This window comes from Fringilla coelebs (genome assembly GCF_963513975.1).
Source record: "Fringilla coelebs genome assembly, chromosome: 2".
In the NCBI taxonomy this organism is placed as follows: Eukaryota; Metazoa; Chordata; class Aves; order Passeriformes; family Fringillidae; genus Fringilla; species Fringilla coelebs.
The window spans coordinates 47,988,750-48,060,838 of NC_140029.1; positions in this window are offsets into that span (position 1 = coordinate 47,988,750).

Consider the following 72,089-nt stretch of genomic DNA (forward strand, 5'->3'; position numbering starts at 1 on the left):
CCTCACCATGAGCAGCAATCCAGAGAGGAGAGTCCTGGAAAAGGCAAGAACTTCTACAGCTTAGAAGTGAGACCATTTTCTGAACCCGTCTCTGTACACGGGACTGAAAAGAACCACTGGGCCTGGCATTTTGGAAGAAATGTAGCTTTCTCTGTCAATCATTCCTTCAAAATTGAGTCACTTGTATAAAACTGCTGTGAGTTTTGTACCATATCAAATGCTTCACAATAGCCTTTGGCATCAAAAATAAGCATACTCTCCTTACTGCTAGAAAAGGTCAATGAAAATGAAAAATATGCAGATTGGAGGTGGACCTTGATGTGCATTGGAGTATGCTGATACAGCCCAGGACAGTTTAAAACTACTCTTCCATTCCTGAATGTATATAAAGAACAAACAAAACAATTCAAAAAAGCTCCAGAAATCCAAACATACCTGGTTTATGTATGCTATTCAAACTTCTGCCAAGGCAATTTGGATTTCAGGTAGTATGAAATTCCTGTCCACAGCCCAGGAGTAGGAAGTGTAAAGGAAAACATTTCCAGCAGGCACACTTACTTTGCACAACACATGCATACCTTACCTGAACCCTTACCCTGTGTAGTACACCCACCTCCTTCAGTCCCAGGGAAGCATCCCCTGCTTCCCGCTTCCACTTAAGAAACAGTAAGCAGTAAATTTGTTTATGGCCTCCATTTTATTAATAGTGGCAATCAGAGGAACTTTTATGGATATGCTTTGTTCGCTTCAGCTCTTGCTTTGTCTTCCAAGTTGGAAACCCCCACAGGACACTCATAAATGGACAAATTTACAATCTAGCCTCTGTAAAGTGCCCACAGCAGCATCTACATCGGAGTTGTCTTTGTGCTCACGCACCAGCTGTGATGCCAGAGGGCACAGGGTCAGAGCAGAGGGCTTCCTCTGGCTTTCTACAAACTGGGATCAGCCAACCTTCATTTATCTGTGGTTAAGGGCTTGTTTAGGTTTCTCAGATCATGACTCCACAGAGCTGTTTGGATATTTTTAATCGAAAGACAAAGCACTTCCTCTTCCAAACTTGCTGCCTGCAAGGAGCATAACAAACTAATCATTCAGAATAATTAATTCTGTCAGAAAAATCTCTACAATTCTTACTAACGCTGAGTGTTTTGTAATCCTAATGAAAGGAAAAACCTGTCACTGTGATAATTTTCGATTGACCCATTTTCTTCAGTGGTTGGGGAGAGGGGAATATTGTTTGTTTTTATCTCTAAGGACCATAAGCATGAAAATGATATCCGTAAATCTTCCATTTCAGCCTTGCATTTCCAGCGCAGCCTTCAAAGGAAACATTAGCTATTCCAGAGAGCCAAGTAAGATTGTCAGATTACTCATTTGTATATGCATTGCAGAGTGGCTTTCAGTTACCTGTGACTTTAGTTTCAAAATATTCCCAGGACAGGGAAACATTCATTTTATCCATTTCTAGATGGGAATCTGAGATGGAGAAAATACAAGCACCTTGCCAAGGCCATGGAGGTAGTCCTTGCAAAGCCAAGGACTGGAATCCAAATTGTGAGTGCTTTAGCCTAGCCTTTAAAAGCACACCTTCCCTGTGGGTTTTAATGTAATACAAGAAGTTTAGGATTGAAAAACCATTTCTAAAGCCAGGTTTTATGAGAAAGTGTGGAAAACAAAATATTAGTTTCCTACATTTGCCTAATATTGTAAACACCTAACTGCCAACTTCAGTGAGGAAGCTGCCAAACAAACACAAACAAAACAAAACAAAGCAAGTACTTAAAGGAGAAAACGCCTGAAGTTTTAGAGTTCTTTTTCATGTTGTCATGCTTTGAGGTCATCTATTTCTTCTGTATTTGACAGCTGAATGTTAAACGTGGCAGACAGTTGCCTTTCTCATTACTGAAGACCGAATGGTATAGGAAATCTGTTCTTTAATATGCAGCCTTTTACTTCTAGGTCACTAATTTGAATCGATTCCTGATCAATGGTGACTGAAAGGCACTCATATCCGGCAGCTGTTCTGTGGTCTGTGCTAAATGAGGGGACATCTTAGCTATTTCCCAGCAGTAGCCCCTCTCTCTCAGCACCAGAACAAGCTGGCAGCTTTCACAGAGATGCTATGGCCTGATTGCACATGGCACTTGCAAATATCCAAAAAGTGATTAACCTATTTTCGCTCTGTTTTGTAAGGCGTGGATTTGTTTTTTTCAAGTAAGCCATATTTTTTTATGGTAAGCTTTTTAAATATTAAATGGGATCATCTTGATGCTTTTGTATAAATGCATTCTGCCTTCAACACAGTGACTGCTGTTGTGATGCTACTGGCAGTGGTCAGAGGATGATTCTTTTCATGCACAATGAGAAGTGCCAAAACAAGTGTAGGTAGTTTCTGTGAGTGGGATTCATAGCTTTTAACTTCATTTATCTACATGTCATCTGTTTGGCCCAAATGAATCATCTAGACTGCCACTGTACTCCAAACCTCTCCTTTCAAAAGTACATCCACAGAGGCTTTGTCCGTACCAATCAGAGGTGTTAGTTTCTTTCAGAATTCCACCTGAAATCTTAAACATTTTTTACACTCTCATCTGTGATAGCTGCAGAAACCCTCAATTACAGTACAGAATAAATCAGTTTTGTTTTTAAGGATCCATGCATATTGTCTAACAGATATCATGGTTGAGAAAGACAAGTGTAATTGTTACACCCATACTTTCCAGGTACCAGATTCCTGGTGAGTTGTTGAAGATAATGAAATGCAGGGGTACTTTTTGCTGTTTTTTTTTTCCTAAAACTTCTCCGACCACTCTGACATGACCTCCCAAAAGATTGACATAACATATACAATGCACAGTACTTTTTCTCCCAAAATATCTCTGCTTTAAACAATGCCTTTCACAAATTTCTTTATGTCTCTGGCAGTGTGTGGAAGAATAATCATTCACCCACCCACAAAAAAAATTCTGGCCTTTATTACCATCCTTGTTTCCCTTTCTTCAAGCATGTTAATACCTGCTGAACAGAAACAGCACTAAAAGTCATAATAACTGTCTACTGACACTGGTTCCCCAGCATAATGAGTTGTTGAGTTTTTCTTTTAGCATTTTGATAACAATACCATGTAGCCAAATTGTCTGGTAGCATTAAAACTTGTCAGAGGAAGTGAATAACTTGGCTGTAAAAATTCACTGAAACTTGGCATAAAGGGTATTAGACCACAACCAAGTTTTCTTCACAAAATATTTAATTCTTTTTTCATATTCTTTCCATAATCTAAAAAGCAACTTTAAATGCTTTCAAAGAGACCAGCTACAAGCCAGTAAACTATGACATGTCTGACTGTGCTTGTGAGAAGAAAAAAGAGGGAATGAAAGTAGAAACTTACAGTGCCTTCAAGATTTCATGTACGAACAAGTTTATGTTTAAGTAGCATTTTAAGGAATTTCATAGGCATTTAGTTCACAGCCTCAAAGTTCTTTAAAGATATTGCATGTGTAACTTCAACTTCATTATATGTTTTGGGTTTTCTATTTTTCTTAAAGTCATGTTTTTTACAATCTTAGGGGGTGTAAGGGGAGGTGTATGGTGATTAGTCTCTGTAGTTGAACAGAAAAACTAAAATAGAGAGGAATATTTTTTGTTATCCATTATACCCATGTATACATGGGTTCTCTATGCTTACAGTCAATGGAGTTACTCTTTATTTATTTTTATTTGACCAAGAAGGTTATTATAAATAATTACGTGTATTACAGAAGCAAACTGGAACACTTAGTCAGGAATGAGGACCACATTGCTTTAGGCAGTGTCCAATGAGATCAAAACAAAGGAAGATTTCAGGAGACTGAGTGCTTACACTAGATGGAATTAAATTGCCTGATGGGAGAGCTGAAGGAAACTGCAACAGCACTTTTTGGGGTCAGAAAACAAAGTAGGTTTGCGGGGATTTCCTCCCACTCCTGGAGGCGGAAGGAAAGATGAAAAATTGAAAATGCATAGCTGAAAATTGGAAAGGAGATGATGGAAATTGAAAACATAATCCTCATGGAGGTAGCAGTCAGCCTTTTAGTACTTGTTACAGTGTCATTTAAGTGGGAATAGGGAAGGTGGTGCATTTGTTATAGTAGAGAAGGAGAAGAAAGTGCAGAGACAAACAGAATTATGACAGACTCAGGGCAACAGATGGGGATAACAATCTTGACAGCAGAAGTCCAAATAGATATGATGAAGGCATGGTTGCAGTTGTCAGGAACAAAAGCAGAGGATACTGCAGTAAGTGAGACACGTGGCTACAACACCAAAGCTACTCTGGATATGAGTTTTAGCTATATGGATGAGTGAAAAAAAGGCCTGTGCTTGTGACACAGTGCAAAAAAGAATAGGCAAGACATAGATATATTCTGGAAATGAGGACCCCTGGAGACACACCCTACAGAGGATGTCACTCTCCAGAGCTAGGTGTCAGGCCAGGAGGTTTGGTTGCTCACTGGGATCAAAAAGAGGCTGTGTAGCACACAGGAGATGTAGGTGTAATTGCTGTAGCCCTGCAGGTTGTGGACTGATGAAAAGGAGAGGGAGAGAGAAGGAGACAATGCAAAGGAAGGGGGAAGAGTGACACAGAGGTGAGAGTCCCAGCTGGAAGGCAGGTTTTGACACACTGTTCAGACCCAGCAGCATTTCACCTCCTGCCCCTCAAGCAGTATTTATGCACAGACTGGGTGCAGTACCCCTCATCTCATCCACAGCAGTTACTTATACACCCAGGGGACAAGATCTTCTCCTCTGTGTTCTGAAACACAGAATAGGAAATGTTTAATTCACTTTAAGACTTTTTTTTTTTTTTTTTTTTTTTAATTTAAGTGTTTCTGGGAGTATCTATATATCCTGAGTATTACTTCCTGGCATAGCATTGGACTTTGTTCAATTTCTTGTGCTCTAGCTCCACTGATTTCTATCTCATTGTTGAGACAGCTCAGAATTAGCATATTAACCCTTAAAATTCTTTGGCTCTGATTCAGAATATATCACTTCATTAAAAATCCAGCATTTTAAAACATCTGATTTTAACCAGCTCTATCTTTATTGATGGACTATATTCCGTCAAGAAATGAAAAACCCAATGCATTTTAAGCGTGCCAAGCATGCTGAAATTTCAGATTACATTTAGCTAAGTTCATTTGGAATCTCCAATTCTAGACAGAGTCCTACCAGTCCTACTGTTTTTCTCTCTAGTTATCCAGAGATGTTTCCTTTTTTCAAGTGGATTTTAAATATCTAGGCTTTGCATTTTCATGTAAATGCAGGTGAATTATGCATATAGATCTATGAGTTTGGCACTCAAATGTGTCAAAACAAAATATTTTTAAGCCAGATGCTCATATATGTGCACATTTTTCCTGACTCATACAGGAAGAATATTCTTTTAACATCCCTGGCTGGTATCATTCATGTACACTGATATATATACTGGTGTTCTTAATATATGCTTGTTCCTAATGAATGAAAAATCTTCCTCTTCCTCATATCGATAAAAGGGCTTTTATTGATTAAAGTCACATTTATTCTAATGTTTTAGGGATTTGTAGGTTTTAGTCTTTCACTGGTTTTTTTTTCAGTTATTCCTTTAGTAAAATCCCCCCTCCTTTTATTTTTTTTTTTTCTTTGCATGTGATAAATCAAGTTACTTTTTCACTCTGGACTCCATTATGGGATCACAGTGGCTATACAAACCACACGGAGTTAAGCAAACAAAGGAATTTTTTTCATTTTCTCTTTCATTCAATAAAGTTCCATTTTCTGTCACCCTGCAACCTTTTGACCTGTGTCCTAATGGCACTGATCACTCAAGGGCAAAAGTTCAGCTGTGGGTTAAGTCTGTGTGTGTTTGCACCGGGCAGGGAGACAGTGGGTTCTTGCTTCTTGTTGTCTCCCCCCAGCCCCAGCATCACTCCCCAAACGCCAGCCTCACCCCTGCTGGGCTCTGCCTGCTCCACACCTCCCTTTGTGAAGACGGTAAGGCGGGCTGGGAGTGAGCTTTCCCCCAGCCTTTTGTTTTTCTTGTAGCTGTCAACAAAAAACACACTGTCTTATTTTCCTGCTCTGGGGGTGAGAAGGAGAGAGAGAACTATGCAGCAGGGACACTGCAGTCAGTGCTAACTGCCTACAGCCACTCCTGTCAATCACTGTTTCATTCTGCTTTGCCTCTGGAAGCTGCCTCTACTTCTAAGACTGAATATGGAGCCCTTCCCTGTTCTCAGCACTGCTGGCACAAACTGTCTCAACATCTTGGCTCCTGCTGTGAATGGGGAGTTCTCTATTATGCACTTTACAGTGTGATTTTTCAAGGCACTCTGAAAGTAAATGATACCTCAGGTGCACCCACCTCTCCCAATACACTCCAGCAGGCTTTTCCAGTGGCCTGGTGACCTACAGACACATTTCTATAGATCACTAGGATCATGCAGACTCACACTGCTGGACAGAGTATTCCCCTCCAAACCCCTGACTCTGGTATGACATGTTGCCTCACTTTCACAAGAATATGGCACAGTTTCACAGTTCCTCCAAGGCACTTCCTCTCAGCCTCCTCTTGGTTGCCAGACCCTGAGCTCTTCACGCAGCCCCTGCTTCATCCCCAGACTCCAGGTCACCAGGCAGCCAGTGAAGTCACACATTCCAAATACACCTTTCTGAGCAGGTGACTTGCCTGAGAGGTGCAGTGTTGAAGAAGCTTGCACCACTTTTGGAGGAGTTTCCTCCCTCCCTGGCAAAGGGGACAGGTAAGCAGGGTATCACTAAAACCATTTCTGTCTCTGTGGACAAGCAGGAGCAGGGCAAACCGTGGGCTGAGTGGCTCTGCAGTTGATGCTCTGCAAGGGGGACAGAAAGTCTTGGGTATACTTGGCATTGACTAAAGCCTCATCCTTTCCTTAAGGAAATCTTTGGCTCAAAGGTCTGACAGGCTGCTGTAGCAACAGCCTGTGGATTTGAAATGGGACAGTCTCAGAATGGCTCAGAATGAGGGCTGGTAGCAGCCCAGATGGTGCAGCTTCCCCCCATCCCTCCTGTGAATGACCACGCTTCACCACTTCCAGAGCACCCCACAGCCCCTAAGAGTGGCAGAGAGGGCACAGGCTGTGGAGGAGCTTTTTTGGAAGTTGGGCAGTTGAACAGCTCATGCCCAAAAGATAGCCCAGGTGGCCCTGTAAATAGTGGAGCTTGTGTGCGTCTGCATCTGCATGGTGGCTCCTATAAAACACGTCTGGGCTGCAACTTCTGCATGCTGCAAACCAGACTTGGAGGAAAGATGGGCAATAGTAAATGTTTCCTTCTTCAGTGTCCCAGCAAGAATGACTAAGGTCCCTGCCCTGAGGAAACTGAGGTTTGACTCAGACAGTCCAGCTACAGAGTCTGAGTTTTAAGCATAGGTGCACCAGTTCCAGCGCAACCCTTTATGTGCAGAAGCTAAGCTCACACATAAATGCTGGCTGCATAGGATAAACAAAGCAGGGTTCTCTCTCAGTGCCCAGAGAAATTTTACATAAGCATTAAAACTTAGATGGATTCAGATTGCTCTATTTTACTCTGGTTTAAAGTGATTTGTAAAGGCCTGTACACAAAATTATTAGAATACATTGAAAAGTTCAGACAGTTATCTCAGTAAAAAATGAAGAGGAACAAGCTTGAACTGTCAGGAGTAACTAAAGAACATACAAAGCATTATTTAGTGGGTGGATTTTCAGTGCTGCTCAATAGTATTAAAACATCCCAGTATTTTAATCCCCAGGAATCTAGAACAAACAGTTAAAATCAACTTAAATTTGATTATCAGACAATTCATGAATGACCTGGTAAATGACAAACAGGCTTCACTGATGATGAAGATTGGCATAATGAATAATTATGTACTAATTAGATTTGCAAACAAACACAGAAGCCTCATTTGCCAAAATCCACCATACTGTTTTGAGACTAGCACTGATCCTGAGATTGCCTGGCTTTGGGATCCAAGGGCAAGTGCCATCTAAAACAAGATAACCATGGCCACCCCATAGAGCAGTTTGTCCAGAGTGGTCCTCAGTGCCACAAGTCCCTGAGATGTACTTATTACTTATTTAAAGCCTTGTTCCAATTAAAAGTGCCCAAAATAGCAAAGGGAGTGTGCCACAGATGCCAGAGAGAGCTGAAGTTATTTATTGCCCTCCTTAGTGAGTGCCATGAAGGTCTATATGTGTGTTTGAAGCCTGGGATGCTGTCAGAGGATTGTTTAGGATAGACTGAGGTCAGACTGATAGAGCCATGTTATCTGAAATGGACCCTATTTAGCCACTCCTGAGCTTTGTCACCGTGGCAGCTAGCTGGGGCAGTCCAAAACAGGCTCAGGGAGTGAAACAGTAATTAGGCAATAAGGAAAATCAGGGATTCAGGGCTTGAGGAGACAACTGTGGCCTCTCTATTGTTTATTGTGGTAGATGTACAACCAGAGAATGCCTCAGTAATGAGGGGAGACATTCAGTTACCCAAATTCTGAGAAGATGGCATTTCAGCTTCTGTAAAGACACCTCTTAGGGTCCAAGTGACTAAAAAAGTCAAACAGATTTAGTGAATACATTCGTACAAGCTGTCAGATGGGAGACAATGTTAAGATTTTAAAGAAAGCCAAGGTTCTTTCTTTGTCCCCTTACTCTGGCAATTAAAGCTTTTGGGAAAAAAGCAAAAATATGTGTACCACAAGACTTAGAAACATTAATGTTGTAAGGCACCTTCCATGAAAATTTTATCTGGCAGACATTAGTATAGGTGCCTCTGGGAAAAGGAGTGGTGTTTATTGTCTTGTATAGCCCTATTTTCTTTTTTTCAATATACAAGAATAAGAATATATATAGCTAGATTAGATATAGATAGATATAGAATAGATATAGATATATAGATTCTATAGATATAGATATAAAGATAGATAAAGATACATATCTAGTCCTTCTAAACTCAGGTTAAATTGAGTCTTTACTTATTGCAATCCATTTATTCTTGGTCTATTTAGTAGATGCTCCAAAGAACATGAAAACATTTTCCAACAATTTTTATAGATGTTGACAGTATTTAAAAATATTATTTATAATTAATATTTCATATTATTGAAACAACAACAGTAAAAAAGACCACATTAAGCAAGACCACAAAGTCATAGATGTTTCAAAAACCATTTTTTGTATGCGAGCTCTTTCACAGAAAAGGGTTTCTGTAGCAAAATCCTATTTTCCATTTCATAAAGGATTTACAATCTGATGATAAAATGGGATTAAATACAGAAAGCTGCTATTTATAAATCATTAAATTATTTATAAATTCTTTGAAACATATATAATTGACTCTGAATATTCACCTAGTTGTGACTTATGTTCATATATCCTTGCATTCTGATATCTTTAAAAGTTGGATTTATGCAACAGCAGACAAAGAAGGAAAGCTACTCACGGAATCATTTGTCAGAATTTAAAGTAGATTGGATAAAGTGGTGACCAGCAATAAATTGCACAAATGTCATTCTGAAGACTAGAGATAACCATAGCTCACATGCTGTAAATTCCACATGGATGATCTTTTTGTCTTAGAGAGGAAAAGCAAGGTAAAGCTTCAGTGTAGAGTTCAGCACCAAGGAAGGTAGCACCGCTTGCCTTTCTATAGAGAGATGATGCTGAAATCACCCCAGAGGACAGTGGTGAAGTGTGTGCTCTGCTCCCACCTCACCCAAGGCCTCATTAGCTTGGCTGGACCCCAATAGCAGTGCACAATTCAGTTTGAGTGGGCTTCTCTGGTTTTGCTGAAGCTGCAGACCTGAATCTTCTCCAGACTCAGACATGAAAAGCTAACTTGCACACATGCCTGCCCAAACTACAGACCCCATTCTAATTGCAACATAAACCTACCCTGGAACTGACCTAGAGGAGCAGACACTGACTCAAGGTCTAAGGAGACCTGGTTTTCATCACTAAAGAAAATTCATCTTTAAATGATGGGAAGATTTTACTAATAAGCTCTTAGCTCTCAACTAATGTGCTTTTTTGGAGCGCTGTCTGACTGTACCATTGTCTCTTCCCTTTTCATTGTTAATCTGCCAGACCAAGCTGAAGGGAGATGTCTCCAAAGCAGGTTGATTTATGCCAGGGAGACTTTCTGGACTGCTGAAACCAGGGAAGCAATTTGGCACTCGGTTTATGCTATTTACAAAGAAAAATGTAAGGCAGTGGGGAGGGAGGGGAGTAGGATGTATCTGAAGAAAGCTACGAATTGCTAATGATGGCTTGGCAGAACTGTTAATAGCTTTTCTTCTTATTCTGATATTCCATGCTGATAGCCCAGTGGCCTGTTAATTGAGTTTTTAAAAATAAGTTTACACAGGTTTTTTTCATGATTTGCCATGATTTTGACTATTTTCATTACCCTATCACCATTAGGCTCTGAGTACTTGCTGTCAGTGACACACATGTGGTTAACACATGGGTATCTATGAATAGGTCTCTTTAACAGTACCCACGGGATGATTCTTAAAACTGCCTGTCTAAAGCTGTCTCATTTTTACCAGGAAAGGAGGGGTAGTTTGAAGAAGGACACTTGTAAATTGAATATACTGAAGTGTGTGATCCAGATTGATTGCAGTCAAGCATGTTTCCTTCAAACCAAACTTTAGGGTGACCCTCTGGTGGGAGGCTATAATGTACACTAAATGAAGTTCCTATGACTGTGAAAAGAGAGGATTCTCCAACCATCATCCTCAAAAACAAACCTTTTAAAAGTGTATTTTTTATACCCCTTCCCTGTCTTTTCTACATCACAAGGGATGTGTCTACATCCTGTTTTCCCTGGACTCTGGTCTGATGGATGTACTGGAAAATTTAAAGGTTCATTCCACACCTCTACAAATGTTTTTTTTTCCCCCCAAAATGTGAGAGTAGAACACGGCCACTTCTGACCCTAATGTGCCTTCCAGACGTACTGGGGTACATGCATATGGGGAGCACTGCCCACCTTGCTTAGCCTTCAGAGGGGGCATCACCCAGGTGACCCAGAGGACACCACCCTAAAGGACTGACTCAGCCATGGAAAGGCTCCAAAAATGGGAGACAGGAGCAGGGACTGTGCCATATTCTGTGACTGTCAATTTCAGACAACAGCCATCATTGGAAACAACACTCCTGAGGGTGCACTGCCAACAGCCATATTTTGTTACCATTTTCCAGACCCCTGCAAGCCAGGACAAGGGCAGTTTGGGCCCATGCAGCCTCTCATTTAGGCATTCTGAGAAAGGAAGGGCAAGTCAAAGCCATTCAGTTTCAAAGTGTAGGAATGGACTGGAAAGAGTTATGTCATCTTTAGGTGAGGTAAGATTCACTGTAAACCATCAGGTTTTTAGAGAAGACTTCCTTCAGTAATCCCTTTATTTCTTCTCCATTCTGATGTAATCCACCTACCTCTTAACACTAACACCTAAATATAGCATATCCTCAACCGTGGCAGAGAGGCAAACATAGAGCAATGAGTACGAATATCTGAATTTCTCATTCAATTCAAACAATATTGAATTTCTGGAAAGGTCAGGTCTTGGCTCACCTAATGTTGCAGTTGATGCTTCAGGCTTTTTACTGTTTCTTTTAACAATGTCTTCATGATCCTACTAATTTTAAGTAAAGATGACTTAGACCTGCACTCTTCCTCTCTTTCTCTTTGTGACTGAGGCTTTTATACTAAGTAACTCCCAGACACCCTTTATCTGTGGACATAACCCTTGTTATTTGTACCAGCTAAACAAAATTTGTTCAAAACTCTGCCCAAGGGAATGCCAGAAAGCAGGTAATTATTGAAACTTCCCTGCACAGTTTTCCTGTACCTGCAGCAAACAGATAAGCCCTTCACAAGGTTGGACACTGTTTCCCAGGCAATTCAATTGCACAGATAACAAATTGTCAGTACCCAGCCAACAGATCTCTCAACATCCCTAATTTGCTGAGGATAGAAATGAGACTCCATTTGCCTAATGCATTCTGGAGTTTGATGGAGATAATTCTGCATCCAAACTGTCAGAGGAAAGTTGGAGCAACAGACCATCTTCTTCCCATGCAGACATCTATAATGAAGACATGTCCTTATCCATTATTTTTTGAATGAGATCTAAGAGATAGTAATCCTGTTGTACCCACACAAACCCAACACTAAATTCATCCATTTTATTGAGCGCCATAGATTGACTACAACAATAACGTGGTAATACCTGTCCTCCAATGATTTTATCTTTATTGTTCAGTGCTTAATTGTCCCTCTGGAACTAGGATATCCAAATGTATTATTAAAATGAGACATCTGGCAGTGGCACTAAATGCCTCTATGTCAGGAATTTACTATCTATTACTTGTAACAGTAAATCTGTTGTGCACATCTGCAGCAGCAGAGAAAATCACATCTGACAGCAATGATACAAAACATTCACAGGAGGTTTGGAAAGGCGCAAGACTGAATGAATCCAGGCTTTTACAGTCCTTTACGATCTCACTGAACCTGATCAAGCTGAAGAAACCCATTTTATGGCACTTCCTTCAATTTCAAATCAGCCATCATTTCTTGAAGCAGAACAACAAGAATTCTTTCAAATAAATATGCCTATAATGAGCTTTTTTCACGGCACATTCTGTGAACTGGAAAATGTGTAAATGCTTGTGGGCTTTGTGGATTGTAGCTTAGCTGCTTTGTCTACCAAAAATAATCTTAGATGCTCATGCAAAAAAACAAACTCAAATAACTCCTAAACAATATGGCCAAGATGCTACCTCAAAACTAAATTCCTTTAAAAGACATTTGAGAGATGAGGATTTCCTTAAAAAATGTCCAGAAGAATTCTTGGAATTAAGGAAATGTTAGCATTTTGTTTCATCTTACCTTAGGTTTATGCAAGAGAAAAAAAAATGCCTTGGAGCAAAACTTCATATTTAAAATCCCATTCCAGAAATAAAATAATATGTTTTATTTTATGGGTACACAGTTTTGTTTTGTATAGTCCATGTTTCTGAAAGTCTGGTAAAATTGAAGAGATAGAATTTAAAATGATAAATTCTAAACCTCTCCTAACCTTTCTATACATAAAAATAATTCTGTATAAGGATCAATGTTATAATATGGAAAAACTAATTTACATCTTCATTTTAAACATGCCAGGTCAGACAAAATTTTTTCAGATTCAGTGAGGTAGTAAAAGAGATACTAGTATGAATACTTGCAGGACATCACAATTAATCAATTTAGTATGAACTGTATACATAATGCTTCATGTTATCTGAGGTATGTAGGATTTCATAAAGGAAGGGACTTTTAATTCATAAAGTTAAAGAAAAAAATTGACTTCCGGAAAAGTGCATAGCTTTGCTCTGTATTTTGCAGTGGGTTTTTTGTTGGTTTTTTTTCTGACATAGCCATAGTTTATCACACTTATACACTAAGTAGCTGTTTGGTGATCTTCTCACCTGGTAATTGTTTCCCATGTGTCTGTCTTCCTGTGTATTTAAAATGGTGCTGTTTGATGAGCCAGCCAGAACAATGGTTTTGTCTACCAGGACTGATACACATATTTTTCTGCACTTCTAGAGTAAGGATATGTTCTGTCATATATTGTAATGCTTCTCAAAATCAGCAATAGGTACTTCTTAATATAGACTCAGAAAATACTTTTTTATTTCTAAAAGCCTGCTTTGGCTGGAAGCTGGTTTTATTTTTCATTACATTGAAGAACCAACTCCAATACTAATAAATGTTTTATTGTCTTAACATAGCACCCAGGGGAAATAACACTGTATCTCCAAGTTCTCTATTTTTTCTTTCAGCAGACCAGTTATTCCCTATTTGGATGACACATATGATAAGTAAATCATTAAACACCCTTATACATTCTAGATATGGTTTTGCATGTCACAGGGGGAATACTGCAATTCTTTCTCAAGAAGAGAGCAGAGGCTGTATCTATGCAACAAGAGATAAGTCATACCAAAACATGAAAATATCTGATCAGCAGCGGGGAAGAAAAACCCTGTGAAGCTGCACAAATGAGCAAAAGAGAGAGAGTTACAGACTGAGGCAAGCACATGCACATCCTCCTGGCATGAAAGCATGCTAGCTGGCTGCTCTGTTCCAGCAATGTGCCAGCCACAGAACAAGCATTGCTCATTTCAATTGCCAGGAGCCACTTCTCAACTGGCAAACATCTGAAGTATGGGAGGTTTTTAGGAATATCAGTTTCAACAAGTAATATTTTACCAGAAATGTAAGATGATGATGATAATAATAATAATAATAATAATAATAATAATAATAATAATAATAATAATAATAATAATAGTAGTAATAACAACGTTTAGTTAGATAAAACGGAAACAGTATGAGCTTATGTACCTCTTGCAGCATACAACTCTTGTTAGAAAAATGTCTTTCTTAGAATTAAGTGCTATTTCCCAGTGGCCTGTGCAGTGGCAATAAGCAACATGGTAAGCTAGCTTTTGCCCTTGCTGTCTCACATTCATGTTCTTATACCAACAGATACCATGTGAGAATTCAGGATTAATCTCAAATACCTGCACATTTTTGTACTTTTGAACAAAGGGTGTGCAAACTTTTTTAATAATGAGGATTAATATTATTCCTCCTATGATTTATTTCTGCTTTTTTCAGGATAACAGCACCATCCCCTGTCCCTTGGGCAGAAAAATCATCTCCCATAATGAAGAATGCAGCCTTCTGTCATATGGAAAGAAGCCATCAGGAAGGACAGTATTAAAAACCAGCATAAGGATGGGAAAGGAAAATTTAAGCAGAATATACTCCATCAAACTGAAAGCTGGCACGTGCCCAAGAGGCAACATTTCCACACGTGTTGTGGGATCTTGAAGAGCAGTCATCGGTCACTGTGTTTCTCCTGTATCCCAGCAGAAGTTTGGTCCTTTAAACAGTACTGTGTACCTGGACAGTGGGACATGAGCTCAATATTGACAGAGAGAAGCTTGCCACCTACTGAATCACCACCTGAGTCACCCTGCAGCTAAACCACAGATTACAGAACTGGAAGTGTGTGCTGCTATGCTGGAATCCATTGGTGACGATGCTACACCAAGGTCTAAGGCAGGGAAACTTCACAGGTTTCAGGTTTTCTGTCTTGTGGTTCCTTGGCACAGGAAACATGAAGTGTACACAACAGGCTATAAAATCCACTTTTAGTATAAACCACGGAGCTTGACGTGCATGAGGCTTGAGAAAATAGTTTCCATTTTCTGTAATAGTGATATTGTATACAACTTCTACCTGTAAATGTAAAATACAAGCTTGAATTATCTAAACATCCGCCCTTAAGCCTCTCACAGCTGCAAAACCCCTGAAGCAGCCGAAGGAAGAAACATGGCAATGGCTAGCGCTACATTTGAACCGCTGGAAAAATAAAGACTGATCCTTGTTAAAAACTTAAAACTATTTGAGAGGTTTTTTCCAGGCCATTGAAAATGTTAAGGTGGTGGTGAGTCTTGAGCTCATGTTGGTTTGCTTTCTGCTGCTGCTCCTTTCAATAGTGTTGTATGAATTTGACCATTGCTACTTAAGGATTTGCTGCAAATGTTTGCAGAATGAGCTGTAGTTGACCTGGTATGGCAGTGGAAGCACAGAGTAAGAGGCAGGATAAACTGCATCCAGGGTTTACTTTTTCTTTACATATGTAAAAAGGAAGCACAATATGGTTAAGTAAGGCTCCTAATTTCAATGCTCCACACACATTTCAACGTTCCTTTACTTATTCATCCCTTCTCCATCAGCTGACACCAAGCTTCCTCTGTCCCGATGCACAGTGATAAAGGCATTCACCGTGCTGCCTCCTGTAGGATTCCCCCCAAGCCTCCCCTGTAAGCTCTGTAGCTCTCTCTTCGTGTGACACAAAGCTGGTGAAAAGCACATTCTGCCTGGGCAGGGCAGCAGCAGAGCAGGTGCCCCACTTTGGCTAGCAGGCTTGGTCCTCCAAGCGGCTCTCGGGAAACACGGCCTGTTTGGGCTGAAGGCTGCAGCCACGGCTGTTCAGGGTATAATCATACAGGTGGTGGGAGCAAAGTGTCCAGCATGTCTCCAGAGGGAACGTGCTGCAAGCCAGGGACGAGGACAGCATGTCCCTTAGGGAAGGGTAGCAGGTTCCAGCCACCCCAGGCCAGAGATGGTTCAGGGAACCGGCCCCAGGCCTGGCTTTTGTGAACTCCTTAGACAGACAGGCTTTTATTTGCATGAAAATAGACTTCAGGAAGCCATTAAAATGTAACAAAAAAGTATTTAATGCCCCAGCGCCTACCGAGCTTATATCAACCTCCTTATTAGACCTTTCTTTTCTTCTTCTTCTCCTCCCCTCCCTTGGCATTGCTCCGCTGCACAAACAGCCCATATGGAAAACAGCGCAGCCTGGAAACACCTAGCTCTCCCCGTCCTCTTTTGCTTTTGGCTTTTGCAGCTGCTGTTTTCTCAGTGTTGTCTTGGGGCAGTTTCCTGTTGCCATAGCTGATAGCCTGCCAGCGCCTGCCCGGGCCTTTCAAGTGTCAACACTGCGAAGTTGGCGGCGATGGCCAAACGCTTGTTAATGAGATATAGCAGCTGGGTAGGGGTGAACCACTGAGATGCATAAAGGCACGCCGCTGGTGCAGGAAGCGATGCCTTTTGAGTCCTTTCAGGGCTCTGAAAGCATTCAAATCAAAGAGGGTATGTTGTATTCATTAATAAACCAAAGTTCCCATGCAACTGTGTTAAAGCCAGGAGTTTAACTTTGCTATGGACAGGTGATTTTTTCAACAGTGTTTTACACCGGAAGACAAAGGGCAAGACAACAAGAGTTTATGTGCTGCCAAAGGCATTACTTCCCTATCTTACAGCCAGACAGAATTGTTAAACTGAGCTAGGTATTTGCCATTTCCTGACAATAAAAGCTTCTTTTTTTTCCTTTATTTTTTATGCTTCAAAGCTCGCAGCAGCCTGCTTGATCTCCATCTCTCACATTTTTTTTGGCCTGTTTCTTAATTTTTGAAAACCGTGATTAAAAGCTAGAATAGAAAAAAAAAAAAAGACAACTTGTTAAAAAATAAAAACCCAAAGAGCCTATAGACAGGATTAACGACCAATGCTGCTTTCATTCAACTGAAGCAGCCCATGTGATCTGTAGTCTGCATCTGTTTTGCTGCAGCAGAGCATAGGAGAGCCCAACAGCTGGGCAAAACAGGCAGAAAGAAAAAAAAACAAAAGAAACTAGTATACAGTGCAAAATTTTAAAGGCAACTTGAGCCAAAGAGCACCTTAAAGATTTTTAGATTTTTCTAGCATTTATTTTTAATTGGGTTGAGACCTTTTTCATTTCCTTTTTTTTTTTTTCTTTCTCTCTCTCTCCCTTTTTTTTTTCTTTTTTTTTTTTTTTTTTGGTAGGCAGGGGCAGCTGGAGAAAAGATTGAATGCTAGGAAAACATGTTTAAAACTGAAACAACCACAGTAGTAATAGTGACAAAATTGCTTTGGAAAAGTTAAACAAAAGAAGTGTTAGGAACAGGAAAGGGCCATATGGCTCGACAGGCCTGCCATTTTCTGGTTTATCTTAATTGTTTCCCTCACTTCTCCTCAAATGAATACAAGTGTCTCAGACTCATTTATATGCTTTCATTTCCCTTTCACAGTAACTTGTTCCAAGGTAATTTAAGCCAAGCTGCTTAAGTGATATTTAGCTATGTGACTGTTTAGAGAACAGCAGTTTAGCTATAGCCATCAGCCCACCACAGTTACTGTACTTGTTTTTGGGATTTAGTTACACCAATCAACTACCTACTAAATGGCCCTCTTTGGGGCAAACTAGGTCAGGCAGACCCTGACCCAGAAGCTTCTGTTGGGGTCAAGAAGAGTCATGCTATTCACCTTCACAGAACTTAACTTTGGTTCAGGCATATTCTTTCACTCTAAAATTTAATTCCAGTGAAATATAAAGGGTTTGTGTGGGTTTGATTTTCTTCACAGAAATGTCGGGATTTAATTTATATTTTTCTGTAAAAAGTTTCATTTTAAGGCAATCATCTATCACATTCTTATAACTAAAATGACAGATGAAACCTGAATTTCCCTACAAAACTCCCCAAAAAGATTTTCTACCAGACTCGGTCTCTGTTGTGGGAGAGAAAGATTACTGAGGCTTAAAGGATATTTTTATATGTGAAAAATTGTTCCAGATAGAAGATTTCAAATCAGGCCAGCCAGACGCAGGCACCATGACCATTTTGGCCTAGATTTTATCCATTGTCATTCCTGTGCTGCCTCCCTTGTCACACAGACTTCTGTGACTGCAGAAGGTGTGGAAAGGCATCGAAGGAAGGTGCATTTAGATGTCTGGGGATGGCCATGATGTAAGAAAGGACCCTAAGTCAGGCAGGAAAGAGAGTCAAAACAAAACACTTCCTATTAATAATAACATCAAGTGTAACCATGGCGAGCTGTTAAGCCTTTAAATAAACATACCATGGCAAGCTGAAGCACAAGTTTCAACCAGCTTGTTAGAACACAGTCCTCTACTATGACAGAAGTTAAGATGTTCTGCATGCACGAAGCCTGTGCCAGGGCATAATCCACATTTTGGCTACTCTGGCTACTCAGGGTAATCAGCAGATTAGTGGAGAAGTGCTGCTAATGGAGGAAGACAGCGCTTTTCTCATCTGCAGGATCTTTTCAATCTCAGGAAATGCTGACTTGTAGAATCTGCTCAGAAAACTCTTGTTCAGACACAAGCCAGTAAATTTGCTCATTCTTACACAAGATAATGAATGATTAATAAATGAGTCAATTCAGTGAATGTCTGGCCTGTGCTTCTCCCCATACAGCCTCAAGAAGATAATTGCAGCAGTGGGGATACAGAAAGGAGGGACTGAGCAATAGTAAAGATGATGTTTTAAAACAATTTCTGTAGGTTCACCCACTTAAAAGAGAAAAAGTGGGGGAAGGATTTTCATATCAGCAGCTTTACTGAGTGCTTAAAACAAGCCAGGAACATAAATACATGCTTTCTTCTTCCACCACAGTGACCCCACAGGTGCAATTTCTAGGTTGCCCAGTCCAGAACTCCTGCCTTCAGCAGATTATTTAAGAGAAAGGAGGTGAAATAGAAATCAAAATATTCCCAGACCTGTCAACTGTTTTTTTACTTTTTTCCTTTTATACTTTTTTAAACTTTCTTTACCTTTTTCTGTCTGTTTTTTAAGTGTTCACAAAACTACCAAACCTGTAAGTCGGTATCCCTGAAAAGCAGGGGAAAGCTTAACAGAGAAAATTGCTGATGCTGTCACAGACAATGAGTTTGTCTATTGCAAAGGTAGGGAGAGCACAAACTCTTTTCAGAGACAACCCCCTTAAATAGGAGAAAACATTTTTAAGGTCCTCTGAAAAGAACATCATGAAGCATGGCTACTGTCCTTTGGAATCACTTGCATTTGCTACACGTTTTAATTGATTTTATATCTATAAAAAATATCACAGTAAGGGATGGAAGGTAGGGGCAAGTAGCTTTTATACCTCCCCAAAATACTGTCTAATTTTATCGTAGCATGCCACTGTGCTTTCTGATAAAACTCAGGATACATCTGTTCCTAAACTTAGGCTTATTTCCTAAGCTTAGCCTTGTCATAATATCTCCAAATCATGGCTTTTTCCATATTAAATGCAATCTGCATTTGCACTTCTGAATATACATAGCTTATATCACAGAACCAGCACGAGATTGGTGCTCCAAAGGCATTGTCATTTCCTTTGGATGTGTAAGATTTTCTAAATTGCAGACAGACAGACTGTGACTGGTTCCTTCCTTGCTTATGTTAGCTTGGATCCTGTTCTCAGCTTATCCTTTCTAAACTTGACTGTTGTTTCTGATATCTCTTCCTTGTCTCTTTGGTTTATTGGATATTTCCCCTGACTTTAGATACATAACCAGACCAGTGTTGAATGCCAACTCCTGAGCATGAGGAAGCACATCTCTTACCCAAATTTGTCCTTGGCAACTTAATGAAAAAGCCACACCTTAATGAAGAAACTGCACACACACATTCACTGTCTTTCTCCTTTCACTCCAAGGAATGAAAGGACTGTAGATCTCCCTGTTTCAGAGAATGACAGACTGAGCTCATATTCCTAAATCCCCCCTGTATTCCTAAAATAAACTCCTCTGTATCCCTGCAGTTTCCTTCAGCTTGCTCTCCTGCAAGCCTTTAACCCTAATCATTCCCTCAAGGAACTGAAGACTCTGAATGCCAGTGACTAAAACAGGCATTTAGGGCATTTCCTCGGGGGAACAGCATTTGTTTTACACCCCCTTCTCAGAGAGAGCCTGCAATAAGCTGTGTGGAATATGGGAAGGAATTCTGGAGGGGATCCCAACGTTATGTTAGATCTGCCAACCTGACAGGTTCAACTGAAACCTCTGAAATTTCCTATCCCTACTCAGTGACCCGTGGCAAATCTGCATGACAATGTATTGTGTAATTGCAGGAAGCCAGTGCAATATCACTCAGGAACAGGAAGCTTGGGAACTGTTTACAGCCACCACCAGTGACAAAACCTGTCATTACCTTGCACACTGTTTCTTCAGAAACATGGATGCAATTGCAAAGTCTTATCACTCAGCTTTATGGGCAAGATCTGCTGAAGTAAAAGAACAACATGGGAAGAGCAAAAAAAGAGGCTGGGCTTGGTTGATTGCTGTCATGATTATGTTACACAGGTTGAAAGATAGTTTCAGCAATCGCTTATTGTGCATGAGAAGACATAATTGTTTGCTATCAGTTAGGCTTCAGTTAAGTTTACTATTCCTTATCTCTTGTTTAAGGTAGTACTTCAAAGGAGTACTTGCTTCTTGCCCTTTGACTCAAGTGGGCACAGCAGTGGGATGCCATGTGGGGGATGCAGATTTGAGAGCCTTCATGTGCTCCAAACTCTCAGGCTAACAAGAGGTAGGCAATTCTGCCAATGTTTTCTCTGCTAATTTAGATTAACTCACGAATTCATGTGCAGAACTTTCAAAGAGCAAAATTGTACCCGCATGACTATGGCTAGCAAGCAAAGAAACGCATCCCTGGCCCCCATTAGCTGAGTTTCAGACACACTTTTAGGCAAACAGGGCTTTTAGGGTTCATGCTTATATTCCAGAAATATGAAAACAAATTGAAAACTGTTTGGAAAGGAAACCTATGAGCTCCCAGGGCTTAAAGTCAAACACAGCTTGATAGGCAAGGTGGTTCACTAAGAGGAGAAGCTGACTGTAGCTTAAATATATGGAAGTTTTTACGATCTCAGAAATTTCCAAACCAGGCTGGTTCTCGCCAAGAACTAATCTTTCAACACTACTTTTCAAAATTCTGAACTCTTCGTTGAATGAATATCTCAAGCAGGCAAAATCAGGTCACCAAATGCTATAAACACAAAGGGGGTGAGGTATTGACCAAAGACATCTGGGCAGTAGCACCTTCGGATATAGAAATGAGACTGTCCATGGTAGAAAGCATTGTCACCTCAGAGGTGAGACAGTGCTGGTGGTGCTAATATCATCTGCTCTTGGGGGAGTGATAGGTTTGCTGGACCTAAAATGGCTGAGGAGTTTTGAGAAAATAAAGATACTAATAACTATTGCCAGAACTGACAGAGTCGCAGATTCTTTGGTTTAGTAACCAAGCTCTTCCCTATCATTCCAAACTTCCTGGAAATAGATTTGACAAATTTGGTATGAATGCACAAAGTGCTTCTATATCTCAAATGAGTATGTGGTGGGGGGGAGAGGTATTAGTTCAAATTTTTACTAAGCTGCATTGTTTTTCTGACATTAGGTTTTGATTTCAGTATAATTTCATTAGGTTTTGACTTCAGTATAATTTAGCCACAGAGAGATAGAAAGTTTTTATTTAATGTAATGCTGAAATTATTATTTGTATTACAGTAGTAATACCCAGATTGTGGGGTACTGTGTTGTGTTCTGATCTACAGAGACAGATAGTAAAAGGCCATTTGTGCCTCAATGAAGAATATAAAAAACCCAAAATATTCAGACCAGAACATAGGTAACAAGGAATCTGACCAACAGCTGGTCAGAGACAGGAACAAATATTATAGCAGGGTCTCATCTGTCCAAATTTCAAAAGATACACAGTGTAAGCTTTTTTGATGTACTATTTCTAGAATCATTTTTGTAACCAATTTTTTTTTTTTTTTAAGCTTAAAAGCAGCTCCCAAGAAAAGAAGAAATAGCTCCAGTGAGTCTCTTTGGTGCTCACACCACTCCAGTACATGTTTCTACATTGTCTGGTTACTCACACTCAAGTTCAGGATCCTGGAAAAGCTTGCTCAGCTCATGCTACCTCCTTTTCATTTCAGTGACACTGCATTGGATGTTCAGACTGCCCTTGATAATTGTACACTTGCAGTACACAATGGAACCACCTTGTGTAGGTGATCCTTTTGCGTTCCAATGACCAGGACACCGCCAGTTCGAAGGAACGCTGTGCACTGCCATCAGTTCCTATGCAATCTTAAGGACTCTTGTGGAGGGGGGTGTTACTTGTTCTCAGAAAAGGTATCTGCTCTGACCCTAAACAGGTAACTGCTCAAAAGGCAAGAGAGCTCTGCTATTTAATCAAACACTTTCCTAGAGAAAAGGAGAAGCTGAAGGAGCAGAAGAGAAGGAGTAAGAATATGCCTAAGAACCTGTTCTAGTGGTTTCAGCCCTTGGATTAAGTCAATGTCTCCCATCTCCTTGAAAATACCCCAGGTATCCAGCCACTGAATCTTAAATACAGATCTCAGAGGTGCCTTTACAATTCACTCATGTTGTGGAGCTTTTTCTGGTTACAAAGGGTACAGAGAAAGGGAAGGAGAAACTATGTTTCAAAAGATTACATGTTTTAATCACTAACACTTTCTATTGTTCATGATTGCACTTTTATTAAGTGAGTGTTTCACTTTCAAGTACATTGAAACAGTATTTGAAATATTTCAAGGACACTTCTTTTAGCTTCTAACAACTAGACGTTGCTGCCACCACTGGACTATTATTTAGAAGGAACATGAACCAGAGATATTCTGACCTCAGCAGTTTGCTTTAGTTTGCTTTACTGACAGGCACGTAGTTAAGTGTACATTAAATAAGGGAATGCTTATTTTTCATCATTGCCATGATTAATTGAGGAAATTAAGGGAAACTCAAGAAATGCTAACCAAAATTTTCCAGTCATCCTTTTAGCTGCAGTATAGCTAACAGAAGCACATTACAGCGAAATCACTAGAAATATTTTCTCTTTTTCTTTGAGACAATTCTTATTAAATGATTTCCATTATTTTTATCTTCTTACTTGTAAACAAAGTAGAAAACAAATTCCTTGTCCAACATATTTTGGCATTTTAAAAGACATTAAAAACAAGTTAGAAGCATAGAACCATTTAGGTCATAAAAGACCTCCAAGATCATCCAGCCCAATCTTTAACCAGGAACTGCCATGTTCACCAGTAAGCATGTCCCTAAGTGCCACATCCACACACCTTTTAAATACCTGCAGGGATGTTGACTACTGTTCCAATGCTTGACAACCCTTTCAGTGAATAAATTTTTCCTACTACGCAATCTGAAACTCCCCTGGTCCAACTTGAGGCCATTTCCTCTCGTTCTGTCATTTGCTCCCTAGAAGAAGAGACCAACCCCCACCTTGCTACAACCTCCTTTCAGGGAGTTGTAGAGAGTGATAAGCCAATCTAACCCAGTGAAGAGAGTACCCATTTAAGCCATGAACAGCCAGGTTTTTGGAGAAAATTCTGTGGAAAAAGGAGTCACGAGCTTTATTAAAGGCCAGGTAGACAACATCCACAGCCTTTACCTGGTCAAAGAAGGAGATCAGGTTGGTCAAGCAGGACCTACTTTTCATAAGCCCATGTTGGCAGCCCTGGTGACCTGGTTGTCCTGGATGTGCCATGTGATGGTACTCAGTACGATCTGCTCCATGGCCTTCCCCAGCACTGAGGTCAGGCTCACAGGGCTTTAGTTCCTTCCCTGAATTCTCCTTCCAGAATTTCTTGTAATTGGGTGGCACATGCAGCGACCTTCAGTCAAGTGGAACCTCTCTGGTTAGGCAGAGCTGCTGGTAAGTGATGATGGAAAGTGGTTCGGTGAGCACTTCTGCCAGCTCCTGCAGTACTCTTTGGGGGATCTCACCCAGCCCCATAGACTCATGTGTGTTTCTAACTGGTGGAGCAGGTTGCTGATCATTTCCCCTTGGATTTATGGGAGCTTCATTCTGTTTCCTGTCCCTGTGTTCCAGTACAGGGAGTCAACCAATGTGTGGTGTGTTTGCAGGACTGCTTAAATTGAAGCAGTCCAGACAGTTCTGTTAGTTAATAAAACTCAACCAACTTGCAAACTCCTGTTCACCTGAATTTTTGAGTCAGCTGGCACCACAGATAGCCACACTATCTCAAACATAATGGCTCCAAAGCACCACAGGAAAATGACACTTTTTAATAGATGGTACAACAACAGCAGATCATCACTATTTTTCACAAGTATTTCTAAATATTTTATGACTTATTCTATAAAGAAATGTCATATCTTTATTATTACTATAACAACTACTTAAAAATACTGAGGAAAAACAAAGCCTACCTCACTTCTATGTCAAGAAATTCAAATAAAATTTGTGACTAGGCTTTCATTTTGGGGTCAAATTCTCTGTGCAAGTGGTTCTCATTGAATTCAGCATGGTTCCAAAGAATGTAGCAGAGGACTGAATTTGGCTCTATCAGCTAGCCTAAATATATGATGCGGTTCTGCCTTTCCACTGTACTGGAAAGATACTGTACCCCTTTAGCTTGTGAGTCTGCTTATTATCAGTCTTTGGGAAAGAAAAGATGGTTAAATTTAGATTTCCACAGAATGTTTTGATTTAAGCAAAGGAATTCAGTGACCACCAGCTTGGAACATCCTTCTGGTGTCAGAAGTAAGCAGTAAGCAGATTCGAAAAAGCTGTGCACGTACACTTGATTGATTGAAGGGGAGAACAAAGAGAATGTCAACCCTCCAGGTTTAGATGAGGATCAGGTGGTTTCAAGCTGAAAAGAAACAGGGACCTTTGTTTTGTTTTAAGCAAAATTCTGAGAACCTCCATGGTTCCATGTATGCTGCATTGCCCTAAAATACAGGAGGAAAAAATATCTACAAAAAAAATCTACTTGTTACACCCTTTTTCTCACTCATTTGTTCTGATGGGATTTGAAATCTCCCATCTTTGAACAAAATGGCTCAAAATGATTATTCTTATTTAGCATCAGGCAAATATCAACTGAGTGATACAGTATCATTGGGTCAAACACTTTTACAGGGTTAGATATCACAGTGCTTTGACAGGAAGATCCGTATTCTCAAAAGCAATTTAGAATTATTTAAATCCCACATTAAATTAATAAGTCACCCTCTATGAAATAAATAAGTAAACAAACAATAGGCAAATAGATAAATAACAGCATATGTGAAAGCAGTACACTAAAGAAGTCAGTGTCATTGGCAGTGCCATCAGCAAATTCTAGATCTGGGAGGATTACTGCTAGCAGCCAGAGATTCCTCTCTTATTTCTGTCCGAACACTTGGCAGCTTGTGCTACAGCCTGGCTGAATTTCTTCCTTCACACTTTTGCCCTGTAGGGTTAGAAGATTCCAGCTTGCTCACACCTCGCACTGCAGGGACTCATGCAGATGGATAGTTGATGTTACACTGTGTTTGGCCTTCTGATAATGTTGCTAACATGGAATTAATCTGCCAAGTTTACCTCAGAAAAGGCACCAAGCAAGGGGGCCGGGCACTGAGAAGAATACTTTGCTCTCTTATAGCCAGGAATGCTGCACCATAGGGTGGTCAAGTGAATTATTTTCAATAAATAATGCATTTTTTAGGGGCAAAAAAAGACTATTTCAACTGAAAGTGATTCTTCATTGCGAGTCAAATTTGGATTGGTGCAAAAAAAAAAAAAAAATTACAAATTGTCTCATCTAAGTCTTTCTGAAAGAAAAGGGTAAAGAGAGGCTACATTTATGAAGATTTGCAACAATTCACAAATCAGAGGAGGCATATGCCTTAGAGGTTCGGATAATATTATCCAACATATGAAGCTAACGTTCAAATCTTTGCTTTGCCTCATTCTGTGTGTCCTGAGCTTAAAATGTGTCCTCTGACTTAGCAGAGCACATAACCAGCCCAGCAAATACATGGGGTTTTCTGTGGCAAGCTGTTCTGCTTTGCATGACAAATGGGAGCCACCAGGTCTGCAGTCAAACAATGACCTTTCTCTCCCAACTCTCTGCACTATAAACCTCTAGCCTTTTTCTTCCCCCAACCCATATTTATTTCAAGTGCAGATTTCAATGGGACAGTAAAGTAGGGCCTCTCTCAAGGTTCCTAGTACTAAGTTATTGGAATTTAGTTCCCTAGTGGAAAGCCCTAACCCAGAGCCCAAATCTAATAAGCTAGATGCAAAGTGATTTGAAGGAGCCATGGTGTGCCTCCTTCACCACCAGCTAACGCATTTAACACTAACACTTGTATCCAGAGGGAAGCCAACCATCCTCCCTCTGGTCTGTGGAGGTTCTTCCATTCAGACATGGCTCATGCAGCTGCACTCAGGGGTCCCCGTTGCCTTGAGCTCTGGGTTGTTGAACACAAGCTGGGCACCTCCACGGGCTGCGCTTCTGGATAGAAGAGGATGCTCTGCTTTGCATTGTGTGGCTCTCCAGACCACAGCATCATAGGGCCAGCTCCCAGAAAGATTGTTCTCCAACTGCTTTTCTGTCTTCTTTTCCTTTAATGAGTGAAATCAAAATAGTTGTCTCATTATCCCACCAGCTTTGAAATTGAGGCCAGTGAAATGCACTTTAATGAAAGAGAAATGCACCTTAATTAAAGTGATCCACTTTGAAAGGTGCTTATGACTATTCTACCTCATAAGAAGCTAAATCATTTCATCTCTGAAGGAGAAAGTTTATACTGAAGTCAGCTATAAATAGCAGAGTTGTATTTGACTAAGATGCACTGTCTCTGTTCTGTGGTAGGGATTATCTTTGGCTGATACTATCTGTTTTGTGTAAAGTAAACCTGATATTACACTGTGCATAGTTTAGGATATCAAATGTCCTCTTTTGTTAGTATTAATGTCATTATCAGGTTCCGCGTGCATTTGACATAGGCGGATTTTAAAAAGGAAGTTGCATCTAAGTGTTCCTGTGTGTGGAAAAAAGTAAGAATTATTTCTTCCCCTTTTGTATCTATCATATCACAAGTCCTCTTTCTGTCTCCTGTCTGTTTTTTACTGCCAAACTGTCCAATATTTCATGTATTTTCCATTCTTCTCTTGGAAAAAAGATCTCAGCTATTCAAAGTTACATTGTCCACTCCACAGTCTTGTTACTACAAGCTGAAACGTTGCGCAAAATATTTTTTGACTGGGATCAATTCAGGTCCAGGTTTTGAGAAGTTACTTACCATAAACAGTTTCTCAAAATCCACATTTATTTACTGAGAGCAGCGTTTGACATACACAAAAAGAAATCTTTAGGAATATTGGTACTTTTCAATGTAAGCTCAAATGAAATCAGGTATAAAATATGGAAATGTAGCTCTTTTTAAGGGAGATTTTCTGATGTGAGACTGAAACAGGCAAACTGCAAACACAGGGCTGTAACACACATTTAGAGCACCTGCTCCCTGGAACCACAGGGGATTCATTGCAGCAGTTCCTTAACTCCCACAGTGCATGGCAGAGCTCTGAGACACGTCTTTGCAGAAAGGAACACCAGGAACATACTCTTCTAAGTTCTGAGTGCTTGATACCTGAGTATGTTTCAGGATTTTGAGATAGCAGGGAAGTCCTGTAAAGATTTTGTGGACGTTTTAGAAACAGTTTCATGGGCAGCCCCCACCAAAACCAGAAGAATCTGAGTGAGCCCATAGGGAACTGCTCCAAGTCTTGGGCATTTTCTTATTTCTGTCCCCAGCACCAAAAAATTTATATTTTTATATATTTTTTTTTTTTTAATATATACATATATATAAAAAAATAAAAGTGTGTGTGTGTGTGTGTCTGCATATGTGTGTGTGTGTATGTGTGTGTGTGTGTGTGTGTATACATCTATTTAAAGCAAGATACTTGCAAAAATTTGGTTTGGAGCACAGTTAAGTGAATGTTTAAACAAGAGCAGAGGATATGGCAACTTTTGTCAGAGGTGATAGTGAAGAATTAGGCCTGTGCTAGCTACCTAGCATGTGTCAGCTGCTGAAATCTTTGAATCTCATTTCCAGTGACAATGGTACAGAGCACTATAACTATCTATAGATTTGTGTAATACAGCTCTGTATAGAAAGACCATGTGCACTGCCATCAGGGGCTCAAAATTAATCCTGTATTAGTTCACAGGGTGTCTTTTTTTCAATCCATGACCTCATGCCAGGTGGGAAAATGCAGAAGAACAATCAGAGGAGATTAATTTCCACATATTACTAGGGATAATCAGGATTCTCACAGGCTTTTCACTAAAATTCATGCGCAAATTTTGGTTTTGGTAGCCTTCCAGCAGCCCTTTCTTGAATGGAAATGAAACTTCATCAAGAAAGCAAAACTGTTCTAAAGGGTTAGATATATCCTGTATTTTCTCTAGACTATAGCATAATCTGATTCCTCTTTTAGAAATTTAATATCAGGAATTATACTGCAAAAGGCGATCCTTTTGTTTCTATTTTAAGTGGAAAAGTGATAAATGTATTTGTTATCAGGCATATCTACTTTTAGACTGAAGAGAAATTTTGGAATCTATTTGATGGTCTTATGGAGAATAAATATGCTCACAGAATATTATCTTTGTATCTGCACCAGAAAAGCACCTGCTGATCCATTAGAATGAAGAATTAGATTCTGGTCTGGGAAGTCTAGTAAACTAACAAAATATATTTGAGTGCCAGAAATAACTAGTTTGGGATTTGAATCCTCTATTTTCCCTTTTTTTCTCCTTCTTTGGTAAAAAAATACTTAAGAACACGCTGAGAACCTCAGCTGGCTGTTGGCAACTTGATAGCAGGAGAGATCAGTTCTCCCTGCCCTCAGTGGTATGTATAAAACCTATTCTGGCTTTTAATCACACTATATATGCACAGATATACACATAAATTGTTCAGCGAGCAGTGAGATGAACTGGATGTTTTTCCTCATGTATTTCCACTCCACACATCCCTCCACAATCCCCTGAGAGCCCCAGCTCTTTGGTCAGCAAAGCAGCAGCATGCGCTGTCCTGCAGCCAGCAGTGCGCGCAAGCTGGTCACCTGCAATCCCTTCAAGCATCACAGAGATGGATGAATGGCTTTATTTTGACTGCAGCCCTTATTTGGGTGTCTCTTGCCTTCACAGCCCTCACTTTCTACAAAACCTGTAGGAAGTTTGGGGTCCTGGGTCCTCTGGCTTGTTAGTTTTGGTTGTCACATAGCAACCAGTTCAAAAACTGCTACAGAGGAGGAAGGAGCAAGACCTGCCCTTCACCATGCCTAAGCCTCATTCCTCTCTGAAATTAAACTCATCTCATGAGCATATGTGTATATATTTAACTTAGAGAAAATACTAACCCAGTCACCTCATTTTAAATATACAGATTATAAAAACTGCTGAAGAACAGTTCGAACAGAAAGGCAAGGGATTTTATGTGATACTTTTTAGCTATTTCACAGTTTAAACAAAGCAGTCATGGCACTTCTCATTTCAGTCACATCAAAGTGTAGCCCCTGCAAAGCACAGATTCAGGCAGTTGAAGACCTTAACTCGAGCTAACAGTGACCTTGTGAAGGGAGGCTAATGCTTGCTACCCAGTTTTACTCTGTGTCTTTAAAGTGTGGCTGCAACAGGCTCAAACCAACACGTGAAGTCTGAAGTGTATTTTGGAACACTTTAAAATGATGTGAAACAGTAAACTCCTGAAAGCAGTAATGCCATTAAAAAAAACAGTTTCTGGTATTTTGTCATCCAAGGACTTAAAGATAGCAATGGATCCAAGCAGGATTTTGCTTTTTTGACCACTCTGGAAAAATAACCATAAATTTTTATAGAAACCATGAAACAATATGATGAACTATTTTTTTAGGTGTTCTTGGACCAACTCTTGCACTGCTGTAACAAAAAATCCTTTAAAAGCAAACACAAGCTTTTATAAGGGTACTGCAGGAAAGCATTGGTCCACAGCCTGTCTTTTAGGAAAAGGCTGATACACTAGGTATAGCTACATTCACAAATTTTCAGTGGAACAGTATTTAGATTTCCATAAAAGATACTCTAAAAAGTGGCAGAAAGCCCCAAAGCTGCAGAATACCTGCTAGTCAGCAAGCCTTGGCTCCCAGCTCTCCCTCTCAAGTGTCTCAGTGTTATGTAACAGGAGAAGGGAATGTTCCTCTCTTTTGGCAAAGGACTCTGAACCCAGCAATTTGTCTTGATGGGACTGAGCAGAGCACATGAAACCGAGTGAGTTATTGAGGCCTGTGGTTTCAGGAACTGGTTTAAAGATAGCCTCCAAATTATCAAAATTTACATAAAGAAAGACATCTGACCGTGGCCATGAAATACTTCTACCAAGTTTGGAAAGCAAAACTCAAGCAATGAATGGTCTATGTCATAAATGAATTTTTTGGCTGGATGAACAGGCCAGCAAAGAAAGAACATTGAATAAGCAAAGGTTTTAATATTCTGACAATTATAAACAGTCCTTTGTTTTTTTCTTTTTCTCTTACATGCACGAGGGTGTCAGCTGGGGAAGCTATATATTCATAAAACATCTGGTGTTCAGCTTGTTGTTATAATCAATCAGTCTTTTTATTCTATTTTTCCAGAACTGCGGAAAAAAATAAAAGGGCTTGGACTGCTTAATTAAAGAACCAAATCCTTTTCCTTCTGGATATACAAGGCAGCGGGTTGTGACTCACTGTCAATTATTTGCAAGATCTGTCTTAAAGGAGGGAAGTCCTCATGGTTGGAAAGAACAGTTTCTTGTGGTTTTAATATCTTATGGTAAAAACTGTTGAACAGATCATGTTCAGAGCAATTATAATTATTTACTTGCAAGACAGAGAATAGCATCACTGATTAACTGTTTAAAGGCATTTACAGTGAGTGCTCCTGATTTAGAGAGACTATATATAGAGGGGAAATGATACTTCAGATTTTATTCCCTACAATTATAAGTGTAGTAATAGCACAAGCATGCATAGTCATATAAACATAAACACACATAAAAGCTAATTAAGCATACATAGCAACAGCACTTCCACACAACTGCAATGCTTCCTAGCTCCCATCATTTGCAAGAAGGCATCACAGCTTCCCCAAATGATTTATACCCTGCCAGCACTAAGTTTGAAACCTCATTCAGCAGCTAGTTACCCCATTTGGTAGTGGTTTTTTGCACCTTACAACTGGAGGGGCACATTTGCAAAAGCTCTTTTCAGCCCTACCATCCCTGAAAAGGACAGAGAAGGTATTGTCTGCGGGATTGCTGAAAATTGATTCTGTTTCTGAAAGTTTAGTTAGTGACACTGACTTCTATCTGTAGTCTGACCTGTAGTTCTAGTGTCACTCGAGTGGAGAGGGGACACACAACTGCTTAGCACCCACATCCCAGCTGTACCTTCACATTCAGAACTTTGGACTCTGAGAAATGTAAAAAGAAATACTGAAAACTAAATTACTTATTCAGCCCCACCTCCTCCAATATGTGCCAGGAAGATGTGCCGTACGTATGTGTGTGTTTATGCTGGCACATTGACCTAACTGCATGCTTACCAATAATATGAACCTCTTTTAGGCATCAGAAGGAACCTGATGGAAGACACTGGGACATCTCATGTGACAACAGATAGCCACTCTCAGGTAATTGAATCCTGCTCCAGCTCTTCAATTCCCCACTGACAGGAAAAGAAGCTTAGTTCTCTAGTTTACGTAGAGAAACTTTTAATTAGATACCCAAAATTATGTGTCTTAATTTGAGAGGGAACCGCAGTCAGCCAGTGTGATTTCAGCCCTCAGTGGACTTTGCTGACGCTTGTCAGTGACTGAGTGAGCTTAGGAGAGTCAGGTTCACAGGAATTACAGATGCAAAATGTGATTAACAGACATTTTTGCAATTGTGTAAATAGGACATAACACATATTTTCACATGTAAAATAAAACTTTAAAACTCAAAAATATCTTTGAGTTCTTTCATCTCTCTTTGAAAGCCTTTTTTCCCCCCCAAGGTTCATTTCTCATAAACATATTAAACCACAAGAAAACAAATAAGATAACTCACTGATGAAATGACACGCCCATAAGCACCCTCACTCTGCAGGAAACCTCACCATGACTTTGCCGTGTCTACACATTAATGAAAAAATCTTGTGTTTTGTAAATAAGCTCTGCAAAGTCTGGTGGAAAAGTGCTTTCTTCCTTGTTTCATCAATAAAGTTACTATGTGACTTTTAAAAAATTCCACTGCACTAGGAAAATTTCTGTTCCTTTTATGTCCAGATTTAGCAAGTTTTTCAAAGCCCTTCTTATTAAGAAAAGTTGTGGCTGGAAACATGGATAAGTAGCTACAACGATTCCAGAAGCTATAAATATTCAGCTTATGATATTCAAGAAATTATCCTCTCTGAGGTGGGCTTTATTGTCTCCTAGGGCCCACCTGCAGCTAGGTAAGGGCCTCCCAAAGTGAAGTGGATGGCCCTAAATGATCATAGGTGGTTTTTAAAAAATAAACATAAAATTAGTTTCACACCTACTTAGACAGTTTAGAATTTTAATGTGCAAAGTCTGCCAGGGCTTTGCAGCGAAATAAGGCCATGCATTCAAGCTCCCTGAAGCCAATCAGAAAGCCAGGCTGAGTTCTACCCATTTTGCAATTAGGAATCACTGCTCCATTCTAGAGCACATCATTAGCAAACAAACTGTTACTTTGACAACATTTTAACATGTAGAGGCTCAAAAAAAACCCCCAAAAAACCCTGAACAATACTTGAAAAAGAGTGTTCTAGCCTCAAAACACCAAGAGATGAGATCTGTTTCATGCACACAATCTAGCACATAGCAGGCTTCTCCAAATTTTTCTGAGCATGCACCCCACCACCCCTCCTCCTTCCTGCTGAGAGGCTCCCTCTGGGCGTATTTAGATCCATTCATAGCTTTACTTGTGACTTCTGGATGTCTGGTAGCCCTGGCACAGGTCAAAAGCTTTATACCTGGAGTTGCCAGCCATATGACAGGTGGGTCAATTCTCCTCCAAGGTGTCCTGTCTGGCCACCCACTGTCCCCTGACACTTCATGGAGCAGCAGCCGACAGGCAGCCCGAGCACTGCCCCCTGAGCTGCACATGCAGCCCTTCCAGCAGGTCCTGCATTTATCTTGGATTTATTCCACATCTTCCAGACACCCCTTCCACACATCTCCAATTTTGAAAAGCTCGAGGTATGACTGAGCTCTAGTCAAACCACTCGCTGCCTTTAGAGGAAGGATGGAGAGAGGTGTGTTTCACTGGTTTAAATCAGCTTCTCTTTCTGTCACTCAAGACTGGACAGTGCTTTTTCTTACTGGAGCCCCTGGTATTCTGAGTGATTTAACTCTACCACCTCCATGTCACCATTGAAGGAGCATGACGAGGCAGCCTCAGACTGTGCAGCCTGTGGATCCTAAATAGGGATCAGCCTTCACTGTGGTTGACAGTTGTTTGCATTTCTATGAAAGGACATTTATGCATCCTACAAAAGCCTTGCCAGTTAACTCTGCATTGTTTTAGTTTGTTTTTGCCATTTGCTTACAGTGACTCTGAAGCCCCAAACAATACAAATTTAAGATAGCAGGATAATTCTGTTGCTGTTCTTTAGCAGTGCCTTTTGTATTAACAGGTTTCAGTCCCACAGAGTTCCTGCCCAGTACCACATTTTTAAAGCCTTTATAATCAAATTCATTAAAGGTCTACAGTGCCAGAAGTGTACCTTCAGTTAAATGCAGTTAACTTAGGGAAGGATGGGTGTCATAGGAGGACTCCACCATGGCTAGCATATTATTTGTACAGGGAAACAGTTTAGGTTATAATATATCATAATTTAGGGGAAAAAATTAAAATTCTTGCTCTGCCAGACAATCTTGGCCCTCCCCCATACACTCCCAATTGCCATAAGCAAGATAATTCATAGGCACCAATAAGCTCTCTGGCTTCCTTCTGAAATAAAGCAACAGGTCCTCTGTGACATCAGATTTGTGAGCAATCCTGGGCAGACACAGCTCGGGCATCACCCCCACCAGCCCACCACCTCTGCAGCCCTTGCACCAGCTGGAAGAAATGCCTTTTGCCATGCAGATGCAGACTCTGAGGACAAAGGTGTCCCTGAAACATTTCCCGTCTTTGTTCCTTATCTGATCCCAACTACTCGGAGTCTGTAAAACAGAATTATTTCCAGCTTTTCCTTTACTAAGCTTCTGCTGCTGATAACAATAACAGCACTTTTATATAATAGCATACATCCAGGCCTAAGGTGGCTAATTTACCCATCCAGCTCTAGGGCACCTGGTGCATATGCCCATCCCTGAGCAACACAGTCCTGCTAAATGATGTAGCATGCTTCCCTCTTCTCTCAGTGGAGAGGCACATGTGCCTTGGAGAGCTCCAGAAGACGAACCAAGCACCCTAGGCATGTATTTCTCTGCACAGACTGAGCAAGAAGTCATTGCAAATGCTGTGTGACTCCTTCCCTACTGAAACCCAGGTCATCTCCCCTTCTTCCAGGAAGAGCACCCACCTTGAGAGAGATGGGTATTTTTGCAGCAATGGAATTGTTAGAACATGTACAGCAACAAGACTCTACTCACGATAAAACATTTGTGAAAGCACCCCCTATTTCATCATAATAATCCAGCTAAAAAAGGAAGGTTTAAATAGAACAGATTAAAGTGCCAGTTGTCCTTTTTAGCTTGCCTACACTAGCAACCACACCATTATAATTTCTGCAGGGGATAGAACAGCATTAGCACTGTAAGGGAAATGTAAAATTACTTCAGAAGCTATGATTTTAATTATAGTCAGTGGAATGGGGAAGAGGGCAGAGTAGGAAATAAAAATACAAAGAGAGTATAAATAGCATTGCCTCTTAGGACAGTACTATTTATCTTACTCTGGGTATAAAGTTGCTTTATTTTCTTAACTTCCTGCTTTGGAAAGCAGCCACTAAATTAAAAGGAAATGTGGTTTTGTAATGCTAGGAAGATTTTTTTTTCTCTAAATTATAAAGCTGGAGAACCCAAGGCAATGACTAATTTAAAAACCAAGGTGGAGAAAGATTTACCTGATTCCAAATTATTTTAAAGAAAAGGGAAGAAAACAAATAATGAAAGATTTTCTTTCCAAATAAAAAGAATTAAAATTAATAGTAATTATTAGGAACTGTTTCCCTTTCTCATATTTTCATTTTTTGACTGGTTTTGCCTTTTTCATGTTCATCAGCAAAGTTATCAGTGAGGCAAATAACACTGAAAAAGATGTCTACTCATAATGTAAAGCACTACTCATTTTCAGTAAGGATCTCATAATTCCCTAAATAGGTACCTAGAAAAAGAAGTAAAAAAGAAAACAGATTTTGAAATCAATTCCTTAAAGAAAATATATAAACTTGTGATTAATGAATGAATGTATGATAGGTTTGTTTAAATGCACAGCCCGGGTGTGGTTGTAGTCACCACAGGACAGCCCAGTGGGTCCCATGGACCTTCCATGACAGAAGGGAATTCCCCATGGACCCTGGGCTGTGTTTCCCAGCACCAAATGGACCAGGTTTGGTACCTCAGGGCACCTCAAATTGCTCCAAATGCCTTTGCTTGAAACTGGACCTCTCCACAGGGTCTTAATTTCCCATCCTAATTTTTGAAAGCACTTCTTAACTTCTCTCTTGGAATCCAATATTTCATTTGTACCTCGGGCCCATTCAGCACACAATATTCCAGTGCTAGGACAGCACAAGCAACAGCTGTGTCTGTGCTGATAAATCAAAAGCCCATTGACACTGATTGGTCTGGGCCCTCCTGAGGAAATTTGTCTTGGAGACAGGTAGTTGGAGCGTCCAAAGAGCAGTCGAAGAGGAAGAGGGAGTTGTTTAACAGGGTGGAACATCACAGGTCCTGCACTCAAACCCCCTCTCTAACCTGTCCACTGGAGCAGTGTAAGCACACACACACACACACACACAGACACAAAGAAAGAAAAAAAAGACCCAACGACTTCAAAACTAGCGTGAAGCTTCATGAAGTCCTACTGCAGTACTAGGCTGTGATGTCTCCATAACAAAATTCTGGCCTGTCGTGATGGTGAGGTTCTAAAGATGTTTGATCCACAGAGCTCTAAAATCTGATTGTCATGAAGGAAGAGATGTTTCCTCTCTGAAAGGCAGAGAAATATGTTGTTGTAGGGTAGACATGAAGCAGACTTTGGGAAAGAGGAAGAGGGAATTAACATCTTGCCTCGTCTACCTCTGTAGTCAGTGGAGAAGGACAGGTCTGCTGAAGGGTTGTCCAGCCCTGCCATCCTTCCATAGTTTAAGAGGTACAGAACACACCCCTCAAGATGCCAGTCACTAATTGTAAACCTGAACCTGACTTTTGGATGTGTAAAACAGGTGTAAGAGTTCCCATATGCAACTAAACTTGTCTATTGATGAAATTGCCTGAAACGTTTAGATCAGATGAGACTGAAAGAAGCAAATATTCCTGTGGATCTGGTCCTGTGTGGAGCTGCACTGGGTGAGAAGTGGCCAGGGCTGAGCCATGCTCAGTACAGATGGTTCCAGACTGCTCCAACCAACCAAGAAACACGAGAGCACAGCCGAGCTCTGTGTAGCAAAAGTGTTGGCGCCTCATGGAAAACATATTTAAGAATGGTGAAAAAAAACACAGAATGCCAGAGAGCAAAGAAGGAAATGAAAGGAGTGAGAAAAAACAGAGGAGGGAAGGACAAGGTGAGAGGAGGGGAGGACACCCCCCAGAGATTTTCCTGCAGTTCACTCCCCAAGGAGATCATGGCATGGAAGGTATTTCCCTACAACATACTTGAACAGGCTCCTGAAAGGAACTGCAGCCCTTGGCAAAGACCCATGCTGGATCAAGGAAAAAGTCTGAGAGGAGTAAAGAATGGCAGGAAGGAGCTCTCCCACATCCCCTTGTGAAACTCCTGGGAAAGGAGGGAGAGGAACTGGGAATTGAGGAGTGAAACTGAACCTGGGAGGAGGGGGAAGGTGTATTAGTTTCAGTCTTTCTCACCATTCTATTCTTTCAAACCGGCAATAAATTAAATTAATTTTCTCCATGCTGTCTGTTTTGTGCATAAAGGTAACTGGTGAGTGATCTCCCTGCCCTTATTTGAGACCATGAACTTTTCCATCTTATTTTCTCCCCCCTGTCCTGTTGAGGAGGGGGAGTAAGAGAGAGGCTGGGAATGTGTCTGGTAGGTCAGCCTACCACAGGAAGTTAAAGTGTTCGTATCTGTCATAAAACATAACTAATTCAGAGCCCTTCAAATTCCCACCGATCTGGCAGCAGGAAACAAATGCAAAAGCCCCTGTAGGAGCACAGATGGAATTGGCATGCACTCTGCTGATTATAAAGTGATGGGAATACAGTGCCAGGAGGTGGAGCAATCAGGAGCTGGCATCAGTCTGCACCAAAACACCAGCCCAAGCCATTAAGTACTTCTTGTTTAACACTGAAAATTTCCTGTAGTTTTAGGAAGAGAACATTATAACCTACTTTCCTCAATATGCTGTACCTCATCCTCTTTTTCATTAGGCCTCTTCATGATTGCAAGACAAATAGAAGTGCCATAAATAGAACTACGTTGGCATAACATAATTTCTATACTTGGCACTTAACTTAGGTAAACAACCATGCACTTCCAGGGAGCTTTAAGTTTGGAGCCTCATCATTTCACACTGTCAATGGTGTCTTCTACAGTTAAGCAATTTAAATCTGAGGCAGAACTGAGTTAACTGCTGGAGTTGTCTGGTTTCCTCCTCTGATTACAGGATGAGTTTTGCACAAGACTGCTCCTCTGGCCCTCAGGGTGTGGAGTCAGGTCAAGATTCCAGCTGCAACGTGCCCTTGGGGCACACCCAGGGCCAAGCAGATCCCCAGCACATCACCATTCTGCACAGCAGCAGAGCAGCTGGCTCTCACTCTGTTGACATGGACAGTGGTGAACCACAACACGCCAGCTGACAGCAGGATTTAATCTCTGGGACCTGCAGGAGCACTGCCCCTGGAGTAGGCAGTGCACCTGGAGTGGGCAGATTTTCCTCCCTCTGGAGTACCAGGAGCCAAGCCCTGTACCTTTCATAAAAGTAAGATACCGGTTGCAAGACAGCAATTCCTTGCTGCCAGGAGCAGAGGGAGACAGATGTCATCCTCACAGCCTGTCAGTAGCTGTGGCACTGGGTTCTCCAGGGTTTTCCTCCAGTTCTGCCAGTGACATTAATTTGAAGTTGTGGATGTTAACATAGAAGTCATTTAAATGGTGGCATCTCTGAATTTGGCTTTCAGACGCTACGGTTTGCTGAAATAACAGAACGCACAAAGATTAACGAGTGCAATCCCACACAGCTTTCTCCTAGGAAAAGAAAAAACCACAAGCAGTTTTAAAGAATAATAAGGATGTAATTCAGCTTCTAAGAGTTAGTTATTTATCACGACTGAGACTTCTATGCTTTAGCTGAATCCATGTGGACATGCCTGGGACTGCCAATAAATTCAGTGTGCCTGGGTAGTTAGTGTGTGTAGAGTGTCCTGTCTGTGTACAATCAGCTGCAGAACCGGGGACATGAACAAGACCCAACATTTATTTGCAAAAAAATAATTTTCTTGCACTAAAAACCAGCCACCCAAAGTTTAAGCAACGCTTTTGTGATTTTTACCTTGTTGTGTAATACGAGTTTGTGAATTAACTTCTTCCACGGAGTTTGCAGACTGCTTCAATGGCAGCGCTGTTCCAAGTGAGGCATGCAGTGAATAGTTAATCATTAATTCTTCATGGTTCATATTTGCTGTCTGCTTTACTGCATATAGTTTGATATAGTTCCTTCCAATAGACTTAATGCTTTCATTAGGAGTCACATGCTGGATCTTTATCTGAACCATTATCACAGTCCAGACATAGCATTACAGCCTCCCTTTGTAAGCCAAAGTTACAGAGTTCAGAAAGGCTTAAAACTTAATAAATACTATGGGTTTTATGGTAATGGAACAGCTGCAGGGGCAGACTGACACACACACCCTGACTGAGCCTGCCTAGTTGCTGTAAACAGGTGCACCTAAAGGCTAAAGCTCTTATTTTTTTTCCTGTCCATGACACTAATTTCATTGTCAAAGTCTAGCTTGACAATTGTGTGTGTGTTAGGATAATGTAAAGGAATCCAGACACATGTGGTGAACAAAATTACTGGCTCTTGCAAAGGGGGCGGTTTTTTAAATTGAAATTGCAGTTATCATTGTACAGAAAAAACAGCCGGGCACTTGTAACCAAAATTTTAAAAAATCTTTTGTTATTATTGGAAATCATAGGTTGTATAATATGGGGAGACTGTCCTCCGAATAGCAAAAATCACCACAAAGTGGAGTGAATTATGGTACATAGTGTTCATTCTAGGTACATTCCAGGAAGTTCTAAACCTTTAATTTAAATTTTCAGACATAGCCTGGGATCAGATTCACATGTGCTTTAGAAAAACTAGTTTCTCACTGTGTTAAAGTGCACAAGTGGGAAGGCAGAGGTATTTGAAAACTTCAGCCCAAGTGCCTTAGATCAGATCACTAGGCCTGTGGCTAACCTACTCAACCACACTAGAAACACTTTTCTCCTCCTCACTGCCCATTAATCTGCCTGCTTCTTGCAAGATAATCACCACAATCAGGATCAACAGTAAATAATTGCATTTGGCGTTCCCGTTTGTTGATACCTTCCGCAAGGGATGTAGTGAATTTAATTTATATCAGATGAATCATCTCTCACACAAAAGTTTTTTTCCTTCCAGCCACTTTTGGAGAGTCTGCTTAACAGGATGTGATGTCCCAAAAAGGGCAAGTGAAATCTAAATAAGTTACTGTGAAACAAAATACTCTTTGCATCAATAAAACACTTTCTATAGGCTAATAGCTCAACTGAGAAGGAAATTATGACTCTGGGTAAAGTCCTGTGTTAGTGCAGCCATAATGCTTCCCATAACCTAGGAAGAATATCCAGGGTGGCTTCCAGTATCTCTGCATGACACTGAACTGAGCCACAGACACCCATCCTCAGCCCATAGCTTTTAAATGGGCAAGTTTCAGGTAAAAAAGGACTGCTCCTCATTGATGTGAAAGATCCCATAAAATACAAGTGAGATGAAGCCAATATAGGTGTAGAGGAGTGTTCTGTGGAAATCAATCTAGAAATAAATCCTTTCTGAAAGCTTGTAAGCCATCCAGTAAAATTCAATAGAGATTACATCTCTGCTTTGGAAATTGATGAGTTGATTGAAAGGTGGAGGTTTGCTTTAAATTCCATGTGGTTCCCCTCTGGTGGCTGGAAATTGTGTAAAAACAGAGGCTTGTCTTTTTAGGATTCATATTCTCCCAGCCAGACACTGATCCCAGTTCCAATAGCAGTTTTTGTCACCCCTCTTTTATAATGTATTTCTTGGCTTTTCAATTGGCAGCTGTGACCTGGGCATTTATGGAGATGTCACAATCAGGCTTCCTCTGCTTGATAGCTGAAAAAAATCATCTCTACTTGCCTTCAAGAAATCAAGCTTTCCAGACAATTTCCCCATCATGAGACAAACTATGGAATTGTAATGTCTCAAAACTGATTTAGAGATATTTCTAAGAGAATGCTCTTAAAAATTGTCAAGCAGAGGTTTTTCACATAAAGGCCAGTGGAGCGTGTCCAGCTGGGTTTGAATTTCCTTGTATTTAAGCCCAAAACGTTCCACACATTTTTTTGAAACTAGTCTATCAAACAGTGGTTGGCTGTCAGATTTGATAAAAGTTAGTTCCCACATGTGCTTAGTACAGGATCCAAAACAGGAAGCGCAGCATCCGATGAAGTAGATGACCAAGTGCCAGCAGCAGATATCTGGAATATGTGTTGCTCAAAGAGAAAAGATATTTTGCCATTGGGCAATAGCTCACAAAAATCAGCTGTAATTGTCTCCTTTCACTTGGTGCTCTTCAGTTCAGATATTTCAATTGTTCTGAGAGCCTTCTCCACACCCCTTGAAATTACGGAAGGAAACTGCAGTGATTAATTTTTTCTGCCAGTTTGTCAATGAATGATGAACATATTTTGCTTTAACACTTCATCAATGTACACTGCATATTTACTAATTTAGTATAGATTGACATTTGGGGGTATTTGGGACAAATTTTTAAAACATATATGCTTATTTGTCAGCCTTTAAATGCATTTCCCTTCCCCATAACCCCTTTCTCAAGATTAAAATTTTTGTGACATCCTCTGAGATTGATAGGGCCCAGCACCTTTTAATGCTTGTCTAATGTCTTATGTGTCCTAAGGTCAGTCCTCCTCTCTCTCCTTTATGGGAATTAGCATTTTGATTAACATCACACAAGAACTTTCTGGAAACACTTGGCCCTCCTGTAACTTTCTTTCATCAATGTTGTAAAAGATTTGTCTGGTCCTTTCCATTTCCAGTCAGGACAAAATAAACTGTATGAATACATTAGCATGTATGCATTGCAGGTATTTTTTTTAATCATAATTATTGCTCAGGAATAACGGGGACAAAAGGCTAGACATAGCAGTGACAAGGAAAGTGAGGGGCCCAGTTATGGTTTTTGTGGATGCCAAGAGCTTTGGCTGTTTGCAGAAAACAGGGTCCGCGCAGATGGAGAAGCCAGAATGCAACTTCTTATACTTATCACCACTCTTTTGCTGTTTGTTTTTTTAATGTAGAGGGCATGAGTTTGACCACATTCAGTTCCTTCTTTTATGCTACCAATGTTTTTTATCTTCAGTACTCTCTTGTCTCAAGTTTGCCTTTCAGTAAGGATCCATTGTTGGTACTCACTGTTACTTCCAGTATTTCCCTAATTTTGTTCCACTTTCCCCTGCTTCTTTTGTAGTCCTCATCCAGATCTTTTGTATCCAAGCCTGTTAAACCGACAGACAGCTGTGACAGTATAGCACTAAAAAGAATATAACATGTAAATAAATCTGTTTCCCAGAAATTACTGTATTTCTTTTGGCTGCTCTGTGGCATGACAAACCTAGTTCTACTGGTGCCACCTCAAGTGGAGGGTTACTGTGTTTGCTTTCCCTGCAGCCAATGTAAACCAGAAGCAAATTAGAACCGCTAGCCAAGCTAATGGAATTGGCAATTCTTACCCACAGTAGCAGTGGGAGAGGCAAGTGCAATATGTGACAATGCAGGTGACCCAGCTCCTCTACAGATCAAGATGTGACTCACCAACTTTGGAGTCATGAAACTGGCAGCCATATAGCCTGGTCAAGGGGAAAAACAAACTCCCAAGGAGAGATTATATTGCACAGTAAGATTTAGTCTTGAGGCTGGCTTTTATAAATTGCTTTTTTATTTTTCCTCAGTTCCTGCAGGAAGACTGCCTGGTGCAAGATAAAGAAAAGAATAAGAAGAAAATTCATCTCAATTACCCAGAACTACCAGAAAAGTTCCCATTGATCTCCAGGCTGGATTTTCATCTCTATTTGAGAAGTCAAGCAGACTCTGTTCAGAGGTTCAGCTCCCAGATCTAAATGATTACCCCAGAAACAGGGAGCATTTGAAATAAATGGAACAGCAGTCTACATCACCTCAGCTATAAAAGGGGCCAAATTTCAGTAAAACAACACAAATAATGAAGTATTTTCTAGGGCTGTGTTAGGGTGCAGTTGGGACCTTTTCCCTTTCAGCCTCCTGGTTCACCCTGGAGCTTAGAGACCACATGTTCCAAGGAGCTTCTGGGGCTGAATGACTGGAAGGTGGATTTCCTTCTGAAACAAAGCAAAAAGACATGGAGGATGCCATCGCTCCAGAGTCATTAAAGGCTTGCTATTGTTGCAATTTAGATTTTTTGGTGTAATTTTTGCTTCAACTGGAAGAGTGACTCCAGCTAAATATTATTTCCTTGCTGATTGCTTGTAGTTTTTTTTTGGGAGGGGGATGTTGGTGACTTGTCCTCCTGTTTGCATTTTTAAATCTTTTTTTAAAAAGTTCAGTGGAATAGTTCTTTTTCTAACAGACAAGGAGTAAGAAACAAACCTGGTGAGAGGTTTTCCCCTGACTCTCATTTGCACTGAGCTGTTTTGAATTATCTGACTCATGTAACCATGTCTAGGCCTGTGCAAACACCTGTTTTCCAAGGCACAAAATATTGCTATATAGCAGTTACTTTTGCAGCTTGAAACAAGTATGCATTTTGTCATGATTTTAAATGAAATGAAGCCTTCATATTTATAAGACATGTTTGGATTATTTCCGGGCTGGGATGAAGGCTTAGAGGGGAATCCGTTGGATCACCTTTGTTCACTTTCAGCTTTTTGCTGACCACTGGGAGAGAGACGCATGATACAGGATAGCCTCTGCTGTAAATATAACAAGTGACAAACTGTGACCCCCCCTTCTTCGTTTCTCACTGAGAAAGATGCAGTCTTGGTTATATTTGACATCCAGAGATGACTGCTGGGACACAGCATGGCTCCAACAATGTTCACGGCTATGTGCTTTTTGCAGTTCCTTATGAATTTTCAAGGGAAATTTCCACATTCTGGATGAGAAAGATGAGATAGCTATATTGTTTGAACAAAAATAGCTCCTAGGTTTCTTAAAAACAAAAATCTCTTTCAAAAGAGGCATGGATGTTTCATTAAAATATAAACCTAATTTCCAAAGTGTATTAAAAGCGTTAACACGGTGCCTGCTGCCAGAAGAGCCCGCTGCAGTGCTGTTGAAGGAAGGAGGACAGCATCGTTATTTATGAGCGTCTGCACTCTCTCAGCCTTTCATGAAACCTTAATTTTATCTGGCAGCTCTTAAGAATCTCTGAGAAACTGGGTTCTTTGTTACCACTGCATCCATCTAACTTCTGCACCTAAGAAGACACGGGCACTTCTCTCATAAATAAAGAAGTCCAAACATTCTGACATTAATGTCACACTACTGTTTTAGGCCCTAAACTTTCAAGCTCCTCTCTCTGGGCAAGCACCGACAAATGCTCATTTTTTCTCAACTTCCAGCTCTGGCTTTTACAATAGTTTTGCTGAGAACAGAATCAGGCCTCAGTCATCTGTTTTCATCGGGGAAAAAACAAGACAAAACAAAACAAACAAAACCCCTTTATTACTCTTTGACAGGAGTAGCCCTAAGCCCAAGGGGGTTGTTTTTCTTCCATTAACTTTTGCTAACCTCATCCCTCCCTCATTTTTTTCCCCTCAGATTTACTCCCAAACAGTTCATGCATACATGTGCATGTGCCTGTGTGTCTGTGTGTGCATGTGTGTGTACGTGCACATTTATCCTTGTAATGAAAAGGAATCTATCTGTTCAGATAATTTGCTGTTGTTTGCAATGTGATACAGCTAGTCCTTTTCACTTCAGTGTGAATAAACAGTCTGATCCCATAAAATAGGCCTTTTCTCTCCTGAGAGCTTGTTCCAAGACTGCTGAGCCCAGGCTAGCGAAGAACATCTGCAACAGTTAGTGGAAACCCTAAGAATTCTTGTGAATAAATAGATTGGAAGCTAAGCTGGAAATTTCTCAGCGAGATATAAATTTTAAAAAATGAAATCCAGTTGAAGTACCCAGATTCCCTGGGAGAATACAAGTCTAGCCAACCCAAGTCTAAATACATGTGGTAGTGATCACTGTATGCTGTTTCCAGTTTACCATCAAAAAAAAAAATTATAGTAAAATTATTGCCATTCAAATTTAGCTTCTAATAAAGAAATGTTACAAACCTCCTTTATAATGATGTTTGTTAGAGACATTTTAATTTTTTTTTAAAACTTCCTCTCTTTTTTTTTTTATGCTGTTATCAGATATCTTAGATAAACATTACATTTATCAGTAAAGGCCACCAATGAAGAACAATACAGATCAGGTAGATTTAAGGGCTGTAATTCAAGTTTTACATTGGCCTGCTTTTGAAAATATTTAGGGTGGTAACTCTTTGCAGATCAGACTCAGTGAAAAACTGTTTAAAAGCCAAAGTCACTTAACTCTTTAGACTTTCACTTTTATACTCTCTCTTTTCTTGGATGTGCCTTCTTCATTTCATTTGCATGCTCACTCTCACAATTAAGCTAACTCAGTCCTTAGAGGCTGCCTTCAATTTTTTTGATGTTTACCACTAGCAGACTGTTATGAAGCAAAACATTTGACTTGTAGAGATTATAAGTTAACAGATATGAGTTACCAGTTTCGTGGGAAATACTTCACCCTTATTAAAAAAAAAAAAAGCAATATTGTTTGGCTTGATTTAGTATAGCTTTGGTGTGTTGAATAAATCATTTGCAGCTGGCTTAGCCCTGCACATGCTCTGGGGGTGAGGAACACATGCATGTTATCAATTCATTATTTATGCTGCAGTTCGTTACCACTCATGTGCTGGACAGCGACATCACTGTCTACTCTACATCTGAGGATATAACAGTAATGGCAAGAGATATCAAGCTGTTGGGAAGAAAGCAAAAGCTAGACTGTGGTTGGATTAACATTTGATTGCCTAAGCAGTACAGCTTTGAAAGCATGGGAAAATTTGCCTAGTGAGCATGCTGGATTTTTTTTAAAAAACATAAAGCCTGCCAAGATCCCAAACCTAAGGGGAAAAAAAAGAGCTTGTGGAGAACTTTTATTAAAGTAAATGGGGAAATCTCCCCTCCTTCTTCTGACAAAAAACATAAATATGCTATTTTCACTCTATGCTCAAACTGGTTCTTTTTCTCTATCCCCCCAAAAAAGGTAAGAAATTTTCACAAGTGTTTTTTAGCGTTCCAGTCCTTATTTCTCCTTTTTTCCTACTTATTATGGTAAAGAGGAGAAAGTCTGTTCAAGAGAATGGCCCAGATTGTTCCAGAAGACTTAGTGTTTCCCATAAATATGTGAGTGTTCCAAGTGTTTTCTTGTTGTTGTCAGTTTAGTCTGCTTTGGAGGCAACATGAAGTTTTCCCCCACTCTTTGCTGTATGGATACAGGCTGCTGAAGTGACTGTACTAAGGATGCCCTCTACTGAGAAAAAAAGGATAGGAGTCTAAGTAGGAGAGCTACAGAGAATCTTCACCAGTTAGTACAAGTAATAAAGGACTGCTTGCTTTCAGGTGTAGAGAACATTAAGCTTTATTTCATTTTTCAATTTGAGAACAGTTCTGATGAGCATGTGGACAGACTTGGCTCCAGAATTCCAAATTGTAGTGATACCAGCAAGTTAAAGTGGGCCAGGGAATGTTCCTGAGCAATTTGTCTTGGCCATCAGTGCTGCTCAAATGCTGGAATGGACTCCACACATCTTTGGACGACATCAATTAGCAGCTTCCTGCACAAATTGTAGGCATGACTTGGCAGTTGGCCAGGCCAATGTCCATCTTGAGTGGGGTGGAGTTGGCCAATCTTGGATGGCCAAGGCACTTAAATACTCTAGAGACACATTGCTCTATACTAGCTGGAGTCACGTCAGAAAATGAGCCTTGGCAGATTTCAATGACCAGTACAGGTGAAACCTTAGAACACAGCCATACAGGGAGCTCGATAAGATCAGCTGCTTCTTGAAGATGGGGTGGATCATGCAGGGCAAATGCTCAGTGCTCCTGACAGAGGTTTGTCTGTGCTGTTCTCAAAAACCTCTACGGACAGAGATCACACAATCACCACTGGCTGCTCATTTAATTGATAATCATACTTGGTTTCATTCAAATCTAACCTAAACACACCCTACAGCCACGATAGGCTATTTTTCATATCCCAGTGGACTAAGGAAAGACTATTTCTTTTCTCTTTGCAGTTACCATTTAAATATTTGGGATAATAATTTATGGTTTCAATGTTTTCTTCTTAAAGGTAAAAATACTCAATTATTGTAAAGTTTCTGTTAAAGTTTCTCATGAGTTGTAGTTGGCAGATCTCTGACATCACACACATATATGAAGTATTTAGGTCAACATATTGGCAACAAACAGAGCATAAGAAATCTCAGACAGTAAACTGAGTTTTCATCCTCTGTTTTCAATGTACAGATATACCCAGATCCCAAGGCTGAGTCATGTCATGCAAAAACAGCTGACTGAGGTATGATGAAATACCCATTTCTTACCACTGACAACAAAATCAGTCCCAGTTTACTAATTCCTAATGAAAGATTTACAGAGTTGCTAAAACAAGAGCTGGAGAAAGAGAGGTGATCTATTATTGTTAGCGCCAAAACATCTATCAGCAAATCCTGAATTCTTGAAAACCACAACACCTGTGGCATGTTCCTGTAATAGCACTGCAGGCCCAAACAGAGACCAACAGCTTCCTGGAAATATGAATAATTTTATTCTTGTTTATATACTTTTGAGATCAATACTTTTCTTGCAATCAGCTAGCACATGGGCTGCAGGTATTTATGGGAAAGCAAGAAATGCTGTGTATGGTGGACAGGAGGATGCGCTCATCACAATATTTTTGTTCAGAGGAGTCTCCTGAGGGAGAAATAAACATTCTGTTGGGATGTGCTCTATCTGGTCTTCATATTTTTATCTACAGAGTGACATACAAAGTGTAAGGACACTACTGACCATTTATGAATTCACCCTCAGAGTGACTGGCTTCATTGAGCCCATTCTCAGAGAGGAATCCAAACACATCCTCTAACATTTTATCCTCTCTCAGCTACAAATAGGAGACAGATATAACTAGTCTTTTTAGGAGGTCTCTTCCTGGAGCCTGAATATTTTCTACAGTTATAAGGAAAACATTTGCAATGGAAAACAAAACATTTGGTTTTTTCACCAGAAGGAATGCAATACTGGGAAAATTTTAAAATTAGGTTGCATATTAACACATGCATTATTTATCAACTTTTCCCCACTCTTTCAAAAGGAAGCCCTCCTTTACTCCCAATTTCTCTGTGAAAAGTGACCTCTCTCTCTAATGTGTGAGGAGGGAGCCCAGCAGTGCTTTTTCATTGACACAATCTGGGCACTATACTGAGTCCCCTCCCTTTTTCCATGTCTTTTGATCCCAGAAAGGATGGAGCCAGACAGGCAAACGCTTCCCATCACTTGGTGTCCCAGCCATTGTTTTCTGAACTCCTTTGAAGCTGAGAACCTGATGCTCTTATCTGTGCCATTGTCTCACCTTTCCTGTTAACTTCTGCAGCCTTTCCTTTTAGAGTTTGCTTTGCCTTCACAAAGCACTCAGAGGGGCATCAGAGAAACCAAAAACACACAGAGCCCCTGAAAGATTGCACAGTTTTCCAGAATTGCCACAGAGGAAATTTTAGGGTGTGGAGTTTTTAAAGAGAGCCTGCACCAAATATCACAAGAAAGTGATTTCTTGGTGACTGTAACAAATCACATGGTGCGTGTTGGATGGCATTCCCTGATTTCACCATATGCCTGTAAGCTGCAACACAACCACAGGAGACTGCAGGTCCCCAGAGGCTGAGGCATCCTCCCACTAGGGCCAATGGCGACAAGGAGCCCTTAGATAAAGCTCAGGTATTTATCATTCTCTCTGTGGAAGGATATTCTGTAATCTAAAGTTTGTATGCCTAAAGACTGGATTGAAATCAGTGTTGTGACTTCTACAGTGCAGACTTTTCTGTACTGACATTCTCACCATGTGATGCACAAATCTTTAGACTTGCATGAATAGTTGGTTACCTGGTGAGGCAGCAAGGATCAAGACTTAAGTATGAATTTTGGACAGATGAGTTTTAAGTTACCTAATGAAGTGCTGAAATAAGGAGATTAGTGTCTTTTGCATTTCCCAATAATCAGTGGAGAAAACTAGAGAGGCTCTCCAAAATACTGTCTAGAAAATCTCTCTCTGTCAAGTAGTATTTTGTAGTAATGCTAAGACAAAAAAGTACAGGTATGACATTATTTGAGGCAGGGTTAATATCTATTACTGATGTAGGAGGGAGAATTAGGCAAGCCTTTAGGTATACAAACATTTCTTAAGTCTGGAAAGAGAAGCAACAAATGCTTTGCCATCTGGAATTGAAATTGAATAGTATATACCTGTCAACACTTTTGGTATGCAAAAGAGGGAGTTATCAATATTAATTGTAATGAAGAAGAAGGCATCCTTAGGAAAATATATTGTCAGGAAAGAGAAGAAGAACTGATTGTAATTGCCTGATTTTTTTTTTTTTGTCTTAATAGCTTTAAGTTTTCTTTCAATGGCTTCACATGATAACTAAAAAAAAAGGACTTCTTAGTAACTTTTTATAGTACTAGCATTTTCCTAGTGAAAGCTGCAGTTTTTCCTGGTTAGGACTGGAACATACACAGAAAAAAAAATCTCAGAAAAGAACCATATGAATATTCTTTTTTTTTTTTTTTGGTAGAATAATAAAAAAGAACAGAGAATTGAAAAGTGAGAGCAGTTCCAAAAGAAATAAGTAATCAAGTTAAGACTTTTTTTGCAAAATAACCAACCAAGATTTTGAAAGAAGATTTTTGGATTAATATAGCATATTTCAATTCCAAACGAAAGGTATTATTGATTGTTTAAATAATTTCACATTCTTTTAAAAAATCTTTGTCTTTTGGTTTGTTTAAGTCATTGTTTAAATTAAAATATTGCTTCAAAGTGAAAAATTAAAATATAAGTGTAAGCATACCTATAAAAAATAATCCATAAGTAGTGTCCTGATAAATTCAACCCACAGATTAATATTAAAACAGCATATTGTGGGATTGTTTATCTTCTTTACAGGTAGTCTGTTTTAAACTCCAGTGTCAGCAGTCTTTTGCCATATATGTGAGACAGAAATGGATTTTCACTCTATGTTTCTAGAAAACCCTGCCTTAAAAAATCCTATTCTATGTGTAGGACTCTGAATTACAGCCGTACATGTGACTTGATACAAGTCTCTTAATGGAACTTTTCTGGATGGAGACAAGTAATTGATCAGAAGTGAAACATTTCTCAGAAATTAAATGACACTGACAAAGTTGTGAAGAAGCCCACATGGATTTCAGGATCTGCTGACTGTGAAAGTTTGCACCCAAGAGCTGACTGTTCCTCTCCTTTGGCTCGCCTTGTTGATAAGGTACCGAGTGGATTGCTGAGGAGCTGAGCCTGCAGGCTGCCCACCTTTCACCAGCACAAATGGCAGATAAATAAACAGCACAGTGGAATACATGGTTGTCAGAGATTGGTGCCTATGCCCGGTGCCACAGGCCACAAATGCTGTGAGCAGTGTGTACCAGAAATGCTGTTCAGCTTTAGCCTCTCTGCAGAGGGCTGTGTTCCCTTTCCATACATCACCAAGTTACTTCTGAGCCCCCTGTGTTAGCACGTACCCCTAAAACACTACATGCTAAACACGTGCTGACCAATAAGCCAGGAAGCCCTGGCACTTTAAAAAAAAGCTAGGATTGCAATGCAGAGCATTACTCTGCAAAACTGTCCAAATGCCAGCAGGACTTCCATTGTTTAGACAAGAAGGATGGCAACAAAAGGACTACCTTAAATGACCCCTCTTAAGTGGAGTATTTGCTTATGTCGCAGCAGAACATCAGTAGATCTTGAAAGCCAGGGGAATATCATTAATTTTAAACTGAACAGATTCAAAGGCTAATACAAGGTCAGAAACTTGTGCAGAAACTAGTGCTTACAGCACTAATGCTGTAAGCAATATCCAAGCTAAAGAAATGAAAAATAAAAGTCAGACAACGCCTCAAAGGTGGCTTTACACCCATAAGGGGAATTTATACAATGGACGTGAGCAGTATGTTTGGAGATCAATATAATTCATTACACTATGAGAGAAAGCTCTCCCCTGTTCAGTGTTAAACTAAAATCCCAATAGTGTCTGATCAAACCTGAGTTTTCAGATTAGTCATTGAAAAGTTCCCTTTGTGTAAAATCAGAGGATGATTAGTTTCATTTCAAATCGGACCCCAAATAAAGAAGACCAAAAAAACTTTGGGTCATTGCAGAGAGGAAAGATGGATGTATTCACTTGTATAGACACAATAACCCACAAATGTAATAAAAGATAATATGGTTCCCACAAAGTAAATTTTTTGAGACACATCACTGATGTGAAATATTTTTCTATCCTCAGAGACATCACAGGACGTTTGTCTATATTATCTGTTATCTTTGGAAAAATAAGCCACCATCTGGCTTGTATCTGGTAACAAGATTTTTGTACTGGAAATAAAGTAAACATTGTAATGGTAAGACAACTGCCAAGGTCTAAGTAAATAGGCTTTTTTTCCCTGAAGAAAGACAATGGAGGACCATAACCAGGGAATCTGAAGAGTTTTGGAAGGAGACAGCAATATTCCGCTAAACAAAATTAACACTTCTTAATAAAAAAAAATAGAAATTCCATCAAATAAGTACAATATGGTGGGATGAGAAAATGGACTTCAGTAAAGTCAGGATCATCATGGCCTGCCTGACTGAACAGAGGAGGAACAGATATGAGTGTGACCCCTCCATTTCAAAGCTGGGATTGAGAAAAACAAAAAGATTATTGAATAGGAACAAAATTTAGTGTAGGAGCCTCAATCCTTACTTGTCCACAGGTGACTCCACAGGCTGTGTTACTATAGTTCTCAGGTATCAGGAGAGGCTAAAATGCAAATCAGTGGTTTGTGCCTGTCCTACTAAAAATTAAGCATTCATAAAGACAATTAATTTAGAGTGTTTTTCTGTATGTATATAAATATTTCCATGACTCTACCCAATAAAGTTTCAAGTGGCTGAAACTGCCATGGAAGTCCCAAGAATACATAGAGGAGTACTTTTCTTCCACTGTGCATGTGTGGCTTGGAAATGGAATGTCTTTAAAAACATCAATGACACAAAAAAGGTTACTGAACAAAACTGCCCTAGAATGGATTTTGCAGTCAGAGCATGCCCCCAGCAATCAGATAATGAACAAAAGAGAAGTCTGAGAGAGCTGGGGCTCTAGCCTGGAGAAGAAAATGCTCAGAGGCAGAGGGAGGAGGATCTAATCAAATGTGATGAAAGTATACACTGATATATTGATGAAGAAAAGGCAGCCAGACTCTTCTCAGTGGTGCCCAGCGATAGGACATGTGGCAATGGGCAGAGGTTAACACACCTGAAAGCAATCTTTCTTTTTGAAGGAAGAAAAAAGTCTTTTTCACTCTGAAGTTGATCAAACACTGGAACAGGTGGTTCAGAGTGATTGGGGAGTTTCCTTGAAGATGTTCAAAACCCGACTGGGCATTTTCCTGTCCAGCTTGGTCTAGGTGACTGTATTTGAGCAGAGAGGGTGGACGAGAATATGCTGATTTGGAAGGAACCAATCAAGATCATCGAGTTCAACCCCTGGTCCTGCACAGCACCATCCTCAAGAGTCACAGCACGTGCCCGTGTCCAAATGCTTCTTGAACTTTGTCAGGCTGGTGCTGCGATCACTTCTCTGGGGAGCTTGTTCCAGTGCCCAATAATCCTCTGGGTGAAGAGCATTTTTCTAATATCCAACACAACCCCCCTGACACAGCTTCAGGCCATTTGCTCGAGTTCTGTCACAGCACAGAGAAGAGATCAGTGTCTGCCCCTCCTCTTCTCCTCACAAGGAAGTTGTAATTGCAATGAGGTCTCCCCTCAGTCTCCCTTTCTCCAGGCTCAACAGACCAAGTGACCTCAGCCACTCCTCATACTTCCTCTCAAGGTCCTTCACCATCCTCATGGCCATTAGTGAGCACTCTCTAATAATTTAAACCCTTTTTGATATTGCTGCACCCTAAGCTGCAGACAATATTCAAGGTGAGGCACCCCAGTGCAGAGCAGGGCAGGACAATCCCCTCCTTGCCTGGCTGCTGGTGCTGTGCCTGATGTTCCGCAGGACGGCGTTGGCCCTCCTGGCTGCCAGGCACTGCACTTTTCCATCAGCCATGGTCTCAAGAGCTCCTTCCAGCCCTAACCCCTGTGCCATCCTGTGACACCTTGGAATGGAGCAAGCCAGCAGTTCAGCTGTGTGTACAACCAGGAGTCTCACAGGGCCCTCGGTGCCTGAGGCAGCTTTCTTTGTCATGGCAGGAGAGATGAAGCCATTTCACAAACAGCCTTTCTCCACAGCTCGGGAAGGAAGGACACGAATGGCAGTGAGCTAATTGCCCAGAAAGGCACCTAAAGCTCCAAGTGCAGACATGACACAACTTGAACTAATGCAACTACAACTGCCTGGCACACAGCACATCAGGACACATCTAAATGGCAGGTGGACGTTTGCCATAAAGCTTCCTGCTCGTGCCATGGGACCTGCTGGAGCTTACAGGAACTTTGTCACTGCTTGGGTAAGTTTCCCTTGCAAGACCTGGCAATGTGAGAGGTCACCTCCTTTTTAATATGGCTGCTACTTTTCTTTCTACCACGAGGGTGATGTGAGGATAAAGCCATGCTAGGCAAAGGATGTGTGCTGCAGAAATATTGGGTCACCCTGCACATTCAGAAGAGTCCACGAGCTATTCAGTCCTTTCTTTTACTCCATTTATCCACACATCTTCCATCTGGATTTCCCAATAAAGTATGGTGGAAATCCTCTATTAACCTGGCTATTTGGTTTGTACTTCCTATCCATCCAGCAAATCCAAAATCAGACATACCACAAGCTACCTCTTCTTCCAGAGAGACATGTAGAAAGGGAATCCGGGTCATTTACAAATTTGTTGAATAATCAATTATGATTACTAGCGATTGTTATTTTTGTATTTCATTAGGAATAACAGCTACAAGGGAGCAGGAATGTAGCAAACATATTTATCACACAGTAGATTCATCATTTCCACTGTCAGTGGAACACCTTACAAACCCTTTTCAAGCAGGAGTGACCAATTCACTTTCAAAGACCTTAAATTGTTCATTATTCTCCATCTTGTGACTCAGAATTTTATTGATCTTTCAGTACACGGCACCATTTAAACATGGGCTACTCTTCAACTAAACTCCCAGTTAAAGCTTTCATATTCACTGATTTTTTTTTAATAGGAGCTGAATTGGAAATTCCCAGACTTCTTCCTGTGACCAGAGAGCCACAAGCACTTCTTTTTTCCTTTTCTTTCCTGAGATCACAAAGTCTTCAGTGCTCTTAGAAGAAAATCAGTACTATCTTGATAAAAACATGAGATAATAGCTGGTTTTTTGCTAGTCAAGGACCCACACTGTAAAGCTATTACATTGAACAAGTTGAAAACACTTAGAAGAATGGAGGTAGACTTTAACTTTATTAGAACATGCCATTTGCAAGCAGAAAATTATTCTGATGTTTCAAAGAGGCTGGGAGTGGGAAGGATGGGAGACAGTCAAGACAAACTTTCACACGAATTTTCATTTGATTTTTCTTTCCAGAATGAAATAATAGAAACTGCAGCTTTTTTTCTGAAGGAAGCTTTCTGGAAATAGATTTTCTGCAATTAAGTTGGATGAAGCAGTCCTTTGTAGAAAAGTAAAAAAAGGGGATTTAAACCTCCAAAATGTAAAGAATAGTATTAATGAAGATTTTACTGAATTGCACAATCTAACCCTGTCAGCCTCAGATTTAATCAGCATTCTTACTATTTATTTTTTCAGTTATCATAGCAAAGGACAGCAAATGCTCTAGATATTTTAGACAGCAAGCACAACTAGGCAGTTATTAACCAATGTTATTGTGCTAAAACTGAGCTGAAAATAAATATGCTTTAGTAAATTCCACGTTGGAGCTGTTAGTGTGTAGCCTGTAGACTTTAGTTCCAAGTGTAATAACCAATCTGTAACAGAAGAAACCATGAGTATGAATATTTTTTGAGCTATAAGAATGCTTTGACTTCAACCTGACTAGACTATACCATAAATACTCTCAGACAGGATGTTTTCCAAGTTACTTATAAACCCATGTGTTAATGACTTATTTTAGTCAAGCAGGTGAGATGCTATAACTCAGAGCATAACAAATGAAATATTTAGTGTGCCTTGCACCAACTAATCCAAGTGAAAAAGGATAAAGGGAACAATCAGAGATTTCACAATTTGAGGTGAGAATAAAATTTATATGAACAGTAAGTAGCTTGAAAGGGAAATTCCGGATGCACAATTCTGGTTATTTGTATTAAATAATAAAATTATTTTAATTGTGGATTTTTCTTTCTTGATTTAATTAAAGTTTAGACTGTAGATCAAAATCCAGTGCAATGCAAGAGTGCCCAGTGAGTGCAGTTATTAAACAATCAGTCTTCTCACTGGTTGAATTTTAAAGAATTTTGCAAACTAAATGTACCTTCCAGGTAACATTTTCTATTTCTCTGCTTCCACTTTAAAAACACAAGTCTAAGCACTTAAATTTAGGGTAGGAGTTCAAAGTACTGTTTTGATGGGCTAGAAATTACTTTTTCAGGTTTTTCTGGCATGTCTTAAAGAAGTAAAGTATCCAAGTAGTATAGGAGGAATGTAAAGAGTAATGGTAAAGACCAGTGAAGTGCATAGTGCATGCTGCATCTTAAGACCCAATTTTATGCAAGAAATTTTGCTTTGACAGTGGACAATAAAGTTTATGAAACCATTAATGTGAATTAATGCTGAAACTTATGTATATAAGGCAAACTATTCCTAGTACAGGCTCAGAAATGACCTTGTGAAACAGCTCACTTTCTTGTACAACAGTGGTTTGAGGGAAGCAGCCATTTTGTACTTGGGACATAGCTGCAATCATGAACAGGCCAAACAAAACATGAAAGCTATTTGCAAAAATTTATGGAACTTGATCAAGAATCTTTTAATTTAGTACTGTTCGGTTTAGAAGAGAAACAGTATTTCCTATTTCATGAAATATGGAACTTGAAGAGAATATAATTCCATTTTCTTCCTAGCATGTGGCTACCCAACTTCCTCTGAAAAGTCACTGTCAAGTAATATTGATAACTCTCCGAGAAACTCCAAACTTACTGCACATTTACCTTCTGAACAAGACAATGGGGTGATGGGGACTGCAGGAGTGGATAGACCACGATCTGTGCCCAGTGACAAGGCACAACAGCTTTCACTGTATATCAAACAGGGTTTGCCCCAAAATCGTGCTTTGGGATGTGTTGGGGAAATCAACACAGGTAGCAGATCTCTGCCCCTGAATTTATTGTGGAGAGGGAAGCTCTCGGGTCCTGTAGACCCCAAGGACAGGGTGACATGAGGCAGGGGTTGGCAGAGGAGCTAAAGGAATCCTGAGGGATCTTACCTTTCCCCATCCTGACCCCAGATACAACTGCATCAGAAATTGTGGTCATACACTTCTGAGGGAGAGGCCAATGTAGCAAGTGTATTTGTTTGCTCACAGAAGAGAGAAAAGTGGGTAAAGAACTTGAGTACTGTTCTTTGTGTATATGTGTCTATAGATATTTGCTGATGTCTAAGGTTTGCATGAACTGTTAACCCATAAAGTCACTGCCAAGGAATATTTTTACTGTCAATTGAACTGGGCAAATCTGTATTCTGCCTTCATCTGTTACTATTTGCCTTTTTTTTTCCTTCACCTGCTACAGAATAAGTGATTTGAGTCTGTTATGAAGGTGCCATTTATCATTTTGAGCATCTTCGTGTGCTTTGGTCCTGTGGGATGACTGTCCTCTAGTTAAACTCATGTGTTCATTCACTGAGGTCAGAGAAGTTCCAGTCATATTCACATCCCAGTGTTCATTAAAATTCAAATATTTGGATTTAGGCCTTAAGGCTGGAAGGCGATGGACACCTGCTGTTTGAGACAGAGTTCCAGTGTTTACCCAGGAAATGAAAATGAAATGCACAGTTTTATGGGGGGAAGATTTTATATATTTTGTTTGTCTCCACAAGGAGCTCAAACAGGTTAATCCACCTGCTGTTTGGTGAAAATGGGAAGATCCGTTCCTACAGTTCCTTTGTCAATATTGCAGTTTTATGAATGTGTTGTAATTTAAGGAGTTTATTCTTTTTACCTACAGACAAATATATCACACTCTTACGTGTGAATGATTTATTTGGTTTGGGATAAGAACATATGCACAATTATTTTCCTAAGGACAGTATTGGCTACAATAAATTCTGTGGAAGAAGTGTTAAATTTAGCAGTATTTCAACCTTGATTGATACCTGTCTCTTTTTAAAAAATCTATTTATTCATCTTTCTTGTGAATAAACCCTAGCATAGCTTTTATCAAAATTTATATTTACATTTTTTATATTTTGCAAATAAAGGCAAAAACGTCTACTCCTTCAGGCAAATCTTAGATGGTAGAAAATGTTATAAATGTTCTCTCTGTGACGTTTTCTCTACTCAAACACCTACTGCTATAAAACCTAAGAACAAAATTTTCCATTAAAGTCAATCAAATTGTCTTACAAGTCTATCTTAGATCATACTGGAAGTCCTTGAATTCTCATCTTCCATGTCCAATTGAAAGTAGGAATAAAGCATGATATTTCCATTATTTTTTAAAAGGGGAAGTATGAGCTAGTTTGTGCTTTACTGTCTACCAGTTTAGCTTTCACTGATCCTTTGCTGTGGCTGATTTGCTGTCATGTTCTATTTGAAGTCACCTGCAGCCATAAAAAGCTGCCAGACACTGCTAAAAAGCACAAACGGGCTTTGCACACATTTTGTCCTGGTGTTTTGAAAAGCTTTCCCTTTAAGAATATGCTTTAGGTAAGATTTTTTAAAGATATGTAATTGAATATGCCAATTTATTTTCATTTCAGGAACTTTCTTCAGTGCAATTTCTGTCTAACTTAGTAAAAAATTGAGAAACTAAAAGAGAAAGGATAGACACCAACAATCCTGATTCCCAAGTCAGTTTTGGTTGTTTATCCACTGATAATCTAATAGAAAGGAGATGCACACTGCAGTTAGCTGAGTCCAGCTGGGTTCCACTAAAAGCTCTAAGGGCTCCACAGGCTCTTTGGATGAAAGATGCTAAATAGCATTTCTGTTCTGTTGTCAATTTTCTGTCAGTGAGCTAACCCCCCAGCATCTCCCTCCTTCTGTCAGCATGTGAGACGCTGCACTAACCAGCAGCACATGGGCATTGTCATTGTGTCAAACGAAAGTAACCACTGGTTTGATGAAATCCCATTTTTCATTTTCTTCTCCAATGGGCTTGGGCAGCGTTTAAGTGCCTGTCCTCCTCATCTGAAATCCCAAACTGCTTCAGATGACGGACAGACACTCATTTCCTAGCAACAGCAATCTGAGTGTTCGAAGGTGAATCAAAAGAGGAACTGAAGAATTCAAAGAGTTAGTAAGGTTTAATGGCTTAGTGAATTTTAGATGTCCACAGGATTAAGCAAAACAGGAAACTGAGTGACTTTTAGGAACATAAGCCACAGCATAGGCAGGGTTTTGCAGACTGAATCCCACCTGACATTTTTATCATCTGACACCTTAAATGAAGCAATTCAATCACCTACATCAGCAGGCTGATTTCTTTATTCTTCCACCTTCTGAGTCTCCTCAACAAAGTTTTCACCAGCTTTTGAACTTAGAAAGACATTTGAAAATTTTCTGCAACTGCATTTACAGATCACAGTTTAGCAGTCTGGGCCTTCAACATTCAGAATGTAGCCAATATAGTTGTTTATTCTCCCATGATCGTGAACCTGTGATTATTTCAAAGTCCCCACCGGACTCTGAATGGAGTCACTGTGAAGCATTACCTCTGGAGGTGACAACAGCATTTACCTCATTTGACACAGTTGGGTGCTGTTGCAATAGCTGATAACACACAAGAGCAGGAGGGAGAGGATGAGGGGGAGAAAGACATCCCGGGGAATGAGCAGCAAGTGCTTGCACAAACCTTTCTTTCAGTTCAAGTATGTAAAGTGAGATAAATGGTCAAACTGCAGACATACTGTATACAGCAGGAGCCAAAAGCTGCTCCCCACATTGGCAGCTCCAGAAACCATCAGCACCGGATCTTCTCAGCAATTACCAGCTTGGAAATGTCCTTCCATTGACTGTGATGGACATAAACCAGCTGAGCCTCAATAGTGAGAGAACAGAGGGAGGAAGAGCCAGACAGCAGGACACAAAAAGCACCAAACACTGGGACCAGCTGCAGCCTTCAGGTCACACTTCCATGTCAACAAAAAAATGTTATTTAATATTTTCCAAATACTGGAGTAATTCATCACAAGGTATAAGTGGATCTATAATGTCTGAGATTGCTGGTTGAAGATTAACTGCATGTATCGCATTTCCAGGCAGCAACTTAAATGGGAAACAAAATAGCCTGAACCTCATAGGCAAGGCACTTATTCATTCTCTGCAGTAGCAGGGTTCCCATGCTGGCCAGCCTCAGCCATGTCATTTAGGAAATCTTCATGCCAGAACATTTGTATGCATGAAGGACGGTGCTAAAGCAGGACAGTGCCAGCCTGTCGGAATTCAGCTGATGTGAGAGTCTGATCAAATGTGCGCAGCTGCCTTCATCTAATCTAGAGCCTGTATGGGACAAAATTACTGTGAATCACCAACTGAGACAGGAAGAGCTTGATTATTGTTTAAACGTGGAGACAAACTGGCAATGAATGGATCACAACTGGAGGGTGCCTCTAAAAATATCTATTTTCCCCTGCAGACCGCCTTCAAATGGACCCCAGGCTTTGCGCCTGTCAGAGGTGGCACTTCCAGAGAGGCAGAGTCACAGCAAGCTGCCTGCACTCACACACTGCACTTGCTTCACACAGCTTCAAGATTTTATAACAGAACAAAGACCTTTAAAATACACAGCACAGAGGGAGGTCCCACATGGACCTTATAAAGAGGTGGAATTGTGCCACATATCCGAAAGTGTAGATGAAAATAAAAGAGTTTGGAAGTGGCTTTTAGTTTCTCACATATTACTTTTTAGCACATCTAACTCCATCTATATCTGTGTCAATTGTATCTAAAAAACCCCAATAAACAATAATTCAGCCCAGAGTCATCCAGCAATGGTGATGGCTGACATTTCTGTTCCCTGACTTCTGACTACCTGCATGGCAGTTGGACTCCAGCACTGCTGACATTGCCTCAAGTCAAGAGCAATGCTCAGGTAGCAACTGTGGAGCAAGACAGGAGCTGACAGGAACTGCAATGCTGTCCCCTGCATTGTCCCTTCAGAACAGCCACTTCCTGGGAACACTGATCAAACACAGCACTTGTATGTCACAGTACCAGCTCTTCTGCCAGACCTCAGGAGTGGGTTCACACGCCCGACCACAGGTGTCCAAATCTTAGATGAACAAGTCTGAATACAGTAAACAGAAAGAGGAAAAAATCCCTCAACATTTAAGGAAAACCTCTCATCTGCCCCCAAAAAAATCTTTTCCCCACCAATGTTCCTTCAGTAAATTCTAAAATAATGACTTTCTACTGAGAATAAAGTTCAGTGCTGATAGTTTGAAAGTCCAGTACAGCTTTTTCCTCTGTACTGGAAAAGCACTGCCAGAATAATTTGCTTAGAATGAAGAAAGAGGAGGACATGCCTGTTCTGGTTTTCTTTTTCAACTTTTAGAAATTACTTTTAAGAGCTCTCTCATTTTTCCAAGAACAGTACCAAGGCTTGTCAATACACATCTATCCGAAACTGAAACCCTAACAAGCAAGAACTGATGGATATGTAGCTAGCAAAATTCAAGTTTGCTTCTGACAAAATTCCATCTTTCAATGGCTCTTTTAAGAGTTAGCTTTGCACTAGAGTGAAGGAGAGGTGGCAAGGACCATTCCCTGATGTGTTGTCAAACGCAACACTCGCAATGTGGCTTCTTTGAATTCAGTTTCATGTAAATTTGAAATAAGCATGCCCCTTTTTTCCTAAGAAACAGTCAGCATTGTCCTGCATGTTTGTACTGCCCATCACAGTCAATAACACTCTCAGGGTGCCCAGCTGTAGTTAGCAGAAACCAGTTCTAATCCAGCACAGACAAATTCTGCCCTAGAAGTCAGATGTATTAATTAGTTAATAAGTGAAGGGCTGAAGGAACAAGCTTGACAAGAAACTTCCAAGTGATGTCAGGACATGGACTCGTCTCAGCATGATCCCAGCAAGAGAAACCACCAGGGAGAGAGAAGATTCTCTGCCTAAAAAGTAAGGACTTGCTATAGCCAAGGCTTCCGGCATGGCAAGAGAGGAGCAGAGCAAAGCAGGACTTTGCCCTGCCTGGAGGAGATGTGAACTTCTGATCATTAAAAAAAAGGAGGATGACTGACAAGTGATGAAATCAATTTCCTTTATCAGAGCTGGAGGTCTCACAATTAGCAAAGCTTAGGGCAATTACAGGACTTCCTTTCCTTCTAGGTTTTGTGGGTTTGTTTAGGCATTGCTTTACATTGCTGCATTATTCCTGCACTTTTCAGCCTGAAATGACTTTCTGGCTGTGTGCTGAGATCTCTGCCCTGCAAGCTGATCCATGAAGTCAGGCCAGATAAGCTTCTGCACAGTCAAGGGGCTGCTCTGGAGACAGGGCTCCCCAGGATGAGGGTGTTGGAGATGTCATGGTGCCAAGTGACAGTGGAGGAAGCCAGCTCCTACACAGGAAAACATGTGCCAGGGAAAGAAAGGAATTGACCCTTGAATTCAAAAAGGCAAGGGGAGGTTTTTAATTGACAAAAACAAATTAAGAAGGGATTGATTTTAACAGCCCTGAGCTGTGAGAATGCAAAACAGCGCTGCACAAAATTAGCAGCAGCTCTAAAAGAGGTAACAAAACCTACCCTGGGCAACACGTTACAAGATTTGGTACTGTCCTTTCTGTTCAAGCTTTCCCACAAAAAAAATCAGGAAAAAAAACCAAACAAACAAAAACCAACAAAAAACCAACACAAGTTGATCTTGATTTGTGTGGGTTTTTGAAAGGAAAAAAGGATAAACAGGTGATGTGTCATTCTATGTAATTCACATATTTCACCACTTTGAAATATGTAACATTATTTGTGGTGTTTGTGTTGGTGATGTGTCCTTACAGCATCACCTCAGAGATGAACCCTGCTGTGCCCACATGTCACAGGAGCCAGTCCTGGGTGTCCCTGTACACACACGCACACACCTGCTACCCATTTCTAGTCAAAAGGAACACAACTGGCAAAAGGCCTGAAGAGAAGCCACAATTACAGAGCTGAAATGTCCCTGTTTGCCTGTTCACGGGAACCTCGCCCAGACAAACTTATGCTCAGCTCCACCAGGAGATTTTACCACTCCTAAACCCACTACTGAAGCTGGGAAGCCATGTCTTTACTTCAAATAACCCTCCTCCTTTCCTTTTGAGACATGGGCTGGAAGGACTGTCCACTTCTAACCGATAACACAGTATTTAAGGCTCAATTCTGAGGAGACCAGGAGCAAAAAGAGAGGAAGCTCTGCCTTGCCTCCAGCATGTTCAGTTCATGACACTATCCAAACTCTGCACAAATGGAGACACAGGTGAGCCCAGCTCACTTGGCAAGTAGTTTGGATGTGCCTGTATGGGGTGATGCAGTGTCCAAACACCTGCCTTTTCTCCTGGATCCATACCACAGCCTTTCTGGTTTCTTGTTCCTACAAGAAAACGTGTGAATAAAATACCTCCTTGTTCTACAGAGTGTTGAAAATATAAGTACATGAAAGACAAAATATACTCAGACACCGCAATAAGGGAATCATTCATCTATTCTTCAAGAATTATTTTAGCAAAAAATCATCTGACTGCTACCAAATTTAAGATTTTTTTTTTAAGTGCCAAAATGTGTGTACACATGCATTTGAAGAGAAAACTCAATACACTCCGTTCTTTAAAAAGGACAGATCCTTCTCTGTGCTAATTTTTTTTAAAAGTCCTTAAAAAACAATAACCTGCCCTTCACCTTCACCACCACCACCACCACCCCCGGAGTCTTATCCAGAGGCTCCTCCATGTGCCTAACTAATCAAAGTGTTGTGTTGTGATTGCCATGGAGACTGCAATCCAGCAGCTGCCTTGACATTTCATCTTCAGCTGCTTTCAAAATGCTTTCTTTTTGCCAAGGAAAACTTCTCCCTATTATTAATTTTTTTACTACACACTGTTCCCTCCACTTCAAAAGGAACATTTAGGAAAAAATCAAGGGAAACTGCCTCAGTTCTAACAACATATTTCGCTAATTGCTTTTGTTCTCCTCTCAAGCAATTTTAAAGGTTTCTGAGGCTTTAAACTATAAAGCTTATGCTTTATTTTGCAGATCAACTGATAATTGTGCACTACTGTGTAAGGCCACCACAGGTGGCCAGGAGCAACCTCCAAGCCCCAGGTGCAAGGGCAGTTGCCCAGCCCTACCCAGCCTCCTTAAAGGGATAAACCAAAGCTATCCTCACCCTCCAAGACACCCAAATACAGCCACCTCACTTTGTTGTCTCCCAGTTGTGCTGCTCACCCACCCACCCACCCACCCACCAGCGCTTTCATCTCACACTTCTGGAGCTTTAAGGCTGCTGCTATTCTCCTGTCTTTTGAGGAGGTGAGGAGATAAGACAGTAGAGAATACAACTAAACCTGTCTGTTTCTTCCTGCCCTAAAAGAGGAAGGGTTGTGCATTGTGAAGTATCTGGTTGGTGTGGAAACCCCCAGGAAAGGTTTTGGGGGAGCCAAAGAGGCTGCAGTGGTGGAAGACCATAATCCCCCACTTGTGGCATAGCCATAGGGTTTAGCATCTGAAGTGGCTACCTTTCATGTACAGACAGGGATAAGAAAGCACCATACAGATTTTAAGAACGTACAGAAGAGCTCTGCTAACTGATGATCCATTTCACTGCTATTCATTACACAAACAAGCATTTTTTAATTAACTAAGCTGGTTGCCCCCTTTCTTTTCCAAAGGAGGGAAGGTCATAGCTTTACTCTGAGCAGCCTGGGACATATGAGAAAGAACCTTCTCTGCAGCCTTTCAAAGCGCTTGCCCCCAAAGATGCTTTCCCATCCTAGCCTGCATCCAAGGTTATCTCAGATAGACTGGTGCTAAGAAGGTGTGGCTGGAGACATGCTGGGGCATGGAGATGTGCACAGGACACATTGAAAAGAGATTGATTCAAAGCCCCAGTATCCTGGATCATCTGCAGCTTGGCCAAGGTAAGAGACACATGATAGGTGTGTGTGTGTACACATGCGTATGTTGAAAGGATTTTGACAACTATAAGTAACAATAAGGTCAAAACTCTGAGCCATTTGGGTTGAGAAAGAGTAAAGTTTAAAATCAAAGCTTCAAACCACTTTTTAACAATCTTTTTAAATTATAAGATATGATGAAACCCCTGAATTAAAAACCTTTATTTGAAAAGCATGTATGCTTAACAGGAGGAAGAAGGAAAACACCTTCAGAAGCAGTCAGCTTCCTGTCTTATGTTTTTGAAGTCGAGCTGATGGCTCACAGAACGGATCTCAAATATGTATATATAATCCCCACAGCTAAAAGTCGTCTATTATAAAAGACAAGTGTTTGCTCACCCGAGGAACATTGTACTCAAGCTTCAGACTTTGTGATCCATATGGATTTCATCAACTTGTTTGCCAGGAATTTAAGAAAAACAAACTTTATTCATGTTCCTTAGAGAAATGAATCCACTTCATGGTCTGCTCAAAAAGAAATACAGCTTCAGAAAAAAAAAAAAAAAAAAGCCCAGGGCATTCCTGGAACTGGAAGGTCAGAGAGCCAAAATAACGGATCCACTTAATATGAGAAATGAGAGACTCGAAGTGGCATCATTATCAGCACTGGGAGTACATGGTTCCAGCCTAGAAAGTGATTTCATGTCACATCCCATAATGGACCCCCAAACGTGAGCTGCTTTCACAAGCCCTCCTAGAACCAGGCACTGCCGCTCTCTGAGAGCAGCATTTACTGTCAGCCTAAAGATGGGGAATGTAATCCACCAGAGGCACACATGCCTGGAGGCTTAACTTGAGGAGCTCAAGTTGGATAAGACCTATTCCATATTACCCTGTAACATGCCTTGGTATATTTGTTTTTGTGTAAAATATTTAGTTGTATAACCCTAGGTTTGGTTTTTGATAAAAACCTGTCGACCTCTACATAATTCACAAGTATTTTGTTTTCTGTATCACGAAAAACCAGGTTGTTTCTGCAAGATGTGTTAATATACATTGCTGCTTCAAGCAGAGGTGTTTATCTCCAATGACACTTGCTTTAAAAGTGCAGTCTAATTCAGGAAATATAAATTCTGATTCATTCTTAAAGCAAATAAGTATTCAGATTAATCTCTATACTGCCCAAATTTAAACAGGCAACCTAAAATTAATGCAATGCAAATCTTTAGGGTTGCAACATTATAGAATGGTATCTCACCAGCTTTTAAAGAGAGCTGTATTTCTGCTCAGCCAGTGGTTTGTTGTGTTGAATTAATGTTGCATTAGAACCCTTTCAGTAAGTCAAATCACATTACTCACTCATATAGCATTCTTGGCAAGCATCAAAAAGCATGTTTAATACTTAAGAATTGTGAGATTGAGCCAGACAGTGATCTGATGTTTAAAACAGGACTAGGCACCTTAAGTCAAAATTTCAGCAGGGGGAAAAAAAACCCAACCAAAACCTATTTACTTTCTTAAGTCAAAAAACACCAACTATTGGAAAATGTTTCTTCATACCCCTGCATCCTGAATAGAGCAGAATAATTTAGCCCTTTCTTCACATGTTACTGTGAAAAATAACTCGTGAAACCACAATTATTCTTCAAACAATACCGAGAAAAAGTCCATAGCTGATCTGTTCTTAGAAAATGAACCTGATCTATTTTAATGGTGCATGTGGGACCTGCACAGCCCGGTGCTGGCAGGGAGGGAGGGACTGTCCCCTTCTGTCCCCAGCTGTAAGGGCCTCGGCAGCATTTCCTCCATCCCTTTCTCTGAGCAGCGTAAAGGGACCAAATCACATGAACAGATCCATGGTTACCCCTGTTTAGCATTCAGGCGATGACACACGTCCTGCTTTTCTCACAGCAGCAACCTCCCTCAGATGCACTCAGCCTCTTGGCTCTCCACCTTTCAGCAAGGCTTCAGGTGGCTCACGGCAGGACACCGAGAAAGTGAGAAGTCCCGCCCGTCATGGGTTAATTTTTATGCTGATGGTGACTGTAGCTGTTTACTTTTTAAACAAATGCCTGATATAGAGTGCAATGGCTGAGTGCACAGCCAAAAACAGACCACAGGAAATCTCTTTGACAGCCAGGATAGCAGAATTTTTAGCACGGGTCTGCATTACAGTTTTGTTTTTTTTTTTTTTTAATTAAAAATAAAAAGATTGTGAGATCTCAAGGAGAAAAGCGGATGCTACAGAACAAACCAAAACCACAATTGGCCGGTTTCTAAGAAGAGACATCTATGAATAGCACAGGCATAAATAACTTTTTCCATTTTATCTGAAGGATTATTGTGGCTTTTCACCCCAGTTTATTTCAGCGGAAATAAAGACGACTCTGTAATGCCAAGCAAACAAACCAGCCTAATATAAAATGTTCACAAGAGATAAGAAAGCACACTAGGTTATTTATTGCTGTATTTTTATATTTTGTTTCTGTTCTCCTTTGATCTGTGCTAACACAGGCATTAAACTGACAGCTTAGGGTCACAATACGCGCCAGGATATTGAAAGGCGGTCATGTATAAGGGAGTATCAAATTGTTCCTTTAGAGCGAGTTACAAGTTTTGGTTAATCAGTTCTCTGGGGTCTAGCTCCATCCATAAAGATAAAATGTTTACTGGCTTTTAAAAAAATTATTAGATAGAGAAACTGTGTGTGCTCCTGGTTTTTTAAGATGTAAACATCTGCAGCAGACATCGGGGTTGATTCTACTTCCAGTTACAGTGGTGTAACAAGAGTTGCTTCACAGACGGCAGAGGAATTTCAGCAGTAAATGAAAAAAGAATAAGGCTCATTGTGCTTTTAATTTTGTTTCATGTAGGCAAGAGGGGAGAAAATTGATTTTAGTCCCAGCCTTTTTTTTCTCATACATGTCACTGATGCATTTTCAACCCTTGGAGAATTGGTGAATGTGGGAATACAGGCTCTAATACAAAACACTTGGCCTGTTTTCAGTTCCTAACACATACTCCAGAGTTCATGTTATGGTTATCAGAAAGAATCTATGAAAAATGAAGCTGCACACAACTGCAGACCATCAGCGTGGCTTAACCCCGTCAGGCAGGGATGAAGCAGGAAGTGCTTTGTGACACTGACTGGCAGAAATACAAACTGATGAAGAAAACACGCGGCAGGAAAGAGGGTCTTAGATGGTGAGTTAGAGCCGGGGACATTAACTACAACTACACTCTGCCAGGGCCAAGATCAGAGGAGCTTGACATACTTGTTAAAGATTTCATCAAAAGGATTAGTTCCAGCAGCTTTTTTTAACCTTTCCTACAGCACAATTTACCCAAAGGTGGCCGAGGGCAACAAGGGCTGCCCTGTGAGATAACATTTTTAATTGTACAAATGCCATTCTTGATGTCATAATCCCGAGGTTAATGCAGTTGCAGGTCCTGAACAGATGTGGTGTAGGCTGTCCCATCGTACAGAGAGGTGGCCGTGCAGGCAGTGAAAATGACCACAGTTCAGAGAGGAGTTCAGCTACTGCCCTGAGCATTTTCCTCCACTTCCCCTGTGTACTTTTACACAGTATGAAATGGTCTCTGCCCACATGTAAAGCAAGCAAAACAAAAATATTGTTCATAAAATGTGTTACCAAGAATCAACAGTGAAGTATAGCCACTGCCTAATGGCACAACTCATAGACAGGGCAAGGTGATCCATGAATGAATGAAGGAAAGAAAAAGGGGAAAATATCTGGATCCCACCATGCTAAATCTTACACCTTGTTGTACTTTAGCAGTGATGATTAATAAGAAATAACTTTCAAAAGGAGAACCCTGACATCTTTAAATTCAAATACAACTGCTAGATTTTAGCAAAGATCACATTTTGCACATTTCGGGAAGAATTTTTTGATGGGTTTCTGGATGAGGTATTCTCTTCCTCCTTAAAAAAACATTTCTTAAAAGAAATGTTCACACCACACAGTTCAAAGAGAAAAGTTTTCCTCAGTTTTGAACAGAGCAAATAGTTTGCTCCATGTGTTACGCTGCTGCCTGTGTCACCAGTTCCCAAGCAGAAAATCACGCCTGGTTGGTGTGACACAAGATTGTGAGACTTGCAGATGAGTTAAATAAAGGAACGGAATCTCAGCAAATTTTATGTGGGACCAGCTTGAATATTTCTGCACAACACTCCAAATTTCTGCAGCATAGTACAGAGCAGCTCAGAGACATTCCTTCACATTGGGGTGGGAATGGGTGAAAAGCAGCAGATGAGGGCACTAAAAAAGGGCAGTGCTTTTTTACGTGTCAGAATTTGGGTTGTGCGCCGCTAGGAGGTGCAGCAAGTTGGGTCACTGTCATATAGGCTTTAGAAAAGCTAGGGAAAGTCAACAACAGGTCATACTCTTGTTTTGTATGTCATCTGTGTGCCTACAAGAGTATTTGCCCCAGTCAGATGCAGCAATTGTCATTCAACATCCTCTGCCCCTAGACCTCACTTACCAGGGGTAACTCAATGCCTCACAAGACTGAAGGGTGTCTTTCCAGCAATGCACATTTCTCTGCTAATGACCACAATCTTGTACCTCACATATGGCTGAGGAGTTAAAAGATCATTGGAATGATGCTTTGAATATCAGAAATATGGTTCAAATTTTGGACTTCTGGGTTATTAAATCCTCTCTTGAACCATTTCAGTTCTACATACCAGTTCAGCCTTACATGTCTGTAATTCATCAGTGAGGTGCTAATGCAGTTTATTCTTTCAAGGCATTGCACAGAATACATCTCTTTATGCAAGCATGACTTCACAGTCATTAGGGCTGAAATTGCCGCACAAATCCCATCCTGAACTACTCTGCATCACTACACCTTGCAGCATTTGGCGAGGAAAGCCCAGTGTTTGCAAAAGATATGCAAAAGGAGGATTATTCTTCCTGAATACTGGATAAGATAAGAATAAAGACAAAAATGATCATATAAGAAAAGGATTACTTAGTGCAGTGGAGCCAATTTACTCAAGAAACGGATGGAATTGCAAAGGGAAGGCATTACTTCAAATAGGATTTGGGGGAAGGCTAACAGGTGCTGGGGAGCACTCAGGTCAGATGAAGACATCTGCTAGAGATGTCAAGAGCACAAAGGTAACTCTGTGTCTGGGAGTAGAGGGTAGGATAAAAATGACAACTGAACAGGAAATGTGGAAGACTGGGACTGCAGAGGTACATCCTAGCAAAGAAACAGGGTGTCAGATGGCAGAGTAAAATACAAACAGACACACAAAAACTGTGAATGCAGACACTTGTGAGGAGCCTGGGAAGAAAAAAAAAATTAAAAAGAAAAAAAAGAGAAACAGGTGCACTAGAAGGCTGGATGGCTGGCACAGAGGGATGATGATAACCTAAAAGCATTTCTGAAATTCGACAGGGTGGTAATACTAAGGCAGAATATCCTTCCATCAGTCTTAATAAGTGAATGAGATGTCTTTTGAGATGCTTTAAAGCTCTTATGCACACTACAGACTTGACTCTAAATGCAAGCTGACCTATTTGCTACATTGCATAGGAGATCTGATAGGATGTTTTCAATGACCCTGTGACTAAAATATAGAAATGAACCAGTATAATATAACATATGGGCAGATCAGCTTGCACAGATGAAGCAGTTTTCATCAGCAGTTCTGTGAGCTTTTAAGTCATTGAAAGCTGATCTTTTTCCTTTAACAAATGTGTGACTACAGTTTGTCAACTTACAGTAAAAGCATACTGAAACATATGTATTCATACATTCAAATGAGTGAAATAAGAGTTAAAAAATAAACTGCCAGAGCTTTTATGCAATACACTTTTGTTTAGTAAAATGACACAGAACCCTTTCAGTTAATTGCATGTTTGATCATCAATATCCTGTATTTTGCAAGCAAATACTCCCACGTAAGAAATTCAAATAAGGCACTTCTGAGTATAGAAGCTTTCAGCTACTTTCAGTTTGCTTATTTAGGTTATTCCACGTTCACCTTTCTCACAACATGACTTAAAAATAACCCATGTGATGAACTTTAATAAAATGCAATAAACACAGCCAACAGTGTAAATTGAGAGTAAACACATAGGATCAATATTAGTAGTATCATATGATACAAATGGATTTATGAAACAGATCTCATCAAAACACTGATTAGTTTCAAAACCATCTATATCTAGAATGTGCAAATTCCCACTGTCTACAAGAGAATTGCTGGTATGAAAGGTGAGCACAGCTTTGCTCCTGATTTCTGTGCAAATAAAGGTTCATAAGATAAGGATCCATTTCCACTTATTCTGTGGAAAAAGTGGAAAAGGATACCCTTTTGTAGTAGTGGTACAGGACAAGGTGCCCACCGAAACACTCCCAACGTGTCCCAGACACCCTACTCACTAAACAAGCAGGGGTACCTCCTTTTCTGTAGGTGATTCTTGCTCTTTCCATTGTCCACACAGGCAAAGGAACAGTGTTTTTAACCTCAGACACTTCTTGTGATTTCTGGTGCACTTAGGCTCCAAGTTTTGAGTCTGAACCACAGTATGGCTCCCTCCATGTGAAATTCATGGCCAAGAACTCTCTCTTGGATGATTGCTATTAAACCAGCCATTTCTCACAAGTGGCAGTCAAAAGAGGAAAGAAAAGCCTCATATTTCTGACATATCCAGAGAATACTCTGCTGGTCTTTAAAAGAACAAGTGCAGCAAGGTTTATCCAGCTCTGGGAGTTGTTTCATAGATGTGACCCCAATCAGCAGTAGGCGTTTCTTTGGAACCTCAAAGTCAGTGTTTCACTTTCCGAAGCAGAGTCTAAACCACACGATCTCATAGGTATTTCCTTAAAGCTAGCTAAGCTTTTCCACTCTATACTGACTTCTGTGGATCTGCTTTCTGGCACTTTCTCTCCTCGTGGTTTGATTTCACTACTGGTAGAGACACAGAATTCTCTAATCTAATGTCAGCAGGCAGAAAGATGAATGTGTGATCCAAGCTGGCCCTCTCAGCTCCCTCTACAGTAAGCAGAGAGGAATTGGTGTATTCAGACAGAGGCACGGCCCTTACCACATCAGCCCCATCTCAAATGCCAGGCTGGATCCATTTCTAAAAGAAACTTATAAAAGAAACAAGGTAAAAGGAAATTGTGAAATATGGTACCAGTTAGAAATTTTCTCAGTTTCTGCTCAATAACACAAAGAGGTTTTGGAATGCTTTACCTAAATCTTTAATACCAAGTGGATGGAAATCAGTTGGTTCCTGTGACTGTAGAATATGAATACATTATCTTCCAGCTCAAGGCTATATAAGGCCTCCCAGTCCCAAACAATGAATATTAGAAATGGCAAGAGCCTCTGCAACTCAGAGCCAAGCACTGACAATGTTTGAAGTCAAGCTAAAAATACTGCCCCTGTCCAGATCCCAAACAAGGCAGGCAACAAATGCAGATGGTTATAGGGGATAGAGTAGGGGATGTACAAACTAGCAAGACACAACATTAATACACCCAATTACTTCTTTCTCATGCTGACTGCTACTTCCTTGCCTTGTATTTCCTGGAATTTCTTGCCATTTTTTCAGCCATTCTACATTCATCCTGAAAGGAGTTTTACCAAGTTCACAAATTCACGTCAGACTGGGCTTGGCTGTCTTTTTCCAGGCTTGTGTCATGTAACTCATTAACTCAAATGGCTTTTCATCA